A 72,089-nucleotide genomic window follows, 5' to 3' on the forward strand; every position below is an offset into this window, starting at 1 on the left:
AAGTAAAGACTAAATAAGCATGATAACTTTACAAGGCTAGAATGCTTACTTTCATCTGATGCTTGCACTGTTGAAGTCTCACTGTTTTTAATTCCTTGATCAAAGGTTGTTAATGCTGAAAATAACAAAGCATATTAGATGACAATAAGGAGACAAAAAAGGAAGACTTTTGTCATTTACCTAAATTTGGAGATGCACTCTTTTTTGCAAGAGCTTCCTCACAAAGGCTTAATTTTGCAATATCAGTCTGAGGCTCAGCATCCGTAGTCTGAATATTTATGGTGTCGTTTTGCACCATTACTAGAATGGACTTTGTGATTTTTTGTTCAGTTTCATCATGAATCTCCACTTCTTGTTCTTGAATCGTCATAGAAGGTTGGGTTGATTCAGGCAAAGATTCCGAGGCTGGAATGAGAATAGAGTCACTATTTCTTTATTTAGCACCATCATGGGCAGTCACTACCTTGTCCTAAACAACAATAGAAGGTTGTTTTAGCTCAGATATGGACTCTGAAGTCACAAATGATGGATTAGAAACTAGGGGGGCATTAATATCAACATTAGCATCGACAGTTTTAGCAAGCTTGTCTGTTTGTATGGAGACAGGAACTTTGGATTGTTGTAATTTAAGGGAGGAAACTAGAGTTGTTCTTGAAATAGAAGCTTCAAAATTTAATTGGCAAGGACTTGTTTTTGTACCCATATCACCTTCAATGTTTGAAGCTCTAGGTTTATCACTAGATGATGAACTACACCTCAATGGCTTTTTGTGTGAATTAACGCTCTAGTTCTTAGTTAAACCAACATTAACATTACCTTTTCTCTTCTTCTTATCAGGCCCTTGATTCGTTGGAGAGGAAGGTGCAGGATCATGAGGTGGTGACTTCTCTAATGACAGCAGGCTAGAACCAGCAGTTTTCTCTAAGGTATTTGGAAGGCTTACTGTATTTCTTAACTCTTCTTCATCACTTTCTATTGAAACAGGGTTCAAAGGCGTGGTCTTCTCTGGAGAATTCCGTTTCTTTTTAGTATTGGGAACTAGACCTAATATGAAGGAAATTGTAGTGAGTAACAAGGTACAAGAAGCATGGACAAATTAGTGCTAATTAGTGCACTTACTAGTAAGAGGGATATCAATAGTTTCTAGCTCTGGTTCTATTTTGAATGTAGATTGTGACCTTATGCTGGGACTTGACATAGGGATGCTTCTATGCATATTACTCCTTGACTTCTGTAAGGAACTTGGGGTCGAAAGAGAGACTATCTTTCTCAATCCAACCCTATCAGTGTTGGGATGCATGAATGATATTTCTGTGTGAATCATCTATGGCCACAGGTTCATAATTAAACTCTGCGGCAGTCTTAGACGAGCAATCAATCTGATGGTAAGCAGTCTTGCCCTTCATTTTGATTGGAGACATAGCAGTCTTCTTCTTACCTGAAAAGTAGATTGTGAGTGGAAAATAGAAATTAAGTGAAGAAAGCATTAAGAAGGAATCCTACCTTTATAGTTGCCCACAATCAAAGCAAAGTGTGCCTTGGCATCTTCAATAGCATGAGCTTGAAGTGGTCCATGATACCACCACTCAAGATAACTCAAGGAAACCACATTACTTGACTTCCTGGGTTGTAAACCTTGTAGGATATGTGAGGGAGTCACTCTTCTAAACATCTTCTTCGTGATTTTTTGGCCGAGAATCCCAAGGAATGTTACATGTGGTATACAGAGGAACAACAAGAGATTGGCACAAACCAAATTGTCTGGCTACCATCTAAGGATTATAGGCTTCAAAACCAAAGTGATTTGGCTGCCCTACGGGTAAATCTCTAGAAGCTAATACAGAACACCAAAATGGGGAGTCCTCCCTAAGGGTTATTTTCATGCCTACCTTTTTGAGCCATTCTGGGGTTGCATAAAAGACCTTTATACTGTTAAGATCCGGGTTATCTTCCGGCTCATGATATACCAACTAACGGTAAAGGGTCTAACTTCAGCAGACACTACATAATAAGATTGGGTTTAGGAACTTTTTGGTGGTCAAAATAATTAAAGCATATCTCTACATATGAACAACAGTCCACTTTCAAAGTTTTCTCCCTATAATAAAGTTTAGATACATACAAAGCTGTCTCAGCTGCCATCTCTTTCTTAACATCTTCCTCGGTCTTCTCCATACACAAAGTAGTGTAGAGATTACCCTAACAGGTGACCAACCGCAATGGTCCACCCACATTCTCTAAACTCTTACCTGCATTAAGAGCTTTCTTACATCTAAACAAACATATGTACAATTGTCCTAAAAAGATTGGACCTAGCTCTACAAAAGACTTACTATGGGAAATGTTCACTACAAGTGGTAATAACAGTGCAGAAAAGCCACCAGATTTGCACATCATTAAATGAGTAAGAGCGAATAAAAGGAAAAGTACCTCTTCCTCCTGCAATACCTTAGCAGAATATGATGATGATGCAAAGTATGAGATATAGGCATTGAAGCTAACCTTGCTACTTTTGGACGTTGCCAGTATTTGCTTTAGAAGGTTATGACTTTTGTTGTATAAAGGTCCAGCGTCTTTAATCAGGCTAAACACTCTGATTTGTTGGCCAATATCATTATAAGGTGATAGACCAATAAGGAAGGCCATATGAGCAAGGGTGACGATCATGCAGTGCAGGATGAAACAGTTTAACACGAGATCCGAGAGCGATATAAAAGCACATGTCAGCGATCCGTTGAATGGAATCTTACCATACGTTGCTAGTTTATGGAAACCGAAAATTCTCTTCTTCTCCCATGAGGAGTGGAATTCGGAAAGCTGCATAAGCCACCCTCTGGCTGTCAGGTCTTGCACCCAACCTTTAATTGGATTCTGGCTTAAAACCCAATTGTCGTTTGGATGCAATTCATTGAATGCAGCAGGGTGGGGTGAACCTTTAACATGGATAAACTTGGTTGACTTAGGCTAAATTTTCTTTAGGAAATCTTATTGAGCATCAGAAGATGAAAGGTCAAAGTGAAACGCTGGCCCTTTTAAGGCTGTGCTGTATGAAGTCAGATCTGAAGTTCTAAGGGTATCTACTTATCAACTCACATAATTCTTGAGCCTCAATTAAATATTCTTTTACCGGAAAGGATTTAAGCACTTCTTGTAAAGGAAGGGAAGTCATTTTGCACTTTGCAAAGTTCAAAGAATGGAGGGTTAAAAGTTTAGGAGATCATAGAGTGAATTGGTGATAAAATAGGCTGAAGGATGCCTTGAAGGTTTTTATGGTTTTTTCTAAGCGTTGGAGAGCTAGTTAAATTGTGTCGTTTGGTTATAAAACGATAAAATGGCTTGGCAGAGTATGTTAAAAGAATTTGATTTTCAATTGGAATTAAGATACGCAACCTTAAACGAAGCGTTTTAGGGATCGATTTGGTAATTGGAAACCAAGCGATGAAATTAAGAAATTACTAAATTATCCTTCGACAAGGCCTATCAAATAACACTGTTGATAGCTTTCTATAAGGTAATTGCTAGGTGATTTCTGAAAATTATATAATCTTTAAAGTGATCAGAACATTTATTTCAACTTATAAATATAGGTTGAGATCATTAAATCACTTATACTGAAAATACGCAAGGTGTATCTTTTCTCTCAACAAAAATCTTTTGTCTGAAAATCCAATTCAAATCTTCTTAAAAATCTTTCTTTCGCCATAACTATGGAGAGTCCAACCTCTAACACAGCCGAGTCTCATCTCAAGGGGACAATAAAAGTTTATCTAGACATAGATGAACTATCTATGGAGTTCCCTGAGAAAGAGAAGCTTTGTTCGGGAGATTAAGACAATCAAGAGTTGAAGGTGTTAGCTTTAGAGAAGTGGGATGCAATGGAGAAGGATGCTAAAAAGGCAGAAGATGTTGAATTTCATCGCCAAGCTAGATTTGGAAATGCATGTTTTGGCTTTAATCCTAATCTGGATTTAAGAGATGAGTTGGTGAAGAGGAAGAGAAACCACGAGCGCCAGAGTGACGAAGGTGAACCTTCAAAGAAGAAGAGACAAAAGAAGATGAAGTGGTCTCCACCTAGAAGCTTGGGAAGGATGATGATGCTAGAGCAAGGAGATAGCTCTCACTTATCCTCTGATATGTATGAGACGGCCTACAAAAGCCCCAATCTAACTTGGGATTGATCAAAGGCTAGGGTTTACTGGTTCGGCTTCTTTTGTCTAATTGAACTAACTTTTGGTTGAGGAGTTAAGTAATCAAACATGATGTATTACATGTTCTTAGTTCTTTTGAAACTAAGTACCTAAACATGTTTTTTATCATGTCTTAACTATTTAAAACTTAAGTTCTATTTATGTCTGATCTTAGGTTTCTTTAAATTATATATATGATCAATGCAAATTATGAATATTTTGTTCATTTGGTCAAGCGATGCAATTGATTTGTAATAATTATACCCACACAAATATATTTTTGGTTTTCCTAGAAATTAAAATATATGGGTTATAATTATAATTATTTTCACGATTTACCAAGTGGCAGACAACCATATTTATTGACATTTGAAAAGACACTTCTAAATTCCCAATAAAATTAAATGATCAGTAAAATTATTAACTTGAAAGTGGAAGTTACCAAGTAAATTCCTTGACGATTTAGTTCAAAATTCATTCCCCTTAATATGATTTTTGGATAAACGAATTTCAAGAAATTAAAGAGTTACGTGGTTTCACCACGATGTATTGAAGTAACGGAGAATTTTAACCGTCAAGGGACTGACGCAAGAGTGATTATAAATACGAGTAGTCACTTCACTCAAAATAAACCTGGACATCGTGTCGTGCCGGGCCGCCTCAGGCCGTGCCTGGCGGGCCACGGTCACCGGCGTGCCGTGCCGGCCAATTTCACAGGCCAGCCCACAGCCTGGCACGGCCCTCGTGCCTGGCGGGCTCGTGCCGTGCCGGCCTTCGTGCTGGCCTGGCGGGCTTGGCAATTTCCAATTTTTTTTTTATTTATTTTTTGTTAATGGTTAATAAGTTATAAAATTATATCTTATAACTAATAACTTATATTATATTTATTAAATATATTAATATATAATTTATATATTTATATATAAATATATATATTTATATTTATATATAAATATGTAAATATATATATATTTATATATAAATATATAAAAATATATATTTATATATATATATTATAAATATATATATAATTAGCGTGTCGTCGGGCTGGCACGGTGGGCCAAAGGGCGGGCTCGTGCCGTGCTGTGCCGAAAAGTTCAGCCCTTGTCCGTGGCACGCGCCACGGCACGCCGGCGGGCCACCGTGCTGTGCCGGGCCACCACCCCGGGTCGTGCTATGCCGTGCCGAGAAGCGTGCCGTGTCGGGTGGCCCGCGTGCCAGCCCGGCCCATGCCCAGCTTTAACTCAAAATTTTCCTTCTTTATTAAGCCAATTTTTTTTCTCTCTCTAAAAAGTTAATTTGTCAGAGTTTGTTCCCTTTCTTGTGATACTCGCATAAAAGTACTTCAATGGCGGAAGAAATAATTCCTAAAGAAGTTCCACGAGATGATGAAGAATTACAAGAGGATCAGGATCAAGCACAAATTGAAGCGATTGCACCATGGCCAATTTTTGTGCCAAAGAATAGTGTTGAATACCTTATGGAGGAATGTGGTTCATTAAAATACCCTGGTTTGCCCAAATCATCATTTGGCTGTCAATCGATATCCTAAATGGGTTCAAAATTCAGTAAGAGGAAGAAATGAATGCTCAACAGAAGAGTTAATAAAAGATGGGGAGAGCGACCAGTAATTTTAAGAGACCTTGCAGGCCCTGTCATCGCCAATACTTTCAATATTGGTTCAGATGTTGGTCTTTCTTAGAAATCACATCTTGCCTAAGTTCATGGAAAACGATGACAAGGCAAACGATGCATTATTATGCAAGGGTTGGGCACGAGAAGTAAGTATTGTTCACCCCCTACATGTGACAGGTTGATCATGAAGAGGCTGCTAGTCCGTTGTGGTACACATCACCATGTCAAGATGACTAGAGGGCCAAAAGGAGAAGCCTATGTTAGATATTGGTGTGCTTGCGAATGATGGGATAACTCAACCGCCTACTACAATGTGGTAGATTGGACCCTGATGAGTCCTGTTGAGGATGGGGATTTCGAAGATTATTTGAAGGACCTATTATGAAAAGGGCACTGGCGATGCTCCAAGATGATCCAGGATATTAAAAGGCGTCTCAATAAGTATATCGTTATATATATTCAACCTTAAGTCCTTTAGAGCATACACAATTCAAAACTTATAAGTTTTGAAATGCTCTCATTTTGTAATTATTTTATCTTTAGAAATATTAATTAATGTTTACATTCTGTGTTTGATATTTACAGAGTTAGACAAACACAATGCTTTTTATTTATGCTTGAAAAGTGATAATTTGGTTGGTTTTAAACGCCATCAACCACCAAAATTAGGGGGGCATTTGTTACACCCAAAAATCAGATTTTTGACTTTTTGTTTGACTTTCTTGACTTTGACCGAGTAAAGAGGTTTCTAGAGTCAGTAAAAAGCCTTTGGGCTGAATTAGTCAAAACATAATAGCAAGTGGGATGATATCAGGTAGAGGCCCAACAACATATAGGCCGGATTAGAAGGCTAATGGATGATTTTAATTTTCAAAGAAGTGTTGGCGCTAAGAAGCATAACCGTACAACAGTTATGGGAGTCAGCCACAACCGCTTCATTTTTCCTATAAATAGAGGTGCAAGGATCGAAAGAAGACATCAGCAAATCAATCAACAACAAGCATTTCATTTCTTTTAAGCTTTCTTATTAGCTTTCGTAGTTTCCCTTGGCTTAATAGCCTAGCGATAGTGTAATTTATCACATGGCATGTATTAAAGATCGTTTGTCTTTTCTAATTGTATGATCATGGAGGAAACCTCTCCTTTAACTTGTACAATTGTAGACCTAACTCTATCCCTTAATTAATGGGGTGCATTGGTTACTTTTGTCATATATTTATCTACTCGTTTCTTTGAGCAATCTAACTTATTTTACTTCTTTTTGGTAAGCTTTCTTATTGTTTTGTTTTACTTTAGCAAGGTTATCAATCTTTGAAACTGGTAACCCGAGGGGCAGGCCCCCTAATACTCTAGAACAAGATAGAATATTTAACTTGTTGGTAAAGAACAATATTTACCTCAACACCATCAGTCACAATAAAACCAAAACTTACCTAGGATGAAATCCAGTTCTCAATCACTTAATAAGGAAATTAATCTTATTGAACTAAGCACCCCTGACATTTTATTGGGCGTTAAATTAAGATTTCCTTTTGTCTGCTTCCAACTTCAATGACAAAAATATTAATGAACAAGAGAGGGCTAAAAAAAGGTCTGAAATTGCCACATATTTTGTTAGATACTCAAGCTACCATTGTTCAGAGGTTGTTCTTGAAGAAGGAGTTTGAAGCTTTTTTATAATGGAGGATTTGAAAACATCACCCTCTCATCAACTCCTAACACATTCTCAATGCTCTACGGCGTCATCCAAAAGGCAAAGCCCACTTGTCCTGGAAAATGACAAAAATATTTCACCTTCCCTCTTCTTTTTAGTTATACTTTCTTAATTGGCTTTATTTAATTGGTGGTGTGCAAAAGCTATTTAGACATGAGTGTACATGTAGCCTTTCCCTTTTGTTGGGTAAGAGATCTTTCAGCGGGAAGATTTTAGATGGGCAGCAAGGCATTAAGAATGGAGAAATTCCAACTTTCTCTTATTAATAAACAAGGTATGTTTTTCAAATGGAAAAGTTGTAAATAAATACAAATTTTTTTTTTTTGTATAACCAACTTGAAGTAGCGGGTTTAGGGTAAAACCGCTACTTCAAGTAGCGACTAAACCCAAAACGACTACTTCAGGTGTTTTTGGGTAAAACCGCTACTTCAACTATAATATTACAATTCTAACCCCTTGATCAATGAGTTTTGTTTCTCAATATAAGAAATTAGGGTAGCCTTTTGGGCATGTGTAGAGATTGAAAGAGATGGTGCAGTTTTTGAGTCCTCCATTAACAAAGAATTTTTCAAACACCTCCATTTTTTTGGAGGAAAAAAAAAAAAAAAAAAAAAAAAAAAAAAAAAAAACCTTCATTTGATTAATTGAAGAAGATGAAAGATTCATTTTTTTTTTAAAAAAAAAAAAGTACCAAGCCCCCTTTTTTTTTTTGAAGTATCTCATTAATTAGTGTACCCTGCGCCGGATTAAAGTGGGAAAACATAGCTTAGAATTGTAATTAACATCACAAATTTATAAAAGCACAACACTGAAATATAAAGAACACGGTAATTTTTAATAAACGGTTTTTAAAAAAAGATAACTACTAAATTGATTTTTACCATGTATTTAATGTCAAATCAATGCAAAATATTTAGTTTCTAGAATTTCTCTATATAAAAATATTTTTTCCCAAATATATATAGATTGAGGTTTCATTTTTAAATTTCAAAAATTCAAAATTTAAAATTTAAAATTTAAAATTTCATTTTCAAAATTTCAGTTTTCAAAATATTTAATTTCAATATCTTTTCTTTTAAAAGATTCTCTAAAAAAAAATAGATCATATTTTTCCAACCTTTTTTAAATTTTTTTTTAATCTGTAATTATAATTTTCATCTTTATGATGGTCATGTGTATTTCTTGAGAAATTCTAATATGTTTTAATGATTTTTTTTTATCAAAAAAAATGATGTCTTTATATGATTTAATGATGTATAAGTAATAATTTACGCTACTTTTTTTTTCATATGTCCATTTACTATATCATATATAGAATAATTTATATTTTTTGATAAACTATTATAAATTGTCCATGTTCTTTGATTGTAATTTATCATTACATAATGCTCATTTACTTATTGCGAAATATTCTTTGAATTTTATTGTTAGATCATGTTGAGTATTCTTTATTAATATTACGAATATTATTTAGATCTGAATATCAGTTTTCAATAGAGCATGTCTCAAAAGAATATCATCATCATCAACCTTCATAATACTAATTTTTTTTTAAAAAAAAAAAACAATACATAATTAGATGATAATTAATATCCAAAAAAAAATTAATAAATGATATTAAAAATTTAAGGTTCAAGTACAAAGAACATAAGAGATAAATTCAAATAACATAGACCCTAAAACACATACAAACTTAACAAAAATAACAAGAGCCCTTGAATTATCATAAAATAATATAAGGGATAAAACAAAATAATTCAATGATAAATATAATATCCAAAATAATATAAGGGTTAAAGCGGTTGAACACTAACATGGAAGAATATATTATCATAAAAGAATATATTATTAAAGTATAAGTATATAATTTGTATTATCGAAACCCAAAGAACATTTATTAATCTACATACCTTAAAAAACCTTGTTTGTACTGTAATATAAAGAGCATGTAGTTCAGAGCCAAAGAACTATCAGACTCAAAGAACATATTGCATTCCAATTAAAAAAAATATGGATCCAAGAAATAATAAAAGAACATACATTTATCATAATATGAAGAACATCATCTTCAACCTTAGAAAATAACACAAAAACAAGTAGGAAAAAAAAGTGAAAAATACCTTTTTTCTCAACAACGAAATTCGTCAATTACATCTTTCTATTAAATGATTCATCGGAACGATAAAATCGACTACTTAATAACATTGAATCACTTCAAAATTCAAATTTACCATGATTTTTCTCTCAATATAAAAATAAATTTCTCTCTCTTACTAAAAAAATAAAATTTTGTTCATATAAAATATTCTGTTAATATGGTATGTAAATAATAAATCAATTCCATTAGTCAAGTAATATAAATAACAAATCAATCCCTTATCAAGGAGGGAATCATTTTGTATTTTTTTTTTACTCATTTAATTTATATCTGTATATAATGTTCTTTCTGCATTTTTTATAATCCTTTTATTTTGAACGAGTGTGCCATACATCCCATTGTATGATAAAAATTTTAATTGAAACTGTGAGGTGATGATTAATTACGCAGCTGCAGTGAATTCCTGGGATGATGAATAATACCAAAAAAGGTAGCTTCAAGGTGTGATTTTGGATTCTTTGTATGGGTTAAATAATTAAATACGACTGTAAAAGGAAAGTGGAGCAAGTAATAATGTACAGAAAGAGTACTACTTTAAAAATAACTTTGTTTAATCTTAAATTGAACGTAATGTTTGTAAATATAATTCAACTCAATGAACTGATAATCAATACCCACATTAAGTCATATATATATTTCTCATTTCTACTTGAGTTACTGGCTAGCTCATTTTAAAAATGATTAAACTCTGTCCACTAACTCAATACAACTGTGTTCTGTATGGCCAGCTAACACACACCAAAACACGAGTAACCCCTAATCGAGTAACCCCCCGACTAACCTAGTAACCCCAGACTGAATAACCCCTGACCAAGTAACTCCTGATTGACTGAATGACCTTTGACCAATCGAGTGATCCCTGACCGAGTAACCATTGACCGATTGAGTAACCCTTGACTAAATAACCCCTAACCAACCGATCAAGTAACCCCTGATTTATTGAATGACCCCTGACCGACCAAGTAACCCTTGACCGAGTAACCCTTGACCAAGTAACCCTTAACGGAGTACCCCCTGTCAACCGAGTAATCCCTGACCGATTAATTCTTGATCAATTAAGTAACCCCTAAGTGACTCTTGACAGACCGAGTAATCGTTGATCGATCGAGTAACCATTGACCAAGTAACTCCTAACCGAGTAATCTTTGATCGACAGAGTAACCTTTGACCAAGTAATCTATCCCAGCCACACGGTGTGGCCAGCCACATATGAAATTTTGTGAACTCAATATATGTTTGGAAAAATTTACTATTATAAAAACAACGTGATCATTGTATATCTAATACTTCCTTTGTTTTTTTTATTAGTTGATACACTTCATTTAGGCATGTTTGCCAATGCATATTTTTAAATGTAAATATGTTTAGTTACGTATTAGCAAAAATTATGGAATTTTGATATTTGGAAAATAAACATTGAGATGAATCTAACAATATCCCACATGACTATGTATTTAGCTAACACTAAATAAAAAATTAAAAAAAAAAAACCGAAGTCAAAGTAGGTTATGTGAATAGTGCACATAATCCAAATGTGTAGTGATAAAGAAGAAGGAAGGAAAAAAAATAAAATAAAATAAAAAAACAGAGTTACTCTAGTTAGTATTGTATTTTGCGTATCACAAATGATGTCATATCTTTTTTCTCCACTATGACATCTAAAAACACTTAAAAGTTAAAACTTCTAAAAATGGGAATTTTCTTTTTTTCTTTTTTTAACATTTCCATGTAGCATGAATAAAAACACATCTTTTTATAAACATTTGATATTTTTATTATGTATATAAATATTAATTCTCATATTTTTCTAAATATTTGTAATATCCATAACATTATACGGTAGAAATTGTAAGATAAAATATTAAAGTTTTTGTATTCCTTAATCATTATAGCTAGCCCAGTCACAAAACAAATGTCAATCCACTATACAAATATTAAATTATCTATTAACTATTACCAAAACAAAACGTTGCTGACGTCATCACTGTTCACATGTCATTCACGTAATAAATTTTTTCCCGTCTAAATACAACGATGATGTCATCTTTTAATTAATTATTTATTTTATTTTATTTTACTTTATTTTTATTTTTTTTGGAGCTACTATATTTAAAAATTTTGAATTTTGAATATTATTAGCTTCTACATTACAAGTATAACCTATCAATTGAACTTTAAAAGATGAAACAATTGTAAATAGCACACTAATAAAAGGACTCCTACATTGAAATATGTATTAGACGACGTTGAATAGATATTGTATCATAATATTAATGAAAATCTAAAACTATAAAATTACAAATATTTTTGTACAAAATTCATAATTCTTATTCATATTTATCCATTTTTTTTAAAATGTACAAATTATAAAAATAACCTAGTGTACTAATATAATGCATCCATATAAAGCAAAATAACTTTCATTTAAAAAATAAATAAATAAATAAATAAACCCTCTAAAACAGGGACACATGGCAACAATGGAGCTAGTGTACCCTGTTTTAGTATAGCATATATATATTTATTGGCATTTTGAGTGAGAGATAGAGATCAAATCTTGCTCCCTTCAATATTTTCCAAAATGAAAAGTTGAATATATCATGTGTAAAAATGATTTGAGATTTTAGCATCCTCAAGATACAATGTCCAACAAATTGTGCTCCATTTAGGGATTTGTTAGTTTACAAGTCTTACAAGTTACAACCAACAATACTCTTCATGCCCAACGAACAGAAAATTTCCTTGATTAGCTTCATGTTCATTAATTTTGCTATTTGTATTTTACTTGTGTTAAAATAAAAAAAAAAAAGAAAAAAAAGAAAAAGAAAAAGGGTATAGGTACAGGCTACAGAGAAATGAAATTCATAACCATGAACGATGTGTTAACAAGTCACAACAAAACCAAGCAGCTGACTAGAAACATATGACAAAGCGCCTTGATCAAAGCCATGATTTAGAAGCCAAACCTGGCTTGACACAAATAGGTTTCCAAAGCCTGAATGAATTCTTGAATGGTAAACTCATGGCGATGCACATATCTTACTCCTTTGAAGCACAACTTCCAGGTTTTGCAGGCTTGATATTTGCCTTTGTGAACCAGGTGGTATACAGAAATTGCTTATGAGGCCCAACATGGTTACAAATCATTTTAAGTTTTTGTCTCTCTCTCATCCACCTCATAACTGTTTTCATGTGCGTTTTGCTTGTTAGTTCCTTCAAACCAACTTCCTGAAAGGTATTACAGCTTGGTTAAAACAAGTTTCTCAATAATGACCAAAACAAATAAGATGTACTTTGTACAATCTAGTAGCTAGACAGCATATTCTCAAACCCTTTCGGGATAAATCACTTACTCAAATCCCAGTCTATTTGACACACTTCTAATGGTTTAAGCAAACACATGATTATTCAAACTACTAAATTAACACTTTAAAAATAAACTATGAATAATCAACACTCTGAAATTACACAAAAATCTTAGCAATCACATAACAGAAACTCGAAAATGAAGATTGAACTTAGGAAATGGTGAAACATGAGCTCCTCAACTGCCCAGGTAATTTGTCCACAATCCACATGAAAAAGGATTCGTGATCATAGAAGCTAGAAGGCAATGCTCAATACTTGTTAGCTATCAAACTTTTGACAAAATTTCATTAGATGATAAACCAATACGGCAATAATTAAATACAAAAATTAAAAGGTAATAATATTCAGAAGAAATTGTGTTAAAGGTGCCTGAAAGTTACAGCAGCAGATCTAGAGCAGCAAAACAAGCCATGATCCTTATTTTGAAAATACTAAGTACCTTACATTCTTACAACAGCATCAGAACTTGTAACAATGAAAACATTATGGACAAGCTTTTAATCTTTAAAATGTTTGTAACAATTTCCTCTTTTAGAATGCATCAAAATCACCATGCATATAACGGAACAATGATAGGATTACTGCAGCCTATGCTCCCAAATCAATCATAACACCAAATTAGGCACACATGCCACGCAACCAAGAAAACAAGAAAAATTCAGGATTGAGGTAAGATTTCTTATAAAAAGTACAAGCCGACTCTATAGACACACATATATCAATATATGATCAAAACATACATGATTATTAACAGTTTTAGCATCGAAAAATCTACATCATCAACAATTTAGAGCATTCAAGCAAGGGAAAATTGGTATATTTAACCTCATAGTATCAAACTCAGCTTTCACTGCTTCTTCAAGAGTGAGGGCAGTCCTCCCTCCGCCCAATACTATTTACGGTGTAATTTGAACTATTAACATGACAACTTAAATTGGTAAGAGGGTCGTATTAGACTATAAAGAACATCACCATTAATATAATGGACTTGATCAGCCCTCATTTCACGCGTGTTTACGACTAATTGGACCCGATCAACCTTGATTAGACCTGTCCTGAAACTTTAATTTTGGTACAATTTTAGAACTATCGTTTTCCTGTGAAATTATAGACTTTAACTCACTTCAAAATTCACAACAAAAGCCGCTAAATACCAACAATTCTTAGTCACAAAATTAACATCCCAAAATCAAAAGCAAAACATTATCAGCAATTCAATTATAGGAAGAAAGAATCACATACTATTAATCAAATAATGAACAAAATTATCCCAAAATCAACGATTAATCAGCAATTACATAGTAACAAATATTTGTCAAAAATACCTTATATTATCCCGAAATAAACATAAAATCATGAGCATTCGATTGAAAAAGAGGGAGGAGAGAGAGGAACCTGAAGTCGTTCCCAGGTTTGAGCGATAGTGAGAGGACCGTGGTCCTTGAGGATGTCAAAGATGGCGCGAGTAATGGTTTGAGTTTGTTCAGGTTGTTGAGATTTGAGGTCTATTGGTTTCATTTTTGGCTTTGGTTTCTTGGCAATCAACAACCTTATTGCTGTTCCAAACACCATCTTTAGGCCTTTTTCAAAACTGCTTTGGGGGTGGGGGTGGGGGTGGGGGTTGGATGTCAATATATCATGCTTGTTTGAGTGTGTGACATAAACCCCGGTTGGCTATGGGGTTTGCAAACGAGTCCCCCTGGGCGCATAAGCCCTATTTGTTTGGAAAGCAAATAGGAGGGCGCAATGGTCATTTTGGCAAGCTTGATTGGATAATGAGTGGAACTGACTTTTGGTTTACCCCGTTATTTTTTAAATTGTAATGGACCTTAGTTTTGGGTGCTTATGTATTATTTTATTTCATTTGTCATATATATTCTCATTTTTCTCTTCCGCTTCTTCTCTCTCTTCCGATTCTCTCTGTTCATCAAATTGTCTCAGTTCTCTTCATCTTCTCTTTTCGAACCTCTCTACCTATGTGGTTAAGTCTTGAAGCGTGGTGGTGAGCACCTGGTTCGGGGAAAAGAAAGCATTCGTAGTTGGAAATTGTGAAGTAGACGGCTTTGTGTTGTTGAAGGTACGGGTTTAAATTATTTAGCAATCAAATTGAGAATTTGTTTTTGTGTTGTCAATTTACTGTTGTATGATAATGTTTGATTTGATTGTGAAGAGTTTTTGATAGTTGTTCTTAATTTTTTGAAAATTAGGGTTTTCGCTACTGTTAGGGCCTCACCTCGACTCTGTGTATTATAATCACTAAATATGATGTTAATTATTCGCTTAGTTGTTATTTTGATTACGAAATGCTTAAATAAGTTTGGTGGTTGTGTTAAATTTCGGAATTTGATTTGCGGAGTTAGGGTTTTGACGATTCTGTATAAATTGAACAAAAACAATCGTTTTAAAGCGCAATTATAATTGAGCAATGCAATTGTATATGTCGAATCATTTTGGTGTTGTTGTTTAAAAAGAATAGATAACTAGGCTAGAGTTGTCCGGAATTAGGGGAGATGTTTTGTGCAGGTTGATTGATATAATTGTTGCCAAATTAATATATTGTGGTAATTAGATGTGTTGGTATTGAATTAATTTCAGAAGCTGTTGGTTGTTTTTTCAATAGTTTTGTTTTGATTGGCAAAAAGTTCTTGCAAATTGAGAAAAGACGGGTGTGAAATTTGCAGGAGGGATTAATGAAGACTAACACGAAGGGTTCTGTAATGGTGCCCCCCATGAGGGTTATGGTGAGTAAATTGTTGAATAATGGTTGTTTTGCCTGGCATGGTGCATGTAATATATTAAGATAATATGTACATTGTTGTAGGGGAGTTCGAAAGCTGCAAATAATGGGGCTTCGGATGGGTCTAAAAAGAAAGCTAACTATAAGGGGAAGAAGAAAGTGAGAGTTGTCTCTGTTTTTGAGCAAGAGACATTGGAAGATAGCTGTGAGCAGAGTGCTGCTGATGATGATGTTTCAAATCCAGATTTTTACTCAAATAGAAAATCTGATCCGGACGATGATGAGGAGGACGATGACGATGTTGATGCAGAGGAACAGTTAGAGTCTGAAGACCAGATTGAAGAAGCACAACAGGAACAGAGTGACCTGGATAATCTCCTTGTGAAGTTGCTGATTGAGAAGATTAAAAATGGAAAGTGGAAGGGAGTTGGTAAAAAGGCTAAGGTGAAGGTATGGGTTTTGAACTTGTCTGAATTTTGTTTTTAATTAGTTAAGGAACTTGAATGTGGAATGATTTGTAATGAAATCTGTTTGTCCAGGCTGAGAAGACAAAGGTTGAGAAGGTGAGGGCTAAAGGGTTGTGGTAAAAATGCAGTCAAGAACTACACCAAAGGTAATCTGCTGCCTTGTTTTGTGTTGTGTTTTGTTGCAATGGAGTATCTGATTATGGTATTTGTTATATATAAGTGAGTGATTATGTAGGTTATTAAGTGTTCTGGTTTTCTATGATTGTTGGGATTGATGTCTTGCAATGATGTTTGAACTTGGTGTGTATGATGTTTGGAGTTGCCTTGTTGTGTTTGTTTGCTGTTTTGAAAGGTTTGGGTATTTGAACTTAAGTCATGGTGTAATTTTGTGTGAATGTGGAGGGAGTAATTAGTCTAACATTGAGTTCATATTTTAATGTAATTTATCATTGTAATGGAGTTAGTTGTTAAAGAAATAGAATTTTTAAGGGGAAAATGATTGAATATTGAAATGAATCAATGTTGTGGTTGAGTTAATTTGGTTGGGTGACTCAAATTAATTTTAACTTACTGGTGTAGGCCCTTAATTTGAATGGTGCGAAGGCCTTTAGTAGTATAGTTCAGAAGTTTGATGACTTCAAGAAGAAGGTGGTGACAGAAATGGGTTTTGGTGGATTGTTAAAGATCCCATTTAGTTACTTACCTCGTAAATTTGCGTACTGGCTACTGTCTGGGGTCAAGGGGGATGGTTCCCTTGTCTTTGGTGATCAGTATGTTGTTCCACTAAGCCCTGTTTAGGTGGAGTATGTGCTTGGGATTCCAATGGGTTCCAAGGAAATTCCAGCTAGGATTGAAGAGATGCATGCAGAGTCAAGAAGAATAGTTCAAAGGTATTCAAAGGGTGGTGATAACATCTTCTCGTTATCGGTAGCTGCCGAGTGAGTGATAACACTGAGGGGAATGTATTGCCTCTTTCTAATGATGTCGAGAAGGGTGAATTTAAGATTGGCTTTCTTATAGTTGCCTTGGGGTATTTATTATGTGCTACGACGAATACTAGCCATATGGCAGTTGCACTCACCCCGGCATTGCTTCTGTATGATGAAACGGTGGAGTATGACTAGTGCACATGGGTGTATGAGTGTTTGTGCACCGCACCAAGGAAGTTCCAAGAGAAGTTTCAAGAAAATGGATATGTTGCCGGATCCGGTGGATGTATATTGTTTGTGCTGGTAGGTAGTTAGCGGATTTTATTTTAATTTTGGTTTTTTTTTATTATTATTGGTGTGTTACTTTTATTACATCTTAGAGCTAATGGTTATTTGATTTTCTTCGCACATATTTTTTACCTTGACCATCTGAATCGTGTTCCCATGTCATGGGGTGAGACGCCGAGATTGTAGGCTTGATCGCAAGAAATATTAAATGAAGGCGTGTCAGATGACAAATATGAACGGCTGCCGGTGAGTTATCTTTTTTTGTAGTAGTGGTTTTGCAAAACCTTGTAAATGATGTGTTGGTGATTAGTTTGTGCTTATGTGTTGTAGTCTTTGAATATTGTGTACGGTGAGCCACATCCATTGTCACCTCGTGATGAAAGAATGAATTCAAATGTAGAAGGTTGGATTACGGAGAAGGTATACATTAGTTTGTCAAATTTTCACTTTATTTCAATATTGCTGGTTATAAGTAATGCATAGGTTGTTTTACCATTAGTTGAGTGTGTTGTTAATTGTAGGTTGTGTGTGTTGCTCAATTATTTGCAAATAAATTGATGTGTTTTTTTTTTCTGAACTGTAGGTGATGAAGAGGTTGACTCCTCAATAGATAAAAAAAAAAGTTGCTCATGTTTTTCAGTCATTGACTGAGTTGATGGGAAGCTGTATTGACACAGCTATTGCAAGGAAATTGTCATCAATGTCAGTTGGTGATCCTGATCCTGTCGTTAACAAACAAGTTGAGGCGGATGGTAGGCAAACAGTGTTAGCAAAAATTGATGGCTTTGTAGCAGTTTCTGGTTTGGTTCATGGTGTTGACCATGTTGTCAAAGAAAGTGAATCTTCGATGGTTGATAAAGGTTTAAACACTATGGTGGATTTTCTACTAGTGGTGGATGGGGTTGTGTTGGATGGGGTTGAAAACAAAGAAAGTAGTGAACTTGAGGTTAGTGTTGAAATCATTAGAGATCATGTAATTTGTCGTGGGTTTAGGTTTAAATACCATGTGTGGATTTGGCACTGTGAAAAAGGAGAGTACAGTGGAGATGTTGATGGGAATGATGTGCATAATAGAAGCAATGAGATTCGTGTGGACAAGGAATACGATAATGATGAATATATTATTGATAATGGTGATGAATGGATTTGAGGATGATCAGGTGGATGAGGTCGAGGATGAAGGGATGGGTGAGATGATGCATGGTGTTGAAGTTGACGTGTTGTCATTATCGGAGGCTTCTAAAAAGCCTTTGTATTCTGGGTGCAAAAAATACTCCAAACTATCAGCCGTGCCAACACTTTTTGACATTAAGTCGAAGCATGGGTGGGTGGACGCTAGTTTTACTTCTTTGTTGACCGCGTTAAGTGAGATGTTGCCCGACGGGAATGAAATTCCTAAGTCTTACTATTATGCAAAGAAGCTCATGTGTCCATTTGGTTTGGAGTATAAGAAGATACATGCATGTCCTAATGATTGTATTCTTTATCGAAATGAATATGAAATTGGAGGAGTGTCCATGATGTAAGAAGTCGCGCTACAAGCGCATGAGTTGCAATGCTGGTACGAAGGGACCTCCTACTAAGGTGTTATGGTATCTTCCCATTATTTTAAGGTTTAAGCGTCTATTCTCAACACCAAAAGACGCTAAAAACTTAAGGCCGCATGTAGAGGGAAGAAAGAAAAACAGAATGCTGAAGCATCTAGTTGATTTCCCGCAACGGAAGAACATTGATATGAAGTTTGGGAAATTTAGTGATGAAGTCAGAAATTTAAGGCTTGGGTTGTGCACGGACGGGATGAATCCATTTGGCACTTTAGCACACAACACAGCACATGGTCGGTACTTTTAGTGATCTACAATTTGCCTCCTTGGTTGTGCATGAAACGTAAGTATATAATGCTTTCACTGCTAATAATGGGGCTAAGGCAACCTAGAAACGATATAGATGTTTATCTTGTGCTACTTGTTGACGATTTGAGAAAGATGTGGGACGAAGGGGTTTCCGTTTTTTATGCTCATAAGAATGAGATGTTCACATTGCATGCAGCTCTTATATGGACCGTTAATGATTTTTCTGCATATGGCAACTTGTCTGGGTACAACAAAAGAAAAAAAGCATGCCCCATTTTATTTACCTCTGGCTTGCTACACATTGTCAAGGGTAGAAAAACGGATGTTTTGTGCATGTCTGTACGACATTAAGGTTCCATCAGGGTACACATCTAATATGAAAAGATTTGTATCCGTAAATGGAGAATTGAAGCTGACAAGTATGAAATCCCATGATTGTCACGCCCTGGAGCTGAGTTAGTGCTCGGACTGCTAGGTACTAAAGGCACAACTGTGTTGTTTGATGCTGGGAGTAGTGTGGGGAGTTGCTCTTCATCTTATAGGGAAGATGAGTTAACTGGTAAGGGGGATGATACTGCAGATAAGTGGTTAGTTAAACCTACCGAGAAAGCTTTGTCTGCGATGTTCACCAATGTCTCAAAGATCTGAAGGCATACGACGCTCGAGACACCTCTAATTCAGTTTTTGCCGCTAGAAGAATTAAATGACCCATTGTGGTAATTATCCTCTGCTTCATATAGTTATTAATCTCTTCTTGCTGATGTTTTGGATGATGTTGTTATTGAACTATTTAATTTAATATGTTGATGTGGTGTACTAGTGGTTTGTGTTTGGATGATAGCCTTGACACTGTTTTAATTAAACGTGACGATATGGAAGCAAGTAAAAGGGATTGCTTTGGCGTAGTGCACCCTTAATCAAGGGTGTCCTCTGATTATGTCAAGATGGCAAGTGTGCTCTATGTTAGGTTTTGCGGTGTCCGACACCGCGCGAAAACAAAACCCGAAAACCAGATCGCATGCATAATAATTGCAGCATAAATAAAAGCATGCAAATAAGTAAAACATAAACACATAAAGAGAAGAGAGAGAAAGAAGCTCACCCTTGACGCGTGCTTCGCTCACTAATCGATCTCGGACTTGGAAAATTTCAAGCCTCGCAAATGCAAGACCTCCAACGTCTCACACCCTTGATCACCGAACTGGCCCCTATCCCGTAGCTTACATGGGGCTAGACCAAAATTACTTAGAGTTTACGAACTAAGATTTTCTTACACTTTGGGAGATCCCTTAGAGTTGACCAACTCAAGTAAAATTCCCAATACCTAATGATTGGTATATATAAAGAATTGTTCACAAGATTTCCCATCATATTTCCATGTGGGAGAATTGGTGAAATGCCAAAAGAATAAATTAATTTAATTCTAAATTAAATTAAAATGGCAAAGCAATTAGCAAATACCAAGTGTCACAAGGAGAGAAAGATTTTAGGTGAGGACCACAAGGGAGGACCACACCTCCCTTGCTCCCCAAGGCAAACCCCTTCTAACAAACCGGGTCCAACCCCTATGACCAACAGGCAGCAAGCCTTGGGCACCAAGGCGCGTGCTGGCGGCCTGGTGCTTGCCTGGGCCTGCCAGCCAGCCCGTATGCGCGTGGCCCAGCCAGCAAGCCTGGCACGCAATGCGAGCTTCTGCGCTGGGTGTTGTTGCTACCAACGAGACCCAACACGCCTTGCTTGCTGCTGGCCTTGCTGGCGCGCCTCCAAGCATGCATGCTCTGCCTTGCTGGCGAGCTTTGCCCGCATGGCTGCTCGCCCAGCCAATGCATGTGATGCATGCTAGGGTTGCGGCCAAGCTTTGCCTCGCTGCAAGGAGCTTGGCTAGCCATGCTAGCCCACCTAGCCTAAGCATGGCTAGGCCATTGCGAGGCTAGGACTTTCGCGCGCGTTGACTTGTTAGAATAATTTTTCCGTCTCGCCGATTCCTAAATTCGACTCGATTTTCGACGCTCTAAGTTTGGAATCCGACGTCTTAGTCCCTAAAATCTCTATCGACTCATTTAATCCTTCGAATTAATTCGTCACTTTGGTTCGATTACACGATTGGGTGTGACCTGAATTGTTCAGTCAAGAACAAGCTGTAATATTAATTATACAGTAATAATTTTATTGATCGGAAGCGGCCTCTAGCTAGGCATTCCGATCACTTGATCTCACTGAATAATTAGTTTTCCTAATTAATTCCGAACCCTGTATCGGAATAATACACTTGCTCGAAGGATACTATTCCTTTCAATCTCCTACTTGTCTTTCCGGACAAGTGTGCTGTTTGTGTATAGCCTGTGTCCTATGTCACTTAATGCCTCTTCTTGAACTATAAGGTAAGATTCTTCGTCATCCTTATTATGCCCAGAAGTGTTTCTCAATTTTCGAGTTCGATTGTCAAGAAGCAGATGATTTCGAAAATCCATCTTAGCACGGCCATGCATTTTCACAATCTCGCTCTTCGAGAGGTCTTTTAAACAACAAAGACATGTTCCCAATTGTTAATAGGGGGACATTCCCTGTCCTGCATTGTTAACTTCCCTTACTAAGAGGCCCTAGCCATCCGAGTGTTGCCTTTATAATCCCCTTGTACGGCAGACGTTTGACAACATCAAAACGGACTAGAACTCAAACAAGAGAACTAACAATACTCATGGTCGAGGAAAGAGGTTCCGATAGCCATAATGAGTAATATACTTACGACGATTGTTAAATCTCTTAAAGTATTCTCATAGGTCGATCCAGTATATTTCCAAACTAATACCTGTGCAAATGATTTATGACATTCTTGTCCTTGTAGCATACGAAATGGTGCTATAAATCATTCTACACACTAATTTCATGTGGTCATTAGTCGTCCAATTTTCAAATGACCTTGGTTAGGGATAATTTCGATATGATATTCAACTTTCTCTTAATAGGTGTTTCTTTATCCAAGACATTGTCTTGATACCCTATTTTGAATATTCTCAAATCGAATGGACTCATTATTTAATTCTAAACCACAATTAAATAGGTTGTAGAATTATTAGAAAAAAAATAATTTATTCCACTACGAAACTTTTCAACGTTTCATCTTATGATAAATGGTTTTCCCCAAATGTTTTAAGAGTAATACCACTAGTAGAAAAAACTAAATAGGCACCCCCTCTATAGCACCGGTTCTTGAAAACCGGTGCCAAAAAAATGAGCGGGAGTTAAAAATTTAGAGTTGGCACCGGTTATAACTTAAACCGGTGCCAATCATGTAATTAGCACCGGTTCAAACCGGTGCCAACTTTTTTTTTTTTTTTTTTTTAAAATAAAATAAAATTATGGGATAGAGTTCGCACCGGTTTAAGGAGAACCGGTGCCAACTATGCTAATTTGCACCGGTTCAAACCGGTGCCATGTTTGAAAAAAAAAACCCGGGTTCTTCTTTGTTCTTCTTCAGTTCACTGTATCATTGAATTCATAATTCAACGTTTTCTTCGTTCTTCAATATTTCCCTCTTTTCTTCTCCTAGCTTCTTCATTCAACAGTCTTCGTTCTTCCATTGAAGGGTTGTGAGCTTTCTCACCTCCATTGAAGCAGTACACCGATCGTGCGTACTCCATATATATCCCTCCATTGAAACAGCTTCAAGCTAAGGTAAGTATCTATTAGGTTTTACTTACTCCATTGTTGAATTCCTTTGTACTCTTGAGTTTTTGGTGGATTTGCTTTACAATTTAGTAATTACAAGTTTCTTGTAATCTAGGGTTTGTCAATAGATGCGCATTGCCCCCCCTCCACAACGACCTTCTTACTCTCACAGTTGGTCTAAGGCGCGAGTTTTAGGTACTTGTCCTAAAGGGCATGGGTTCGAAACTCATTCTTGACATGTTTTATTAAATTTTTGTACTGTGCATCTTTCTGGCTTCAGCCCTTGGCTGTTTGTGTTTTGGTTTGCTGTGCCTGGGTTGTAGAGGTGTTGGGCTGCTGTTTCTTTTTGGCTGCTGCTGTCTGGTGCTGGGCGTTAGTGTTTGGCTGCTTTTGTCTGGTGCAGCTCAGTGAGCCTATTTTTCTTGGCTGGCTGTTGCTTGTATTTGGTCAGTTTGTTGTTGGTTTGTTTGCCTGGGTTAGGTTTTTGTCTGATTGGGTTTGTTTTGTTAGACTTGGTGTGGAATCTGCTTGTTCATGCCGGTTTTTTTGTTGAGGCAATTGCTCTTTCTTGTTGTAGGCCTAGTTGTTAGGCTGATTGTATAGGTGTTGTTTGTTTGTTTTTGAGGATTGTTTTTGTACGTTTTGACTGTTTAGCCTTTGTAACTTTGAGGGCTTGCCCGCCTCTTTTGGTATTAATAATATCACTTACTTACCAAAAAAAAAAAAAGACTATGAAGGGCGACATTGAGGACGAGGTAATGTCTTTGGTAGATGAGACTGTGAATGGTGAGGACGAGATTGTAGAGAAACAGTAATTTTTTAATTTAGTCACACTAATTAAAATGACTCATTTCTTGTAATTATGAAATCATAAAATTAAATACAAGTTTCAGAATGTGTGAAGTCTCAAGTTTTATGTATTGTTATTGCCTTTGGGGGGGTTAGAATGAACCATTTATGTAAAAGCTAATAAGCAAAATAATTTATGCATAGTTTCACATTTGGTTGCTAACTTTAGAGTATCTCCAATTTCTTTGGATGGTGATATTGGTTCTTTGATTCTGCTGTGAATTTGTGAAGTTTGTTGTGTTGTTTCTTTATATTGGATGAAGTTTGCGGTTTTATGTGCTGCTTTGTGTTGTATGTTGTTGCGGTTGAGTTGCTGTTGATGTGTTGCTGTTGAACTGATGTTGGTGTTGTGTGTTGCTGTTGTTTTGTTGCTGCATAAGGGCTAGCAATGCTGTGCACATCAGCTACCAGTGCACAGCACCAGTGCACAATACAACACCAGTGCACAAGTGCATCAGGCACCAGTGCACAGCACAACACCAGTGCACCAGACACCAATGCACCAGACACTAGTGCACCAGGCACCAATGCACTAGTGCACCGGGCACCAGTGCACAGCACAGCACTAGGCACCAGGCAGTAGTTGTGCAGCAGCAGTGCCAGCAGTGCAGCTGTTGTTCTGTTGCTGCGCTGTTCCGCTGTTGCTGTTATTCTGTTTTTCACTAGTTGTTTTGCCCTTCCCCTTTTTTTTGTTCTACTTGTTTCTTACCAGTGATATTCCAAATTGGTGCAGGAAGAGACCCGTTGTGAAATTCTTCACCCGGGCGAATCTCTTAGTGGAGCTTTGAATGTCGTTGCATATGGTAGTGCACAATTGGCCGAACAAGGTACGGTCCATTTGCGACCGCTTCGACCTGAGCATTATTCGGTCGGGATCCATTCTGTGGTTGCCGGGTTCGAGGACATCCTAATACATGTGCCCGTAGAGGAGGATGAGTTTACTACACTTTGGGCAGCAAAAGGTAGTTTTGTGCAATGGCCATGTACTTGGATACGGTTGATGAACCAGGTAATTAAGATTTAAAGTTCACGCTTTATTCTATACCCTATTTTCATCCCAAGAGTTGGATGAAATTCTTTTCTAACCATTTGTGTGATTTGTCTTATTAGCCATCGAGGAAAAGCCAAACTCCAAAGAAGAGGGTGGAGGGGCCAAAAAGCATTGATCAACCGATGCCAAAGAAGAGGAGTGAACATGGCTCGGTGAGTGGAAAAGCGTCGAACAAGAGCTCTTCACGAGGTTCAGCTATGCAAGCTACTCCACTAGTTGAAGACACGGTGCTTCAATCGCTCTCTAAGGAGTTAACTTATGTGCACAACCGTGTTTGCGTGTTGCCTAGTGACAGCCCCATTCAAGTTCCACTACCTAAGGAAATGTTCCACTACGATGATGATGCAATGGCATGGCTATTAAAAGAAGATGTGAAGGAATTTCTAAGTGGTGCAATGCTTAACATTTCCCTCATTCAAATATGCATCAGGTAATTCAACTAGTACTCAATTTATGTTATTCAGTTTAGTGGTGATTGTCGGTTGGTTTTCGATTAACATTCTATTATCAAGCATGCAGAGCACTCCAAGAGCACTTATGGGAGCTTGGTTCTCCGTGTCAAATTGGGTGGTTATACCCTGAGCAGATCTCCACTGCTAGAATCTTAGGCAACCACGCTGACGTGTTGTACTATGTTGAACGGGGTATTAAGGAATCAGTGCGTGCGGGAGACATGTTTATATTTGCCCCATATTATGAGGAGTACGTTAGATTATGCTTGTCAAATTCATTTGTTTTCCCATTTTATATGTTGTACTTGCCTAATTATTGATTTGTTTGTCTCGTGTGAATGTATGTACATAGTTATCATTGGACCCTACTGGTGATTTGTGTTTCCAGTAACACAATCTTCTTCTTTGATTCTGCTCAGTTACCTCAACCAAGAAAGCGCCTCGTGAAGTCCATACAGCAAAAGTAAATATACATATCTTCAATTCTTGTTATTGATTATCATAACCTAACTCATATATATTAATTATACTAATCAAATTTGAACTTCCGACGGCTCATACACTCGCTAACGAACCGTAACCGGTCCCTAACCCGAAGCTTAGTCAAGGCTAAGCTGAAATAACTCAGAGTTTAAGAACAAAGATTTTCTCGCTATTGGAGATCCCTTAGAGTTCACCAACTCAAGTGAAATTCCTAATACCCAATGAAGGGTATTTATAGAGAAATCTCCCCAAGAATTCCCATCATCTTTCAATGTGGGATAGTTGGTAAAAAGCAAAAATAAGATTTCATTTAATTCCAAATTAAATTAAAAAGCCAAAACAATCATCAAACGACAAGTGGCACAAGGAGAGCAAGGGAGTGGGTGAGGACCACAAAAGGAAGGATCACCTTCCCTTGCTCCCCAAGCATTGCCAGCACCAACCATGTGGCGCCAGCTGGCGCCCAGCCTTGGGCACCAAGGCACGCCTTGCTGGAAGCCTGGTGCTAGGCTGGGCTTGTCAGCAAGCCCGTACACACGCAAAGCCCAGCCAGCAAGCCTCGCACGCAATGCGGGCTACTGCGTTGTGTGTTGTTGCTACTGTTGTTGTCAGCGCGGCCTAGCACGCCTTGCTGGCTGCTGCCCTTGCTGGTGCACCACCCCGCATGCATGCTCGCTAGGGCTGAGCAAAATTATCCGAAAAATTGGGTACCTGAACAGTTTAAAGAAAACGGGACGGGTAACCGAACCGTTAAGAATTTAACGGGACGGGTTGCGGGTACCTATGTTGCACGGATACCGACACGGACACGGACACGGACACGATACGGACACGGAAAAACGGCAATCCTGAAATAGGGGACACAGGTACGGCATATAACAAGGCATATAATATATCAAAAAAACGAGAATTTGACAACCTATTCAATAAAACACTAAATAATTAGCCTCAAAACACACAATTTTGTTAAAACAAGTAAATAAACAAAGTGTACGAACGTAGTCTCATACATATCAAGAAACCATCAAACCAAATACATGTCTTAATAATAGTTTTACAAATCATAAATAAAATAAACAAAAGTACTAATAGTTTCATTCTTCACCATCACCAAGTACATCATCAAAAATCATATTCTCCATCTCGGGTTCATCAAGTGAGAGCTCGGCCATCTCTAGAATACCAACCTCTCCTAGGTTGTCATGCTCATCTCCACCCACATCCCACAACTTAGATCTCCCCTTAGTGTATTCTTCACTTCTCCTTGAAAGTAATCGAAGGTTGTTATGAATGTATACCAAGTCTTGAGCACGTTTAGGAGTAAGCTTATTTCTAGTGCAAGAATGAATAAACTTATAGGTGCTCCAATTCCTTTCACTACAAGAAGAGGAAGAAGGTTGACCTAATAGCTTATAAGCCAAACCTTGAAGCATAGGCACTTGGGAACCATAAGTTGCCCACCAATTTTTAGCATCCATCAAAGCCATATCATGCATGCAATCAATGTTGAGAAAGATCCCCTCTGATTTTTGTGAGAATATTGCAAATTCCGTGTTGATCTTGAATCTTTCATCGGGACTTTGGAAAAGCCTTCGAAAGCATTGTAATCTTTGTGTGGAAATTTCATTGTCGGCATTTGGAGCAACTCGTCCCGGGACCTCATTAAGCCATTCTTCCGTGTAAAATCTTTAACAACAAAATAAGAATAGCCATAAGAAATTAAATAAAAAACAAGGAAAAATAAATAAAGATGAATTAAATAAGTAAAACTTACCTTGGATTCAAAGAATGTGCTAATGAATGAAGTGGAGTACTACCCTTACTCCAACGACTACTAAGAATCCCTTTAACTACATTAAAGAAGGTAGATTGTTCATAATCTAGTTTACCCTCTTTCTTGTAGATGGCATCTTTCACCTTTTGAACCATAATGTCCCATCTTTCATAAACCAAATGCAAGGAAGATTTTTCGGTGTCACAAACCCTAATCATCTCATAGATTGGGCGTGTAAAATCAAGAATGTAATCAACTTTTTCCCACCATATTTCATCCAAAATCTTTTCCCTTACATGTGAGGCTTGCCCGCGTCGATCATCCTTGTATAAGGACCAATTCTCACTAATAACCATTGATTGAAGTGATGTTTTAAGGAGTTTCAACCTTTTAAGCATGCACACAATTGAAGCAAAACGAGTGTCGGCAATGCAAAGTAGTTTTAATGGCGAAAACTTATTGAACATTGAAAGCCTCATCGAATGATTCATTATGTAATTTTTAATGAACAAGGCATCTGCATGAACTTCCGTTATCCAATGACATTCATCATATACTTCAACATTATTCAACACATTCTTAGCTGCACAGATGCTTTTCATTGCAAGATTAAGTGTATGAACAACACATGGTGTCCAATATATATGAGGATACCTACCCACAACCAATTCCCCTGCAGCCTTACAATTACTTGCATTATTTGTGATTATTTGAACAACATTTTGATCTCCAATTTCATCAATCACCTCACTTAGTAAGGTAGCAATGAAATCTTTGTCCTTAATCTCACCCGAGCAATCAATAGCTTTCATAAACATAGGACCCGTTTCAGAAGCAATCATAATGTTAATCAAAGGCCTTCTTTGTGGATCACTCCACCCATCACTAACAATGCTAACACCTTTTGTTTTCCATGTGGCTTTCATAGGTTGTAATAACCTATCCACATTTTCTGTCTCTTTACAAAGCAAAGTTGTTCTAAGTTTGTTGTATTCGGGAGGCTTATAACCAGAGAGATTAGAATTGGCAGCCATTGTATATGAACTAACATAGTAAGGGTTTCTAGCAAGATTAAAAGGCAACCCCCCTGTGTAAAACATTCTAGCAATTTCAGAATCCAAGTGGTCACGAGATTTCACATTAAAAGCATCGGAAATTGTATTTTTTGATTTCCTCTTCTTTACATTATCAAATGAACCTAGTCTCATTGATGTAGCTTCAGTTGATGTGTGAGAAGATATGGGTTCATTTGAAAAAGGTGGAACTTTTGGTAACAAAGATTTTTTATAATCCTCGGATTCACGATGAAGCGATCTTAGTTTAGCAAGGTCATCAATTTTCACTTTATTACAAGTTTGAATCCCTTTCCCTTGTTCACCTAGCAAATGAGCTTTCACTCTAGTGTATGAACCATTTTTAACTTCGCCGCAAAAGTTACATTTCCAATTATAATTTCCTCCACCACCCGATATTTTATCACCCTTAACAACAAACTTCCACAAAGGGTAGAGGTCTTTCATTGACTCAGATGAATTACTACTACCACTGACATTGCATGAAGCAGAGGAACTAGAAGACATTCCTGACAATTTCAGCAACACAACAGCACATTTCAGCAAGACAACACAACAAAGTGAGCAACACAACAATACAATTTCAGCAACCAGCAAGTCAGCAATACAATTTCAGCAACCAGCAAGTCAGCAACTCAGCAATACAATTTCAGCAACCAGCAAGTCAGCGAGTCAACAATACAATACAATTTCAGCAACCAGGGCACAATACAATTTGACAGCTGAACCCATCTCACAATTAACATCACAATTAACAATTAACATCACAATTAACAATTAACATCACATTTAACAATTAACAATTGCGAATTACAGTGATACTGCCTCCACGACTCCACCTCACAATTAACATCAGCATTCAGCAATTGAATTTCAGAAAACAAAGTACAGAAGACAGAAGTCACATAACCCTTACCTGGTGGTGGACTGGTGGCTGGCGAGTGGCGACGGACGGTACTGGGTGGTGGACTGGTGGCTGAGGACGAACAACGACAGCCTGAAACCTAGGTTGAGCGAGTTAGCGACTGAATTAATTGAATTTAAAAAAAAAACAAAGTACAGAAGCCAGTCAAGCCACGGCCTGAAACCTAGGTTGAGCGAGTTACCTGGTGGTGGTCTGGTGGACTGGTGGCTGGCGACACTGTGGTGGTGGCTGAGGACGAGCAACGAGCGGCGAGTGAAGTCTGTGTCTCTGTGAGAGTAGACTGTAGGCGACGAAGCGACGGTGAACTGAGTGACGGTCTGGACCAGCAGCAGCAGGTGAAGCGACGGCGGTTATCGGCGCGACGGTGAGTGGCTGACGGTCTGGGACTCAGGGAGCTTGAGTAAGGCAGTAGGTTTGTGAATTGTGAATGGAGGAATTGAGAATGTGAGAGAGTCAGAGAGAATGGAGGAAGTTGGGCTTGTAAAGCCGTAATTGCGTGTCCATCACAAAACGGACCGTGTCTGGGTGAGACACGGCCCGTGTCCGTACAGAAGAAATTCAAAAAAAAAACGGACACGGATTTTCGCGTGTCCAAGACGTATCCCCCGTGTCCCACGCGTGTCCGTGTCCGACACGCGTGTCGACTCGGACACCCCACTTGGCAGGCGTGTCCGTGCATCATAGGCGGGTACTCGTTGACGCTGTTTCGGGTACCTGAATTTCCCGAAAATCTTTTTTTTTTTTTTTTTTTTAGCCACTATCCGAAAATCTCAAATGTCAGTTTTTTTTTTTAAAAAAAAAACCAGAAAATTAATGAAACAAAAAGTGAAAAACCCTAATCTTCGTTCTTTTCTCAGTCACTCACTGTCTGTCTCACTTTCCCACATCTAATTATTTGCAATGAATTGATTGAATTCAATTAACCCTAAACTCTTGTTTTCCCAGATCGTTGGTTCAATTTAGGGTTCTTCGAACTTTGGGGCCTTTTCACGTTTACGCTGCAACCCTTAACCCCTTCATCTCCTCCATTAAAGCGTACTTCGACTTCTCCATTGAAGCGTACTTCGACTTCTCCATTGAAGCGGCTTCTGTGGTTTCACTCCTCCGTCGAAGACTCGAAGCAACTCTTGAGGTAATTTACATTTTATATTATCTGTGGTTTGATTTTCGGATTCATAAATGATTTTTTTTTTTCCTGATTTTTTTATTGTGATACTATTATTTTGTTTTTTTTTTTAGGAATGATACTAATTTTGGTTTTCAGAATTGAGGTTTTTTTTTTTCTTTTTTGTCAAGTTGTGTTTGTTAGATTTGGATGAGTGAGTAAGGTGGGATTTTTGGTTTTGATGTGGAAAAAAGGTTGTTGAGTAAAAACTGGGATTGATGTTGCTGATAGTAAGAAGAATCATGAATTTGGCTATTTGTCGTATCTGGTTCTATCTCACAATCTTAATGACTTAATTTAGTTTAAATATGAGTAGTTCATTCATACACCGATCAATGGTTCCGGAAGGGGTAATGTGCATCAGACTGAGATAATCAGTGGTACCATTGCATATTATACTCCTCTTTGATGTAATTGGGTAGTGTAAATTGTATGTATCTTATTTGTTATGGGGGTTAAAATTGAGGTTATTAACTTACAATCGGGCTTAAAAAATTCTGAGAACCATAGCTAACTCAATCAAATCAAATATAGAATATTTGATACTGGAAATGACCTGTTTTGTATCTATTTTTATTGTTTAAAAGAAATTTTTGATCAGTCATTCTTCTAATGAGAAGCTAAAAAGTAAAACCCCCATTCTTGGCTCCCTTCTTTTCTTATGTATAGTAGACATTAGACAATACATTATTCTCTGGTTTCTTTAGTGATTGTTGTACTTTCCGTCATGTTAATAGTTTTATTTGCCTGCTTTGGAAATATTTAACTTTGTGGATGAAATATGCTTCACATTTCTACTGTTTGGAGCACTAAAGTTATGTTTAATGGAGATCTCTTTAGGTGGTCTCCACTGATTGAAGGCTCCATTCTCAACATTCTGCTATGTACTAAAGGTGGTAACCTTTGGTGGACCACCAACCACACATTGTGCACTTAATCAGAATTCTAGATTTCTATCATTAATTCATTATATTAATGCAGAGTCGCCAATACTTTTGGTAAACATGTTGAGTTAACTAGCTGTTCATTTACCTGTTTCTAGTCTGTGAACTTTGGTGGTACCATTGTTAGCTATGACTCATTGACTCATTCTTGTTATTTGTATATACATGATTGAACTTATTTGTTTTGTTCATTTGTAGGAGTGTATGGAATCTGGAAGTAGTGGGGATATGGAAGACTCATCAGCTACAAGTCAAGCTCCTCCAATTCCAAGTCCTCCTCAGGGAGTATGACCCTTGTCCAATGACGGAAAATAATGACCCCTTTGAGCAGCAAAATCAATCAAACCAACCTTCTGAAGCTGCTGATGTTGCTGCCCCCTTAAGTGAAACTTAAAAAAAAAACTAGAAAAAGGCGCTCTCCTCATTGGGAGCATTTTATAAAGAAGGATGGAGAAAACAAGGCTGAATGTATCTATTGTCATACATTAATTGGCTGTGCATCACTTCAAGGTACCTCCGGCATGAAGAACCACATAAAGCGGTGTAAGGAATACCCCCCCAAACATTGATCAAAATCAGCAGCTATTGTCCCTTAGTCAACAAAATCTTGATGGGAATCTTGTGGATAAAAAAAAGGTAGACTTGAGTTATGGAAATTCAATCAAGAAGATAGTAGGAAAGCTCTGGCAAAGATGGTGATTATGGATGAAATGTCTTTTCAAATGGTGGAGCATGAAGGTTTTCGCAACTTTATGAAGGTAACACAACCCTTTTTCATTATTCCTTCTCGATGGACAGTGACTAGAGATTGTTTTAGGATTTATTTGGATGAGAAAAAAAGTTTGAAAAGTTTTTTTAGCAAGTGCACTTCACGTATAAGTCTCACCACAGATACTTGGACTTCTTGCCAAAATATGAATTACATGTGTTTAACTGCTCACTTTATTGACCAAAATTGGAAATTGCACAAAAAATAACTAACTTTTGTATAATTGCTGGTCATTCTGGTGAAACAATTGGTAAATCTGTCCAAAAGTGTCTACTTGAATGGGGTATTTCTAGAGTAATGATTGTCACTGTAGATAATGCAAGTTCAAATGATGTTGGCATTCAATATTTGAAAAGGAGGTTTGAAAGTTGGAAGACATTAGTTTTGGGTGGTCGGTTTTTACACATGAGATATTGTGCTCACATATTAAGTTTAACCGTTAAAGAAGGATTGAAAGAAAGTGATGTGTCAATAAAAAGAATTCGTTGTGCTGTTAGGTATGTAAGATCATCGGGTGCTAGATTGCAAAAGTTTATGAGTTGTGTTAAACAAGAAAAGTTGGAGTCAAAACGTTTTCTTTGTTTAGATGTGGATACTAGGTGGAATTCCACTTATTTAATGTTGGAATGTGCTTAGCATATCGTAGGGCTTTTGATTTGCTTGAATGTTCAGATGGTGGTAAATTTAGGTATGAGTTACAGAAGTCAGATGGGGTGCCTGAACCTAGTGATTGGGATCGTGTTGCCTCTTTTCTTCCTTTACTTAAAATATTCTATGATGCTACTCTACGAGTTTCCGGCTCGTTGTATATCACCTCTAATGTGTATTTACAAGAACTTGTTGGGATTAGTGTGTTAATCAAGAAAAAAGTGTTGAGTAATGATGTGGGGGTGAGTTTAATGGCTAGTGGAATGAAGAAAAAACATGACAAGTATTGGGAAAATGTTGATAATGTGAATCTCTTGTTGTATATTGTTGTCATTCTTGATCCTAGGCGGAAAATGGGCAATTAATCAACAATATGATTCTGAAAAAGCTATGTAATTGTGTGATAAAGTGTTGCAAACTCTGAATGACATGTATGAACTTTATGTTTTTGAAAACCCTCCAAATGAGTCCATTCCCCCTAAAACTTCTGATTTTCCGGAGGAAGTAGAAGATATGGATTTTGATGTAGATGTTGCGGAATTAGAGTTTGAAAAGGAGGTGGGTTCATGTGTTGGAGTACAAGGGAAAAATGAGTTGGCCAAGTATTTAGAAGATGATAGAGAAGTTAGTCTTGTCGGAAAAAGCTTTGATTGTCTGGGGTGGTGGAAAAAATATGGTGAAAGGTACCCAACAATAGCTCTCATGGCTAGAGATGTACTTGCCATTCTCGTGTCAACAGTCACTTCCGAATCAGCTTTTAGCACCGGTGGTCGAGTGCTTGATTCATTTCACAGCTCACTCTCAACTAAGATGGTTGAAGCCTTGATTTGTGCACAGGATTGGTTACATACATCTCAAGGTCCTCTTATACTTGAGGAGAGACTTGAAGATATGGAAAAAATTGAATCAGGTAACATTTAAATATTTTCTCTTTTTTTTAATCTCATTATCTTCTTGTTAATTATTCATTAACTTTTTTTTTTAATTTTTTTTTTTAAAGAAATGTCACCTCTTGGTGAGGAACAATCTCTCTTTGTTGATGATGATTAGAGGCAGCAACTTATAATCATGAAGGACTGAAGGTTGGTGGTGATTGTATTGAAGGTCGGAAGTCATTGAAGGCTTGGAGTATTTTATAAATTATGATTACTATGGACTGTTTTTGTTTTTAAAACTATAAACTATGGACTTTTGTTTTGTTATGTATTGGTTTATTATTTTTAACTGTGGACCTTTTCTTTTAAAGAAACAGTATGTTTGTATAAAGTATTTGTTCATTTGTAATCGGGTTGATGTGCTGTGTTATATGTGTATTCAGGTTTAAATATCAGCCTATTAGGCTCTTATTTGTTACAAAAAAAATCACAGTACTAATAACAATAAGTTGGAACAAAAATATTATTAAGCAGGTGGGTATAAGGAAGAGTTCAGGCAGCCAGGCAGGAGAGGTGAGGAGGCAGCAGCCTCAAGGACAGGGATTGGTAGGCTGCCAAAGCGGAAGGCAGCGATAGTTGTAATCATTTTTGTTATTTGTGTATTTAAGTTCAATTGTTATAGTTCAAGAAATAGGAAGTAAAAAAAAAAAACCTAGTGGTTTGGTTCGGATATTTGGTTCGGGTACCCGTATTTTCAGGTATCCGAATTTACGGGTACCCGAACCTTATCGGAACGGTTTTGGGTATCGATTTTAGCCTTAACGGTTATCGGGTACCCGAACCAATAACGTTATTGGAACGGGTACCCGTCCCATGCTCTCCTATTGCTTGCCATGCTGGCGAGCCTACGCATGGCTGCTTGGCCAGCTCGTCCACCTAGTGCATGTGATGCATGCTAGGCTTGCGGCCAAGCCTTGCTTTTCGGCAAGGAGCCCGGCTAGCCATGCTAACCTACCTAGCCCTCGATTGGCTAGGCCATATCTAGGCTAGGATTTTCACTCGTGTTGACTTGTTTTTTTTACTAAATTTTCCGTCTCGTCGATTCCTAAATTCGACTTGACTTAAGACGCTCAGCTTCGACGCTCTAAGCTCGGAATTCGACGTCTTAGTTCGTAAAAATCTCTATCGACATATTTAATCTTTCGGATTAATTCGTCGCTTCGATTCAGTTACACGATTGGGTGTGACTAAAAGGGCTAACTCAAGATTAAGCTGTAATATTAATTATTTATTAATATTACTGATCAGAAGCGGCCTCCAGCTAGGCATTCCGATCACTTGACCTCACTAAATAATTAACTTTCTAATTAATTTCGAACCCCCTATCGGAATAATACACTTGTTCGAGAACACAATTCCTTTCAATCTCCCACTTGTCCTTCCAGACAAGTGTGCTGTGTAGGGTTTCGTAGAGACCCACTCTACACGGAAGGAAACCCACCATGACCTGCCCCAACAACTAAAGCAATTAAAGCATGAAAAACGTAATTAATACATAATTAAGAGAAAAAGGGAGAAAGAATTATAACCTAGACGCGTGCTTCGCTCACCAAAAGAGCTCTTACTTGATATCCGCAATCACAAGGTCTTCGACGGCTCGTACCCACGAACCCCAACCCGAGTGATCCAAGTCCCGAAGGTTATTCGGGACCCGATCAAATAAAAAGGGAGTTTTACAAACTTAAGGCTTTCTCAACTATTAGAGATCCCTTTTGAGTTCTACTCAAGTTTTTTTTTTCTCAAAATCCCATACAAAGGGTATTTATAGACAATGGGGACTTGAATCCGATTTCGTGATCAATGTGGGATCATGTGCAATTGCATTAATTTATTTAATTCTAAAATAAATTATTAAATAAATGCAATCACATAGCAACAAGTGGCAAGAGGGGAGAATGGGTTAGGTAGGACCATATCCCATGGGGGGACCATTGTCTTGATCCCCAAGGGAAGCCTTGAGGCCTTGGTCCCCACCTCTCCTAAACCGCCACTCACAAAGGGCACCTGGGCTGGCAACCAGCTAGCACGCCAGCACACACCAGCCAGCTAGCTGTGCCAGCACATACTGGCCCAGCACGCCCAGCATATGCGTGCTGCGTGCTGTTAGGTTGCTGGGCGTTGGGCGCTGCTAGCGTAGTGCTGCTGCCTAGCCAACGCACACACACACGCGCAACCTTGCTGGCTGGTGCGTAGTGCTGGCCACGGTCTCTCGCACACAGCGCGCATAGCCAGCATGCGTGCTGCTAGCGAGCCACGCATGCTGGGCATTGCCTCGCCAGCCACACGCACAAGCACGCTATTGCTTGGTGTTGTGCTAGCGATGCACACGCACATGGCGATGCTGCGTAGTGCTGTGCTATGTGCTGCGATGGTGCGATGAGCTGCGCGAAGGCATACACACACGCACACACGCCAGTTCCTAGCACTGCGATGGTGTTGTGCTGTGCGAAGGCACACACGCATGCACACACGCTAGTGCCTAGCACTGCGATGGTGCTGCTATGTGTGTCTAGCACGCAAGGTGTACCTAGCCGTGCATTGTGCATGCTAGCTCGAGCTAGCCTAGCGTCCACATGGTTAGGCCATAGTGATGCTACGACTATGATCGAACTTGTTGCTTGTGATTTTGCGACGCTCGGTTTCGACGCCCTAGGCCCGATATCCGACGTCTGTGTTCGTAAAACTCCAACGACTTATCGAATCCTTCGGATTGATTCGTCGTCTCGGATCGGTTGTTCGATTGGGTTCAACCCGAAGTGTTCAGTGAAGATTAAGCTGTAATATTAATTGTACCTTAATATTACTGATCGGAAGCGGCCTCCACCTTGGCATTCCGATCACTTGACCTTAGTGAAGAATTAGCTCTGTAATAATTCTGAACCCTCTATCAGAATAATACACTTGTTGGAAGGACACCATTCCTTTCAATCTCCCACTTGTCCTTCCGGACAAGTTTGCATACAGTGTATAGCCCATTTCTTATGTCGCTTAATGTCTCTTCGTGAACTATAAGGTAAGATTCATCGTCATCCTTATTACGTTCAGAAGTGTTTCTCGATCTCCGAGTTCGACTGTCAATAAGCAGATGATTTCTAAAATCCATCTGAGCACGGCCATGCATTTTCACAGTCTCGCTCTTCGAGCGGCCTTGTAAACAACAAAGACATGTTCCCTATTGCTAATAGGGGGACATTCCCAGTCTTCTACTGTAAGTTTCTCTTAATAAGAGGACCTAATCTCCCGAGTGTTCCCGTTATGATCCCCAGTTACGGCAGACGTTAGGCAACATCAAAGAGACTAGTACTCAAACAAGAAAACTTCACAATACTCATGGTTGAGGAAACAGGTTCCGACAGCTATAATGAGAAACGTACTTATGACAATTTTGAATCTCTTAAAGTACTCTCATAGGTCTATCCACTGCAGTTCTAAACTAGCACTTGTGCAAATGATTCATGACCATTACGTCCTTGCAGCACAAGAAACAGTTTTGTAAATCATACTACACATTGATCTCTGGTGGTCATCAATCGCCCATCAGTTAGATAACCTGTATTAGGGATAATTTTCGATTTAAATATTCAATGTTCACCTAACAGGTGTTTCTTTATCCAAGACATGGTCTTGATACCCTGTTTTGAATATTTCCATAAATCGAATGGACTCATTATTTAATTCTAAACCACAATTAAATTGCAATGGAGTGAATAGAAAATATAAAATTCATTACTCCATAAATGAATGGTTTCAACACAGTGTCTTACATTAAAACGTCTAGTTTAATTAAAACACATGTACAGGGAATTTCAAAGCCAATCTCCAACGTGCTTGATTCCCATTGCCTCAATGTGCTTGTTGTGCTTCACTTGAGGCAGAGGTTTAGTCAAAGGATCGGCCACATTATCATCAATTCCGATCTTGCAAATTCTGATTTCACCTTCGAATTTCCATTCCCTTATCATGTGAAATCGCCTCTGGACATGTTTGACCTTCTGGTGCTCTCTTGGCTCTCTAACCTGAGCGATAGCTCCATTGTTGTCACAGTAGAGATCTATCGGACCATTGATGGAGGGTACAACACCAAGTTCACTGATGAACTTGCGAATCCAAACAGCCTCCTTAGCGGCTTCTAAAGCTGCTAAGTACTCGGCTTCAGTTGTAAAATCTACAGTGGTTCTTTACTTGGCACTCTTCCAGCTAAACGCTCCTCCATTGAGGCAAAAAATGTACCCTGACTGTGACTTGAAGTCGTCTCTGTCAGTCTGGAAGCTAGCTTCGGTGTAACCTTCAACAACCAAATCTTTATGGCCACCATAGACCAGGAATTTATCCTTGTTCCTTTTCAGGTACTTCAGGATATTCTTAACCGCAGTTTAATGCGCCTCTCCTGGGTTTGATAGGTATCGGCTTGTAGCGCTTAAAGCATACGATACATCTGGACTGGTACATATCATGACATACATGATCGACCCAATTAGCGAAGCATATGGAATTTGATACATTCTATCTCGTTAACAGGTGTGTGTGGACACTGTTTCTTGCTGAGAGTCACGCCATGGGACATGGGTAGGTGCCCTCTTTTGGCATTCTCCGTGTTGAATTGTGCCAGTACTTTATCAATGTAAGTACTCTAGCTCAATCCAATCATCCTCTTAGATCTATCCCTGTAGATCTTGATGCCCAATATGTACTGTGCCTCACCTAAGGCCTTCACTAAAAAGCACTTTCCTAACCAGCCCTTTACGGATTCTAAAAATTTTGTGCTGTTTCGAATGAGCAGTATATCATCGACATATAGGACTAGGAATGCGATGTCACTCCTACTGACCTTGTAGACACAAGACTCCGTTCCATTGAGGAGTTCCGGGAGGTGTTAGCTCTGAAAGAATACCATTTTCTTTCAAGTGATCGTCGAATTCGTGGCTCAAATATTCGCCACCTCGATCCGATCAAAGTGCTTTAATTTTCTTGCCAAGTTGATTCTCAACTTCTCTCTGAAATTCTTTGAATTTCTCAAAAGATTCAGATTTATTCGACATTAGGTAGACATAGCCATTTCTACTAAAATCATTGGTGAAAGTGATGAAATATTGGTAGCCTTGTCTTGCGGGTGTACTCGTTGGTCCACATACATCCGTGTGTATTAGACCTAATAAGTCACTTGCCCTTTCTCCCAACTTGGAGAACGACTGTTTTATCATCTTGCCTAATAGACATCCTTCGCAATTTTCAAACGACTCCAAGTCGAATGAGTCAAGAACACCTTCTTGTAGAAGTTTCTTGATGCGTTTGACGTTAATATGGCCAAGACGACAATGCCACAAGTAGGTTTGATTCGACTCGATGGTCTTAGCCCTTTTGGCGGTATCATTAATGTTATAAACTTGTTTGTGAAGAGAAAGCACATAAAGACCATTTTGTGAATATGCCTTACCATATAAAACATTATCGAAATAAAATGAACAACTATTGTTCTTAATTCGAATTTCAAAACCTTTGGCGTCCAACGCCGAAATTGAAATAATGTTTTTGGTAACTCTAGGAACATGATAACAATTATCAAGTTCAAAAATAAGCCCAAAGGGAAAAGACAAACTGAGAGTTCCAACGGAGACGGCAGACATCCTTGCTCCATTGCCGACCCGAAGCTCGACCTCTCCCTTCTCTAGCCTCCTATTTATCCTTAGTCCCTGAGCATTGGAACAAAGGTGTGAGCCACATCCGGTATCTAATACCCATGATGTTTTCCTAGCGAAGTTTAAGTCTATAACAAAAATACCTGATGAAGAAGCACCGGTGCCGTTCTTCTTATCTTCCTTGAATTTGAGGCAGTCCCGTTTCCAATGTCCCTTCTTCTTGCAGTAGAAACATTCGGAGTCGGATTTGGAAGAGGCTACCTTTTTTTCCTTGCTGCCCTTGGCAGTGTTTGACTTAGGCGGAAAATTTTTCTTTTTCCCTTTAAAGCTCTTCTTCTTGCCCGAGCGTTTAAATGGCTTGCCCTTTCTTACCATGAGCATATCATGCTTTCCCTCCTCCTTGAGGGTTTTCTCGGCTTGCTTCAACATACCATGAAGCTCGGTGAGAGTTTTTTCCATGATGTGCATATTATAGTTCATCTTGAAGTGATCATAGCCTTTATGCAGTGAGTGGAGAATGATGTCAATTGCCATCTCGGTTGAATACCCAGCATCTAGCCTTTCCATGTTCTCAAACAATCCAATCATTTTAAGAACATGCGGGCTTACCGGCTCTCCTTTCTTGAGCTTGCTTTCAAGGATTTGCCTGTGGGTTTCGAACCTTTCAATTCAGGCCTACTCTTGAAACATATTCTGAAGCTCAAAAATGATCTCAAAAGCCGTCTCCTTTTTAAAGAAAGTCTTTTGAAGGTCCGGAGACATAGTGGCCAACATGATGCATTTGACATCCCGATTGGCACTTTGCCATCGGTTAAGGGCAACCTGAGTGACCTCCTCATCAAGGACGGATTCCTTTTGCTCTTGCATGAGAACAATACGCAAATTTCTTTGCCAATCGAGAAAATTTGGCCCACTCAGCTTCTCCTTGTCGAAAATTGAGCGTAAAGAGAATTGGTTGTTTTTTTAGTTACTTGCAGACATTGTTCTACAATTGAAAGAATTTGAAATAAAAAACCATTCATATAATCAATAAGTTTGAAATTTAAAAGCGTTCATGCAATTTTTCAATCTAATTGAGCATTTTATCCACGCATTAATAATTTTGTCCCTTTTAGGCGAGAATAAAATGATTCCGAGATCCTAAAGATCAAGAAATGGTTAAGCATGCTTTGGCTTGTCTTAAAATTAAATATCTTAAGGTAAGCAATCCAATTGCTAATAGCTCTAAGCTACTCTCGGTTTGATAAAACGTCGCATCTAATGCATTCTTGACATTTTATCTCTTTTGCCACGACATCTAAGGACTCCTTACTGATATCATTGAGCTTAACCAAGATCAACTCGTATACCTAGTATACCTTACGTTCCTATGGAAGTAGTGATGCCTCACTTTGGCGTAGCCCATCACATACGCACATTAGTTCGGTAAGTGTTGTTCTTGGAACGGCAAATTTTAGCTCAATATTATTAAGGGAGCTAGGGTTTCTATGTTGGTTGATTTAAGTGAACTAAACTAATCATCACAACATATCGAAATCCTAAACATGCATCTATCATTCACAATATATATATATGAACATAACAACAATATAAATAAGGCATAAATTTTGATGCATTTGGCAACTAGCATGACCCCTTGAAATCTTCAAATCTTTAAGGGTCTTCATCTTGGCTCGTCTTTGTCAAAACGCCGTCTTGAGACATCTTTGCCAAAATAAAATTACTAGCTACTACGACTAAGATTAATCTAAAGTACAAAAATACTTAACGGTACGCAAACCGTATTTAGATTTACAAAAATACGTAATGGAACGCAGTCCGTATTTTCTATCCTACTTGGGTCCCACTAGTTGCCATTTTCTCAAAACCTGTTTTGAAACAATCTTTCATTCACCCATTTACTATTTGTGAATGGCCCATGCATTTTACGAGATAAAACAAGTAAACACGCAAAACTAGTAACTAATTTAGGTGGTTAATACGATTAACGCGCCTAATTAAAACTAGTCAAAGTTGTTTAATAAATTATGTATTACTAAGGTGCAATTTGTACGCGTAATTAGCTAAGCTCCCACTAAATTCCGCATCCAACTTAATCAATTCAATTAATTGAGCCGGTTAACCCAAATTTGTCAAAATCAAAAATTTTGCAAGAGCCGAAAAAATCGAGGTCCAACCTCGTTAAAGTAATTACATAAATATTTTAAAATGGAAAAATTTTCGCAAAACACATAGCCCGAAATTAAGCAAAAACAGCCCACTCGTATCCTTGTGGGTTGCGCACCATGGCTGCTAGGCAGCCCATGGGGTGTGCTTGTTGCATGGTGCTAGCATGCAGTGCCTCTAGCACCAGCAGCCTGCCTTGCATGCTGCGCATGCTGGCTAGCACGCTGGCGCCTGCCAGCAAGTGGCGGGTTGGCTGGGGCTTCTTGCCATGCTGCCTAACAGCATACCTAAGCGCTCCAGCAGCCTTAGCCCACTGCCCACGCATCAGCACATAAGCATCCCTCGCCACACAACAACGCTACTTCGATGCTTAGCCCGTGTGCGCACCATAGGAAGCCACATGCGAGCTGCGTGGGCAGCCCGGCTAGCCTTGATGGTGCTTGGGGTTTTTACCTCGATTTGCGTGCATTTTCTTGGGATTTTAATACCGATATACCTGTGACGTAAAAATTAATCTAAATTTATTTTAGAATTAATTTAGGGCAAAATGAAAATAAAATAAGTCCAACTTAATTAAATTCAATTTTAATGGTGCACAAGCCTAAATTTCCAAAATTTCCTTGGAATATTTTAGGTCTTTCTTGATGCTTAAAATTGAAAGAGCTATGTCCATAATTAATTTAACCAATATGCAAATTAACAATTGATTTTGACAAATAGGAAGTTGGAAAAATAAACTAATCATCCAATGAAAAAAATTTCCAACTTTTATACTTGTGTAAAATAACAAGATTACATCATCTAATATGAAGATTAATCAAATAATCACAAGCATTTGAACTTTAAGGATTTTAATCAACCAAATATAAGAAAATCCAAAATTAGTTCAACATGGAATTTAGAGTCAAGATTCCAACCATTTAAACATTTAAAGATTAGATCTTTAACATGCTAGGAACTTTAACATTACACATTCACAATAAACATTCACTTATTAATGCAATTTATTTCCATAATTGTGAAAAACAAGTTTATATGAAAAAGAACATATCAACTTAAGCACACATTATAACTCCATAATCATGCTTAAAAGATATTTAAATTGCAGTAGATTAGGGATGCAATAATGCATTTAATCTACCCTTGACATGCTTGCATTAATCAAGGCATAAAAGATATAAAATTTTCGTTGAAAACGAAAAAAAACCCTCAAAAAACAGGTTTCTGGTTCGAATTTGGCTTCTAGACAGCCCTCAAAGAGAGTTGAAACTAATTTAGAACGTCGATTCCACCAAAAAAACACTATTTTTGAGCCAAAATCTGAGTTCCCAGACCAAAAACCGAAAAATACAAGATTAAAACTATTTTAAACACGTACTTCTAATCTAATTAGAAAAGCAAAACACGAATTTAAATCTACTTTAAAAAACCTTAATAAATAATTGCAATAATTAAAAGGAGCACGGATCCAATACCGCTGTAGGGTTTCGTAGAGACCCACTCTACGCGGAAGGAAACCCACCAAGACCCGCCCCGATAACTAAAGCAATTAAAGCATGAAAAACGTAATTAATACATAATTAAGAGAAAAAGGGAGAAGGAATTATACCCTAGACGCGTGCTTCGCTCACCAAAAGAGCTCTTACTTGATATCCGCAATCGCAAGGTCTTCGACGGCTCATACCCACGAATCCCAACCCGAGTGATCCAAGTCCCGAAGGTTAGTCGGGACCCGATCAAATAAAAAGAGAGTTTTACAAACTTAAGGCTTTCTCAACTATTAGAGATCCCTTTTGAGTTCTACTCAAGTTTTTTTTTCTCAAAATCCCAAACAAAGGGTATTTATAGACAATGGGGACTTGAATCCGATTTCATGATCAATGTGGGATCATGTGCAATTGCACTAATTCATTTAATTCTAAAATAAATTATTAAACAAATGCAATCACATAGCAACAAGTGGCAAGAGGGGTGAATGGGTTAGGTGAGGACCATATCCCATGGGGGGACCATTGCCTAGATTCCCAAGGGAAGCCTTGAGGCCTTGGTCCCCACCTCTCCTAAACCGCCACTCACAAAGGGCAACTGGGCTGGCAACCAGCTAGCACGCCAGCACACACCAGCCAGCTGGCTGTGCCAGCACGCACTGGCCTAGCACGCCCAGCATATGCGTGCTGTGTGCTGCTGGGTTGCTGGGCGCTGCTAGCGTAATGCTGCTGCCTAGCCAACGCACACACACGCTAGCATAGCCAGCATGCTAGCACGAGCCTGCCTAGCAGCTCCCTCGCATGCACAGCACGCCCAACGCTTCTGCTCGCTAGCTAGCCAAGCGATGCTGCTTGCTAGCTAGGCGCTAGTACTGGCTCCTGGCACGCATCACCCCTCGCCATCGCACACACACGCTAGCATAGCCAGCATGCGTGCTGCTAGCAAGCCACGCATGCTGGCCCCTTGCCTTGCCAGCCATGCGTGCCAGCCTCGCACACACTCGCATGCTACTGCTGCTGCGATGCCCTCCACGCACATGCACACGCACACAAGGCTTACCATGGTGCTGTGCTTGTGCGAGGTGCTTGCGATGGTGCCTAGCACGTAAGCACGCATGCTGCGATGCAGTGCCATGCGAAGGCACGCATGTGCGCAGGCATGCTTGTTGCGATGATGCAATGGGCTAAGGCACAAGCACACGCACACACGCACTGGCCTAGCCATATGATGGTGTTGTGCTTGTGCTGCGACGGTGCGATGGGTTGCTATGGTGCTCATAGCACTTGCGAGGGGCTGCGATGGTGTGCTATGGTGCGCATAGCACTTGCGATGGGCTGCGATAGGTTGCCATGGTGCGCCTAGGCTGCGATGGTGCACCTAGGCTGCGATGGTGTGCCTAGCACACCTAGTTGGCTTAGGCTTGCGCCTAGCCATGCTAGGTGCATGCTAGCCTGAACTAGCCTAGCATCCACATGGCTAGGCCAGTGTGGTGCTAGGGCTATGTTCATACTTGTTGCTTTGTGATTTCGCGACGCTCGATCTCGACGCCCTAGGCTCGATATCCGACGTCTGTATTCGTAAAACTCTGCTGACTCATTAAATCCTTTCGGATTAATTCGTCGTCTCGGATCGGTGATTCGATTGGGTTCGACCCGAAGGGTTTAGTTAAGATTAAGCTATAACATCAATTGTACATTGATATTACTGATCGGAAGCGGCCTCCACCTAGGCATTCCGATCACTTGACCTTACTGAAGAATTAGCTCCGTAATAATTCTGAACCCTTTATCGGAAGAATACACTTGTTGGAAGGACACCATTCCTTTCAATATCCCACTTGTCCTTCCGGACAAGTGTGCATACAGTGTATAGCCCATTTCCTATGTCACTTAATGTTTCTTCGTGAACTATAAGGTAAGATTCTTTGTCATCCTTATTACGTTCAGAAGTGTTTCTCGATCTCCGAGTTCGACTGTCAATAAGCAGATGATTTCTAAAATCCATCTGTGCATGGCCATGCATTTTCACAGTCTCGCTCTTCGAGAGGCCTTGTAAACAACAAAACATTTTCCCTATTGTTAGTAGGGGGACAATCCCAGTCTTGTATTGTAAGTTCCTCTTACTAAAAGGACATAGTCTCCTGAGTGTTCCTGTTATGATCCCCAGTTACGGAAGACGTTAGGAAACATCAAAGAGTCTAGTACTCAAACAAGAAAACTTCACAAAACTCATGGTCGGAGGAAACAAGTTTTGATAGTCATAATGAGAAATTTACTTATGACAAAATTTAAAATTTCTTAAAGTACTCTCATATGTCTTATCCAGTACAGTTCCAAACTGTACCTGTGCAAATGATTTATGATCGTCACGTCCTCGCAGCACAAGAAACGGTGTTGTAAATCATACTACAAATTAATCTATGGTAGTCATCAATCGTCCATCCGTTAGATGACCTCGATTAGGGAAAATTTTTGATTTAAATATTCAATGTTCACTTAACAGGTGTTTCTTTATCCAAGACATGGTCTTGGTACCCTGTTTTGAATATTTCCGTAAATCGAATGGACTCATTATTTAATTCTAAACCACAATTAAATTGTAATGGAGTGAATGATAATTTTGCACAAAATTAATTACTCCATTAATGAATGGTTTTAATACAGTGTCTTACATTAAATATCCTATTTAATTAAAACACATGTACGGGAATTTCAAAGCCAGTCTCCAACATGCTTAATTCCTATCGTCTCAATGTGATTGTTGTGTTTCACTTGAGGCAGCGGTTTAGTCAAAGGATCGACTACATTATCATCTGTGCCAATCTTACAAATTCTGATTTCACCTTCGGATTTCCATTCCTTTATCATGTGAAATCGCTTTTGTACGTGTTTGACCTTCTGGTGCTCTCTCGGCTCCCTGGCCTGAGCGATAGCTCCATTGTTATCACAATAGAGGTCTAACAGCCCCTTGATTGAGGGTACAACACCAAGTTCGCTAATGAACTTGCGAATCAAAACAACTTCCTTGGCAGCTTCTAAAGCGGCCAAGTACTCGGCTTCAGTTGTAGAGTCTGCAGTGGTGCTCTGCTTGGCACTCTTTCAGCTAAACGCTCCTCCATTCAGACAGAATATGTACCCCGACTGTGACTTGAAGTCGTCTCTGTCAGTCTGGAAGCTAGTGTCGGTGTAACCTTCAACAACCAGTTCTTTGTGGCCTCCATACACTAGGAATTTATCCTTGTTCCTTTTTAGGTACTTAAGGATGTTCTTGGCCGCAGTCCAATGCGCCTCTCCTAGGTTCGATTGGTATCGGATCGTTGCACTTAGGGCATACGATACATCTGGCCTTGTACATATCATGGCATACATGATCGATCCGATTAGCGAAGCATATGGTATCTGATTCATTCTTTGTCGCTCAACAGGTATCTGTGGACACTGTTTCTTGATGAGAGTTATGCCATGGGACATGGGTAAATGCCCTCTTTTGGCATTCTCCATGTGGAATCAAGCCAGTACCTTATCAATGTAAGTACTCTGGCTTAATCCAATCATCCTCTTAGATCTATCCCTGTAGATCTTGATGCCCAATATGTACTGTGCCTCTCCTAAGTCCTTCATTGAAAAGCACTTTCCCAACCAGCCCTTTACGGACTCCAATAATTTTGTGCTGTTTCCAATGAGAAGTATGTCATCGACATACAGGACTAGGAATGCAATATCACTCCCACTGACCTTCTTGTATACACGAGATTCATCTAGATTCTTGATAAAACCAAACTAGCTAATGGCTTCATCAAATCGCAGATTCCAACTTCTGCTAGCTTGCTTTAGTCCATAAATGGACTTCTTCATCTTGCAAACCTTTCCAACGTTGCCTGGATCGACAAAACCTTCTGGCTGTGTCATATACACATTTTCTTCCAAAATTCCATTAAGGAAGGCGGTTTTGACATCCATTTGCCATATTTCATAATCGTAATATGCAGCAATCGCTAGGATGATCCAGACGGATTTTAGCATTGCAACTGGTGAAAAAGTTTCATCATAGTCAATCTCGTGGACTTGTCTATAACCTTTTACCACCAGTCTAGCTTTGTATATTGATACATTTCCACCCTTTTCTGTCTTCACTTTAAAGATCCATTTGCAACCAATGGGTGTATAACCCTCAGGCAAATTCACCAAGTCCCAGACTTGTTTTTCAGACATGGAGTCCATCTCTGATTTCATGGCCTCTTGCCATTTTGCAGAGTCGGGGCTCGTCATAGCTTGCTTGTATGTCGCCGGCTCATCACCATCCATGACTAGGATGTCCTAATCATCGGTTAAGACGATACCGAGGTATCTGTCATTGAGCGTAAAGAGAATTGGTTGTTTTTTTAGTTACTTGCAGACATTGTTCTACAATTGAAAGAATTTGAAATAAAAAACCATTCATATAATCAATAAGTTTGAAATTTAAAAGCGTTCATGCAATTTTTCAATCTAATTGAGCATTTTATCCACGCATTAATAATTTTGTCCCTTTTAGGCGAGAATAAAATGATTCCGAGATCCTAAAGATCAAGAAATGGTTAAGCATGCTTTGGCTTGTCTTAAAATTAAATATCTTAAGGTAAGCAATCCAATTGCTAATAGCTCTAAGCTACTCTCGGTTTGATAAAACGTCGCATCTAATGCATTCTTGACATTTTATCTCTTTTGCCACGACATCTAAGGACTCCTTACTGATATCATTGAGCTTAACCAAGATCAACTCGTATACCTAGTATACCTTACGTTCCTATGGAAGTAGTGATGCCTCACTTTGGCGTAGCCCATCACGTACGCACATTAGTTCGGTAAGTGTTGTTCTTGGAACGGCAAATTTTAGCTCAATATTATTAAGGGAGCTAGGGTTTCTATGTTGGTTGATTTAAGTGAACTAAACTAATCATCACAACATATCGAAATCCTAAACATGCATCTATCATTCACAATATATATATATGAACATAACAACAATATAAATAAGGCATAAATTTTGATGCATTTGGCAACTAGCATGACCCCTTGAAATCTTCAAATCTTTAAGGGTCTTCATCTTGGCTCGTCTTTGTCAAAACGCCGTCTTGAGACATCTTTGCCAAAATAAAATTACTAGCTACTACGACTAAGATTAATCTAAAGTACAAAAATACTTAACGGTACGCAAACCGTATTTAGATTTACAAAAATACGTAATGGAACGCAGTCCGTATTTTCTATCCTACTTGGGTCCCACTAGTTGCCATTTTCTCAAAACCTGTTTTGAAACAATCTTTCATTCACCCATTTACTATTTGTGAATGGCCCATGCATTTTACGAGATAAAACAAGTAAACACGCAAAACTAGTAACTAATTTAGGTGGTTAATACGATTAACGCGCCTAATTAAAACTAGTCAAAGTTGTTTAATAAATTATGTATTACTAAGGTGCAATTTGTACGCGTAATTAGCTAAGCTCCCACTAAATTCCGCATCCAACTTAATCAATTCAATTAATTGAGCCGGTTAACCCAAATTTGTCAAAATCAAAAATTTTGCAAGAGCCGAAAAAATCGAGGTCCAACCTCGTTAAAGTAATTACATAAATATTTTAAAATGGAAAAATTTTCGCAAAACACATAGCCCGAAATTAAGCAAAAACAGCCCACTCGTATCCTTGTGGGTTGCGCACCATGGCTGCTAGGCAGCCCATGGGGTGTGCTTGTTGCATGGTGCTAGCATGCAGTGCCTCTAGCACCAGCAGCCTGCCTTGCATGCTGCGCATGCTGGCTAGCACGCTGGCGCCTGCCAGCAAGTGGCGGGTTGGCTGGGGCTTCTTGCCATGCTGCCTAACAGCATACCTAAGCGCTCCAGCAGCCTTAGCCCACTGCCCACGCATCAGCACATAAGCATCCCTCGCCACACAACAACGCTACTTCGATGCTTAGCCCGTGTGCGCACCATAGGAAGCCACATGCGAGCTGCGTGGGCAGCCCGGCTAGCCTTGATGGTGCTTGGGGTTTTTACCTCGATTTGCGTGCATTTTCTTGGGATTTTAATACCGATATACCTGTGACGTAAAAATTAATCTAAATTTATTTTAGAATTAATTTAGGGCAAAATGAAAATAAAATAAGTCCAACTTAATTAAATTCAATTTTAATGGTGCACAAGCCTAAATTTCCAAAATTTCCTTGGAATATTTTAGGTCTTTCTTGATGCTTAAAATTGAAAGAGCTATGTCCATAATTAATTTAACCAATATGCAAATTAACAATTGATTTTGACAAATAGGAAGTTGGAAAAATAAACTAATCATCCAATGAAAAAAATTTCCAACTTTTATACTTGTGTAAAATAACAAGATTACATCATCTAATATGAAGATTAATCAAATAATCACAAGCATTTGAACTTTAAGGATTTTAATCAACCAAATATAAGAAAATCCAAAATTAGTTCAACATGGAATTTAGAGTCAAGATTCCAACCATTTAAACATTTAAAGATTAGATCTTTAACATGCTAGGAACTTTAACATTACACATTCACAATAAACATTCACTTATTAATGCAATTTATTTCCATAATTGTGAAAAACAAGTTTATATGAAAAAGAACATATCAACTTAAGCACACATTATAACTCCATAATCATGCTTAAAAGATATTTAAATTGCAGTAGATTAGGGATGCAATAATGCATTTAATCTACCCTTGACATGCTTGCATTAATCAAGGCATAAAAGATATAAAATTTTCGTTGAAAACGAAAAAAACCCTCAAAAAACAGGTTTCTGGTTCGAATTTGGCTTCTAGACAGCCCTCAAAGAGAGTTGAAACTAATTTAGAACGTCGATTCCACCAAAAAAACACTATTTTTGAGCCAAAATCTGAGTTCCCAGACCAAAAACCGAAAAATACAAGATTAAAACTATTTTAAACACGTACTTCTAATCTAATTAGAAAAGCAAAACACGAATTTAAATCTACTTTAAAAAACCTTAATAAATAATTGCAATAATTAAAAGGAGCACGGATCCAATACCGCTGTAGGGTTTCGTAGAGACCCACTCTACGCGGAAGGAAACCCACCAAGACCCGCCCCGATAACTAAAGCAATTAAAGCATGAAAAACGTAATTAATACATAATTAAGAGAAAAAGGGAGAAGGAATTATACCCTAGACGCGTGCTTCGCTCACCAAAAGAGCTCTTACTTGATATCCGCAATCGCAAGGTCTTCGACGGCTCATACCCACGAATCCCAACCCGAGTGATCCAAGTCCCGAAGGTTAGTCGGGACCCGATCAAATAAAAAGAGAGTTTTACAAACTTAAGGCTTTCTCAACTATTAGAGATCCCTTTTGAGTTCTACTCAAGTTTTTTTTTCTCAAAATCCCAAACAAAGGGTATTTATAGACAATGGGGACTTGAATCCGATTTCATGATCAATGTGGTATCATGTGCAATTGCACTAATTCATTTAATTCTAAAATAAATTATTAAACAAATGCAATCACATAGCAACAAGTGGCAAGAGGGGTGAATGGGTTAGGTGAGGACCATATCCCATGGGGGGACCATTGCCTAGATTCCCAAGGGAAGCCTTGAGGCCTTGGTCCCCACCTCTCCTAAACCGCCACTCAAAAAGGGCAACTGGGCTGGCAACCAGCTAGCACGCCAGCACACACCAGCCAGCTGGCTGTGCCAGCACGCACTGGCCTAGCACGCCCAGCATATGCGTGCTGTGTGCTGCTGGGTTGCTGGGCGCTGCTAGCGTAATGCTGCTGCCTAGCCAACGCACACACACGCTAGCATAGCCAGCATGCTAGCACGAGCCTGCCTAGCAGCTCCCTCGCATGCACAGCACGCCCAACGCTTCTGCTCGCTAGCTAGCCAAGCGATGCTGCTTGCTAGCTAGGCGCTAGTACTGGCTCCTGGCACGCATCACCCCTCGCCATCGCACACACACGCTAGCATAGCCAGCATGCGTGCTGCTAGCAAGCCACGCATGCTGGCCCCTTGCCTTGCCAGCCATGCGTGCCAGCCTCGCACACACTCGCATGCTACTGCTGCTGCGATGCCCTCCACGCACATGCACACGCACACAAGGCTTACCATGGTGCTGTGCTTGTGCGAGGTGCTTGCGATGGTGCCTAGCACGTAAGCACGCATGCTGCGATGCAGTGCCATGCGAAGGCACGCATGTGCGCAGGCATGCTTGTTGCGATGATGCAATGGGCTAAGGCACAAGCACACGCACACACGCACTGGCCTAGCCATATGATGGTGTTGTGCTTGTGCTGCGACGGTGCGATGGGTTGCTATGGTGCTCATAGCACTTGCGAGGGGCTGCGATGGTGTGCTATGGTGCGCATAGCACTTGCGATGGGCTGCGATAGGTTGCCATGGTGCGCCTAGGCTGCGATGGTGCACCTAGGCTGCGATGGTGTGCCTAGCACACCTAGTTGGCTTAGGCTTGCGCCTAGCCATGCTAGGTGCATGCTAGCCTGAACTAGCCTAGCATCCACATGGCTAGGCCAGTGTGGTGCTAGGGCTATGTTCATACTTGTTGCTTTGTGATTTCGCGACGCTCGATCTCGACGCCCTAGGCTCGATATCCGACGTCTGTATTCGTAAAACTCTGCTGACTCATTAAATCCTTTCGGATTAATTCGTCGTCTCGGATCGGTGATTCGATTGGGTTCGACCCGAAGGGTTTAGTTAAGATTAAGCTATAACATCAATTGTACATTGATATTACTGATCGGAAGCGGCCTCCACCTAGGCATTCCGATCACTTGACCTTACTGAAGAATTAGCTCCGTAATAATTCTGAACCCTTTATCGGAAGAATACACTTGTTGGAAGGACACCATTCCTTTCAATCTCCCACTTGTCCTTCCGGACAAGTGTGCATACAGTGTATAGCCCATTTCCTATGTCACTTAATGTTTCTTCGTGAACTATAAGGTAAGATTCTTTGTCATCCTTATTACGTTCAGAAGTGTTTCTCGATCTCCGAGTTCGACTGTCAATAAGCAGATGATTTCTAAAATCCATCTGTGCATGGCCATGCATTTTCACAGTCTCGCTCTTCGAGAGGCCTTGTAAACAACAAAACATTTTCCCTATTGTTAGTAGGGGGACAATCCCAGTCTTGTATTGTAAGTTCCTCTTACTAAAAGGACATAGTCTCCTGAGTGTTCCTGTTATGATCCCCAGTTACGGAAGACGTTAGGAAACATCAAAGAGTCTAGTACTCAAACAAGAAAACTTCACAAAACTCATGGTCGGAGGAAACAAGTTCCGATAGTCATAATGAGAAATGTACTTATGACAAAATTTAAAATTTCTTAAAGTACTCTCATATGTCTTATCCAGTACAGTTCCAAACTGTACCTGTGCAAATGATTTATGATCGTCACGTCCTCGCAGCACAAGAAACGGTGTTGTAAATCATACTACAAATTAATCTATGGTAGTCATCAATCGTCCATCCGTTAGATGACCTCGATTAGGGAAAATTTTTGATTTAAATATTCAATGTTCACTTAACAGGTGTTTCATTATCCAAGACATGGTCTTGGTACCCTGTTTTGAATATTTCCGTAAATCGAATGGACTCATTATTTAATTCTAAACCACAATTAAATTGTAATGGAGTGAATGATAATTTTGCACAAAATTAATTACTCCATTAATGAATGGTTTTAATACAGTGTCTTACATTAAATATCCTATTTAATTAAAACACATGTACGGGAATTTCAAAGCCAGTCTCCAACATGCTTAATTCCTATCGTCTCAATGTGATTGTTGTGTTTCACTTGAGGCAGCGGTTTAGTCAAAGGATCGACTACATTATCATCTGTGCCAATCTTACAAATTCTGATTTCACCTTCGGATTTCCATTCCTTTATCATGTGAAATCGCTTTTGTACGTGTTTGACCTTCTGGTGCTCTCTCGGCTCCCTGGCCTGAGCGATAGCTCCATTGTTATCACAATAGAGGTCTAACAGCCCCTTGATTGAGGGTACAACACCAAGTTCGCTAATGAACTTGCGAATCAAAACAACTTCCTTGGCAGCTTCTAAAGCGGCCAAGTACTCGGCTTCAGTTGTAGAGTCTGCAGTGGTGCTCTGCTTGGCACTCTTTCAGCTAAACGCTCCTCCATTCAGACAGAATATGTACCCCGACTGTGACTTGAAGTCGTCTCTGTCAGTCTGGAAGCTAGTGTCGGTGTAACCTTCAACAACCAGTTCTTTGTGGCCTCCATACACTAGGAATTTATCCTTGTTCCTTTTTAGGTACTTAAGGATGTTCTTGGCCGCAGTCCAATGCGCCTCTCCTAGGTTCGATTGGTATCGGATCGTTGCACTTAGGGCATACAATACATCTGGCCTTGTACATATCATGGCATACATGATCGATCCGATTAGCGAAGCATATGGTATCTGATTCATTCTTTGTCGCTCAACAGGTATCTGTGGACACTGTTTCTTGATGAGAGTTATGCCATGGGACATGGGTAAATGCCCTCTTTTGGCATTCTCCATGTGGAATCAAGCCAGTACCTTATCAATGTAAGTACTCTGGCTTAATCCAATCATCCTCTTAGATCTATCCCTGTAGATCTTGATGCCCAATATGTACTGTGCCTCTCCTAAGTCCTTCATTGAAAAGCACTTTCCCAACCAGCCCTTTACGGACTCCAATAATTTTGTGCTGTTTCCAATGAGAAGTATGTCATCGACATACAGGACTAGGAATGCAATATCACTCCCACTGACCTTCTTGTATACACGAGATTCATCTAGATTCTTGATAAAACCAAACTAGCTAATGGCTTCATCAAATCGCAGATTCCAACTTCTGCTAGCTTGCTTTAGTCCATAAATGGACTTCTTCATCTTGCAAACCTTTCCAACGTTGCCTGGATCGACAAAACCTTCTGGCTGTGTCATATACACATTTTCTTCCAAAATTCCATTAAGGAAGGCGGTTTTGACATTCATTTGCCATATTTCATAATCGTAATATGCAGCAATCGCTAGGATGATCCAGACGGATTTTAGCATTGCAACTGGTGAAAAAGTTTCATCATAGTCAATCTCGTGGACTTGTCTATAACCTTTTACCACCAGTCTAGCTTTGTATATTGATACATTTCCACCCTTTTCTGTCTTCACTTTAAAGATCCATTTGCAACCAATGGGTGTATAACCCTCAGGCAAATTCACCAAGTCCCAGACTTGTTTTTCAGACATGGAGTCCATCTCTGATTTCATGGCCTCTTGCCATTTTGCAGAGTCGGGGCTCGTCATAGCTTGCTTGTATGTCGCCGGCTCATCACCATCCATGACTAGGATGTCCTAATCATCGGTTAAGACGATACCGAGGTATCTGTCTGGTTGAGATCTTTGCCGTTGCGACCTACGAAGGGTAATCGGTTGAGCATTTTCATTGTCTGTTTGATTCTGACTAATCTTCTTAGATGCTTCCAAAGTATCTAGATTGTCAGTTTTTCAGGTTAACATTGTTGCTCGTCCTCTCGAACTTCATCGATTTCGATTTTCCTCCCACTTGTCATTTTAGAAAGGTGATCCTTCTCCAAAAAGACACCATCACGAGCAACAAATACTTTGTTCTCGGATTTATTGTAGAAGTAATACCCTTTGGTTTCTTTTGGATATCCCACAAAGCAACACTTATCCGATTTGGGGTGAAGTTTTTCCAAAATTCATCGCTATACATATGCTTCGCATCCCCAAATCTTGAGAAAAGACAACCTAGGAGGTTTCTTAGTCCATAATTCATATGGAGTCTTTTCAACATCTTTTTACGGAGCTCTGTTCAGTGTTAGTGCTGCAGTTTGTAGCGCATGTCCCCAGAAAGAGATAGGGAGTTCACTAAGACCCATCATTGATCGAACCATGTCTAACAAGGTTCGATTCCTCCGTTCGGACACTCCGTTCCATTGAGGAGTTCCGGGAGGTGTCAACTCTGAAAGAATGCCATTTTCTTTCAAGTGATCGTCGAAGTCATGGCTCAAATATTCGCCACCTCGATCCGATCGAAGTGCTTTAATTTTCTTGCCAAGTTGATTTTCAACTTCTTTCTGAAATTCTTTGAATTTCTCAAAGGATTCAGATTTATTCGACATTAAGTAGACATAGCCATATCTACTATAATCGTCGGTGAAAGTGATGAAATATCGGTAACCTTGTCTTGCGGGTGTACTCATTGGTCCACATATATCCGTGTGTATTAGACCTAATAAGTCACTTGCCCTTTCTCCCAACTTGGAGAATGGCTGTTTTATCATCTTGCCTAATAAGCATCCTTCGCAATTTTCAAACGACTCTAAGTCGAATGAGTCAAGAACACCTTGTTGAAGAAGTTTCTTGATGCTCTTGATGTTAATATGGCCAAGACGACAATGCCACAAGTAGGTTTGATTCGACTCGGTGGTCTTAGTTCATTTGGTATCATTCCTATTTTCTTTGTGTAAAGCATGCCATTTAATTTGAACATATGTTTGAAAGATAATCTTTGAAACAACTACGTTAGAAGTCTTTCATTTCAAACATCTTGTTGTCCAACATCATTGATCAAAATATTGTTCAAAAGCATGATAAAACTAGAATTAGTTTTAATTACATCTCAAAGACAAAATGGTGCATGCAAGCACGACCAAAAAAACCATCTTCGTCGTCTTCTTGCTCTTGCACCAACACTTGATAAGCTTCTCACTTGGTTCCTGAAAAGGCAACATAAAGTTAGTCATACTTGGTATCCAATACCTTATGATAAGCTTAATTCACAAGTGTTTAGGAAGATACCTGAGGTAGATGCTCCTTTCCTCTCTTCCTCCTCTCGAAAGAGCTTGCATTCTCTCTTGAAGTGGCCTTGCCCGCGACAATAGAAGCAACGCATCTTAGCCTTAACCTTGAAATCCCTCCTTCTTGACGGTCTTTTGGTTGCCCCAAATGAGTTGGCTCGGTGAAGTAGCTCCACCACATTCTTTAAGGAATGTGTCTCTTTCGATTCAGAAATATATGCCCTTAGTGCATCATATCCTGAGTGGAGTGAAGTGAGCATAATATGACCAGCCATTCCATCCTCTAGTGGAATTCCGAGGAGTTCCATGTGCTTGAAGAGCTTAGTCATTCTTGCCACATGTGGTCGGAGGGCATACCCGGTCTCAACTTGGTGTTGCAGACTGTAGACCATAGATGGTACCTCTCTTTCGCAAGACAACCTTAATTCGATGGCTTTACATTCATGTCTGTAAGTGACCTAGTCACTTCAAACAAGAGTCCATCATTGTTGTCGTTGAAACTCTTAGAGAATCTCACACCGACAACATCCCTTAGTCCTCCAAGGAACAAGTCCGGGAAAGAGAATGGAAGTTTTTCTTTCCATTCTTCCGGGATGGAGTTAGCCATGAGTTGTGACACTAATTTGCAATCTTTTGACCATGCACAATAAGTTTCGTCACTCAAGTATTTCTTGGAACAGAGGGTTGGGAGGGAAGTATCCAGAACATACTCCTTGGAATAACTCCGGAGAGTTCTCTTGAGTTCTTCTTCCCATTCTTCAAGGTTTGTTAAGTTAAGCTTGATAGCTAACTTTTCGGGGAGTTTCGAGCACATATGGTTGTTGTTTGAGTTACTTGCAGACATGATTCTACAATTGAAAGAATTTGAAGTAAAAAACCATTCATAAATCAATAAGTTGAAATTTAAAACGTTCATGCATATATTCAATCTTATTGAGCATTTTATCCACGCATTTACATGTCCCTTATGGGCGAGAATAAAATGATTCCGAGATCCCAAAGATCAAGAAATGGTTAAGCATGCTTTGGCTTGTCTTAATCATTAAATATCTTAAGGTAAGCAATCTAATTGCTAATAGCTCCAAGCTACTCTTGGTTTGATAAAATGTCGCATCTAATGCATCCTTGACATTTTATCTCTTTTTCCACGACATCTAAGGACTCCTTACTGATATCGTTAAGCTTAACCAAGACAACTTGTATACCTAGTATACCTTACGTTCCTAGGGAAGTAGTGATGTCTCGCTTTGGCGTAGTCCATCACGTACGCGCATTAGTTCGGTAAGTGTTATTCTTGGAACGACAAATTTTAGCTCAATATTATTAAGGGACCTAGGGTTTCTATGTTGGTTGATTTAAGTGAACTTAACTAATCGTCGCAACATAATATAAATCCTAGACATGCATCTAGCAATCATATATAATAACAATATATATATATATATATATATATATATATATATATATATATATATATATATATAAGGCATAAAATAGATGCATTAGGCAACTAGCATGACCCCTTGAAATCTTCAATTTCCATGGGTCTTCATCTTGGCTCGTCTTCATCGAAACGCCGTCTTGAGACATCTTGGCCAAAATCAAATAAAAGAAGCTAGCTAGAATGACTAAGATTAATCTAATAATACAAAAATACTTAACGGTTCGCAGACCGTATTTAGATTTACAAAAATACATAACGGAACACAGTTCATATTTTCTATCCTAGTCGGGCCCCACTAGTTGCCATTTTCAAAGACCTGTTTTGAAAAAACAATCTTCCATTCACCCATTCACTATTTCTGAATGGCCCATGCAATTTTTACGAAATACATAATTAAACACGCAAAATTAGTAACTAACTTAGGTGGTTAATCCAATTAACGCGCCTAATTAAAACTAGTCAAAGTTGTTTAATCCATTATTTCTAAATGCAAAATGCTTACGCAATTAATTAAGCTCCCACTATATTCCGCATTAGTACTTAATTAATCCGATTAATTAAGTCGGCATAACCCATAATTTTTCAAAATTTTGCAAAATCGAAAATCGAGGTTTTTAGCCTCGTTAAAATAATTACCAAAATATTTTAAAGACGGGATAATGCAAAAAATCATAGCCCAAATCTTAAGCAAAATGCCCCCCAACACAACCCTTTGAGGGTGCGCACCATGGCTGCTAGGCAGCCCATGGCATGGCGCCATGGTGCGTGGGCGAGGCCTGCTATGCCCAGCAAGCATCGCTGCTAGCCCAGCTGCCTGCTAGCATGTTGCACATGCCTGCTAGCATGCTGGTGCTTGCGAGCTGCTTGCGTGCTGGGCTGGCGCCTACCGATGCTAGCCAGCATGCATAGGCAGCCCCTGCCCAGCCATTGCCCCACGCATTGTTGCGCCCAGCAAGCTCCCTGCCACACACCCACACGCATCATCATGGAACACCCTTGTGCGCACCATAGCCAGCCACATGTGGGCTGCTGGGCAGCCCGGCTAGCCTTGGTGGCGCTTGGGTGTTTTTGCCTTGATTTGTGTGCCAATTCTCGGAATTTAATTCCGATTTGTGTGTGACAATAATTAATTCTAAATTACATTTTAGAATCAATTTGAGGGAAAATAAAATAAAATAAAATTAAGTCCTACTTAAATAAAATTTATTTTATTGGTGCACAAGCCTAAATTATCCAAAATTTTAATTTTGAACAAAATTAGGTCTAACTTTATGCTTAAAATAAAATGAGCTATGTCCATAATTATTCTTGCCAATATGCAAATTAATAATGGGTTTGACAAATGGGAGTTGTAAAAATAAATTATCCATCCAATGATAAAAAAATTTCCAACTTGCATACTTGTGTAAAATACCAAGATTACATCTTCCAATATGAAGATTAATCAAATTTTACTCACAAGTAATTGAACTTGATGGATTTTAATCAACCAAACATGAAAAATCCAAACTTTGTTCAACATGGAATTTAGGGTTAGGGTTCCAATCATTTAAACCTTTAAAGATTAGAACTTTAACATTATAGGAACTTAAAATTACAAGATCACAACAAGCTTTCAAACTTTATTGCAATTTATTTGCAAAATTTGTGAAAAACAAGTTTATGTGAAAAAATGGTATATCAACTTAAGCACTAATAAAAACTCCATTATTATGCTTAAGGATATTTTAAAACCACTAGATTAGTGATGCAAATGTGCATTTAATCTAACCTTGTAATGCTTGCATTAATCAAGGCTTAAAAGAATTAAAATTTTCGTTAAAAAACGAAAAACCCCAGAAAAATTGGGTTTCTAGTTCGAATTTGGCTTCTGGACAGCTCTGAAAGGGTTGAATCTGTTCCAAAATGCCAAAATCTAGGTTCGACAGCCAAATCGAAATTAAAATTGAGTTTTAAAATTAATTAAAACAAGCATCTAATCTAATTAGAAGAACATGAACTAGAAAAAAAATTCTTTTAAAACACCTTAATTAAAAATAATTGCAAAAATTAATAGGAGCGTGGCTCCGATACCGCTGTAGGGTTTCGTAGTGACCCGACACTACGCGGAAGGAAACCCACCAAGACCCGCCCCTTAATTAAAACAATCAACAAGCATATTAAACTTAATCAAACAAGATTAAGAACAAGAATTATACCTTTGTCGCGTGCTTCGCTCCCAAAGAGCTCTTACTTCAAAATCCCGAAAACACGAGATCTCCGACGGATCGTACCCTCAACCCGACCCGAGCGTCCTAAGTCTTGAAGGTTAGTCAAGACTCGGACAAAGTAACTATGAGTTTTACGAATCAAAGGTTTACTCTTAATTAGAGTTGCCTTTTTAATTCCACTCAAGGTTGTTCATTTCCCAATACCCAAGCTTGGTATTTATAGGGAAATGAACCCTTGAACTTCATTCCCCAACCAATGTGGGAGAATGAATAATTTGCCAATTAATTTATTTCTAAAATAAATCAATAATTAAATTCAATCACAATGCAACAAGTGTCAAGGGGAGAGAGAAGGTTAGGTGAGGACCATGAAGAGGTGGGGGGACCATTGTCTTGCTCCCCAAGGCTTTGGCCAAGCCTTGGTCCCCACTTCTAACCAAACCGGCCTAAGCAAGGCTGCTGGGCTGCTTCCAGCTAGCACGCCAGCTAGCAGTGCCAGCTAGCCCAGCCAGCTAGCACGAACCTTCCTAGCAGCTCCCTCGCATGCATAGCACGCCCAGCGCTGCTGCTCGCTAGCTAGCCAAGCGATGCTGCTTGCTAGCTAGGCGCTAGTGCTGGCTCCTGGCACACATCACCCCTCGCCATCGCACACACACGCTAGCATAGCCAACATGCGTGCTGCTAGCAAGCCACGCATGCTGGGCCCTTGCCTTGCCAGCCATGCGCGCCAGCCTCGCACACACTCGCATGCTACTGTTGCTGCGATGCCCTCCACGTACATGCACACGCACACAAGGCTTACCATGGTGTTGTGCTTGTGCGAGGTGCTTGCGATGGTGCCTAGCACCCAAGCACGCATGCTGCGATGCAGTGCCATGCGAAGGCACGCATGTGCGCAGGCATGCTTGTAGCGATGATGCAATGGGATAAGGCACAAGCACACGCACACACGCACTGGCCTAGCCATACGATGGTGTTGTGCTTGTGCTGCGACGGTGCGATGGGTTGCTATGGTGCGCATAACACTTGGGATGGGCTATGATGGTGTGCTATGGTGCGCATAGCACTTGCGATGGGCTGCAATAGGTTGCCATGCCGCGCCTAGGCTGCGATGGTGTGCCTAGCACACCTAGTGTGATTAGGCTTGCGCCTAGCCATGCTAGGTGCATGCTAGCTTGAACTAGCCTAGCATCCACATGGCTAGGCCAGTGTGGTGCTAGGGTTATGTTCATACTTGTTGCTTTGTGATTTCGCGACGCTCGGTCTCGACGCCCTAGGCTCGATATCCGACGTCTATATTCGTAAAACTCTGCTGACTCATTAAATCCTTTCGGATTAATTCGTCGTCTTGGATCAGTGATTCGATTGGGTTCGACCTGAAGGGTTCAGTTAAGATTAAGCTGTAACGTCAATTGTACATTGATATTACTGATCGGAAGCGGCCTCCACCTAGGCATTTCGATCACTTGACCTTACTGAAGAATTAGCTCCGTAATAATTCTGAACCCTCTATCGGAAGAATACACTTGTTGGAAGGACACCATTCCTTTCACAGCCTTGCTGGCTGGTGCGTAGTGCTGGCCCCGGTCTCTCGCACACACCGCGCATAGCCAACATGCGTGCTGCTAGCGAGCCACGCATGCTGGGTATTGCCTCGCCAACCACACGCACAAGCACGCTATTGCTTGGTGTTGTGCTAGCGATACACACTACATGGCGATGCTGCCTAGTGTTGTGCTATGTGCTGCGATGGTGCGATGAGCTGTGCGAAGGCACACACGCACGCACACACGCTAGTGCCTAGCACTGTGATGGTGCTGTGATGTGCGAAGGCACACACGCATGCACACACGCTAGTGCCTAGCACTGCAATGGTGCTGCTATGTGCGTCTAGCACGCAAGGTGTGCCTAGCCATGCATTGTGCATGCTAGATCGAGCTAGCCTAGCGTCCACATGGTTAGGCCATAGTGATGCTACATCTACGCTCAAACTTGGTGCTTGTCATTTTGCGACGCTCGGTTTCGACGCCCTAGGCTCGATATCCGACGTCTATGTTCGTAAAACTTGGACGACTCATCGAATCCTTCGGATTGATTCGTCGTCTCGGATTGGTTGTTCAATTGGGTTCGACCCGAAGGGTTCAATTAAGATTAAGCTGTAATATTAATTGTACCTTAATATTACTGATCGGAAGCGGCTTCCACCTAGGCATTCCTATCAGTTGACCTTACTGAAGAATTAGCTCTGTAATAATTTTGAACCCTCTATTAGAATAATACACTTGTTGGAAGGACACCATTCCTTTCATGCTGTATGTGTATAGCCTGTTTCCTATGCCACTTAATGTCTCTTTGTGAACTATAAGGTAAGATTTTTCGTCATCCTTAGTACGCGTAGAAGTGTTTCTCAATTTCCGAGTTCAACTGTCAATACGAAGATGATTTCTAAAATCCATCTGAGCACGTTCATGCATTTTCAAAGTCTCGCTCTTTGAGAGGCCTTGTAAACAACAAAGACTTGTTCCCTATTGTTAATAGGGATACATTCCCAGTCTTGCATTGTTAGCTTCCCTTACTAAGAGGTCCTAGCCGCCCAAGTGGTACCTTTATAATCCCCTTGTACGGCAGACGATTGACAACATCAAAGCGGACTAGTACTCAAACAAGATAACTAACAATACTCATGGTCGAGGAAAGAGGTTCTGATAGCCATAATGAGTAATATACTTATGACTATTGTTAAATCTCTTAAGGTATTCTCATAGGTCAATCCAGTATAGTTCCAAACCAATACCTGTGCAAATGATTTATGACATTCTTGTCCTTGTAGCATAAGAAACAGTGCTATAAATCATACTACACACTAATCTCACGCGGTTATTAGTCGTCGAACTTTCAAATGACCTCGGTTAGGGATAAACTTCGATATGACATTCAATGTTAAATTAATAGGTGTTTCCTTATCCAAGACTTGTCTTGATACCCGTTTTTGAATGTCGTCAAATTGAATGGACTCATTATTTAATTTTAAACCACAATTAAAAGTTTGTGGAATAATTAGTAAATTTTATTCCACTATGAAACTTTTCAACGTTTCATCATATAATAAATGGTTTTCACCAAATGTTTTAAGAGTAATACTCCTTACAAAACATTTATAGAAATCACACCCATATCTAATATGCTTGATTTCTTTTATGCAATTGTGAATGTTATGGTTCACTTATTGCATAGGTTTAGTTGTGATTACTTTGCAAATCTTAGCATCTTCATTATCGAACATTTTCATAATAAGATGATAAAATTCGAGTGTTTATGTATTATACGTAATTTAGGATTTATTGTCCAAGTGATGGCTCCTACTCATTTTCATGATTTGAGATCTTCAACTTGACAACCGAAAATCATCAAAGTTCAACAACGAACTATCCATTTAACAGCTTCCTTATAATTGTCTCTAAGGCTGCAATGTTCACAACATATACTTTAGTAGATTTCCTAATAATACTTTACTTGGATTTTACTCCAACTAGCTCACAATGATTTGGATACCCTAATCATTTGTGATTATGGAAATTTACCTTAAATTTCCGGACAGTATACATGGACATAAGTTCATGTTGCCATTCTTAAGCCACGACGCGTTTTAACCTTGTGCTTTATAAATGGCTTCCTCTTCAAGGATCTAATCCTTATTGAGGTTGTGCTTGCTACATTAATACTCAAATTATATTTGTTTCCATGCATCAAGAACTCATCCTTTTAATTAACCAAGTACTTTTGATATTCTTGATCATAGTCTAACAATCCATTGCTTAGATTCAAGTCGATTGGTATTTTATACTTGTCATGCTCTAAGCATGCAGGTCATGTGATGGTTCCATATCGTAGCATACATGATGGATTCAATTGCTGAAATATTCCCAATTTCATCCCATTCATGTGACTTTTAGCTCATCCAGTTTCACTGAGTCTTGCTAAGCTGTTTGCTATATGATACAGTTGAAAGTCTCTACTAGAGTCTTTCTTTTTTAACTTAGTAGTTGCCTAGCTTGTACTTAGTTCAAACATTTACTTAGTTTTATACATATGGGTCGAAAACTTTTCAAGTCCTTCATGTTTAACATGGTAAATTCCTTTACTCTTTCAAACATTTTATTAAGTCTATCCAATAGATCTTAATTCCCACAATGTACTAAGTGTCACCTTACCTTGGTCCATTGTCGAAGATACTTTCAAATCTAAGCATTTAGCATTTGATAGTCATTTCACAACAGAGTTTGTAAACTTCTTGTTGGATCTTTACAAAATTGACTTTTTCTCCCACTAAACTTCTTATCTATAAGAATTTCTATGTTTCTCCATAAGCCAAACCTTTTTCTAACTTTATGAGAAAACACATTCCAGTTCCTACATGCAATGTTTCTCTCAATCCACCAATGGATTTCTTGAGATTTCTTTCAAATCTAGTATTATTTAGATTTACAAAACCCTTAGACTATATCCATAGCTCTTTGAAAATCTCATTTTTAGGAAGTCGGTTTCGATACCTATTTTTCCATATTTCATATGCGCAATTTTTCTAGAATAATCACAAAAATATTTAAACATTCCGATTAGTAAATAGGTTTTATTAAATCAACGCCGTGTATTTAATTATAACCTTTTCAACCAATCTAGCTATGTATGAATATACATTTCCATATTTGTTAGTTTTCTCCTTGAAAACTTATTTGCAATTGATGAGTCTTTACCCTTCATGCAAATTAATCAAGTTTCAAAAATGATTTTTTAAACATGGAGTCAGTTTCGGATTTTTATAGCCTTTAACCATTATTCGGAATTTGGATTTGTCGTAGCTAATTTACAAGACACTATTCCCTTACCATCCGATAGTAAATAGTATGCCTGTAAGTCTTAGAAATTTATAGGATTCAACAAGTCTTTGGTGAATTCTATATCTATACGGGGTAATTGCATCAAACATTGAGTCTTAAGGCGCTTTTAAAGCCCTTTGATTATATTGATCTTACTCCCACACTTCTAAAGTTTTTGTCAGTAATGAATTCTCTTATAAGGCACTTGTAAAGTCCTTTGAGTATTCTTGATCAATCATTCTCATGAAGCCCTTCTAAAATCTTCTGAGATTCTCATTTCTAGTTTTTTTCTAATCTCGATGGTCATCGAGTTCATTTTCCTCCCACTTATCGTTTTGGAAATGTGTTATTTTCCAGAAAGACACCACTTAGAGCAACAAATACTATGTTCTCAATCAGGTTGTGGAAGTAATGCCCATAGTCTCACTTGAATGCTTATAAAGAGACATGTATATTGTGTTTAGGTAAAATTTCGTTGTGAAACAAATAGTTAGCTCCCACTTGAGCTACCTTAACCCTTATTGAGCCACTTAGCTCCCACTGAGCTAATGAGCTCCCACTGAGGGTAAAAGCCTTAGACAAATACTTGAAAAGACACTAGAAACTATTTCTATCCATAACTGAATATGGTGTCTGATTAGGGGATTTTGCTCCAACCAATCGGAATGCGCCACGTGGGCCAATCAGGTCCTGCCAAGTGTCCCCCAATTGGAACTGTCAGGGCTTGCCACGTGGCACACGCCTATTCGTCCACCCTGGACCTATTATGTCAGGACACGTGGCATCCTCCATGCCTAATGGAGAAACCGGCCACCTAGGCCCAACTTCCAAGGGAAGCCCAATCAGCCCTAGGTTAACCTAAACCTAGGATTGGCACGTTTCCCAAGATTATAAATACCTCCCTTAATCCTCATTAAGGGGGATTACGCGCATTTAACACTCTCACCTAGAGAGACCCAATCACCTTTATTTCCGCATTAATTACTCCTTAATCAAGTACTAACTTGACCGTCGGAGGCGGATCTCCAATCATCCGGAGCATCTGTTTGTTTTGCAGGTACAGGCGTCCGGTTCCAGTCTCGGAATTGTAACTCTCCCGCAGGACATCAGAAAACCCCGAAACATTTTTGGCGCCGTCTGTGGGGAGAGTACTTCTGAGATGGCATCCATGTCTGTACCGACTCCTGAAGAGAGGCGTCCCCTAGACGACCCTCAAGTTCAGTCGGATCATGATACTGAGAATGAATTTGAAGTTGAAGCTCACACAGCTTCAGACGGGCTAAGGGCCCGACGCACCCGTCATACCGAAAGGAGGGAACGGGAACATCTTCAAACTGGACTTAGTGATCCTGCAGGCGCACCGCCTGTTCAGCAGCAGTCGGCTGATGGGTCTGCTCCCATTACAAGGAACGAACTCATGACCTTCATGAGGGGCTTCAAGGGAGAGATTCAAGAGTTGCTCAACAAGAAGCCTGCTCTGGCCAAGGAACAGTCGGCTAAGAAACCTTCCATTTCAGGGAAGAGGAAGCCAATTCAAGGGCGAGAGGCGACCCCTCATCCTAACTCTAGGAAGTGGGAGCTGCCTGCCCTTGATTTCACAAAGTACCGCTTTCCTACTCCAGGAAAGAGGAAACCTGTTCGTCATATTCAGGCGGACGGGTCGAAGAAAACATACACAGATGCTCGGATATTGCTAGAGTAGAAGAAGAATGACCGATTGTCAGAATCGGCCTCTACTTCAGACTTCCAAGACAGTCTACGCAATACCTCGATGAAGTATACTCAGTCATATGATGAGAGTCAGTCAGGCGGCACCTCCCGTCAGTCCGGCTTTCATAGTGACCAGGCGGTACCAAACTTACCATTTGTACCGCAACAACAATATTTTTTGCAGCCACCTCTGTTTGGTGGGCATGCAGCAAAGAATGTCCAACCTATGGACTGGCAGCTACGGTTGCTTAGACTTGGGGAACAGACGTCGGCCTTCTCCAAGGAAATTAATGAAGCCGCTCAGCCGGCCAAAGTAAAAACTGTATTAGTAGGCGCCTATGACGACACTACTAACCCAGAAGACCATTTGATGGAATTCACCAACCTGATGTATCTTCAAGGGTTGGATGATCCCACTTGGTGCAAGTGTTTCCCAGCGACTCTCAAAGGAATCGCACAACAATGGTTCGGCAACCTGCCGGCTGGTTGTGTGAATAACTTCAGGACGCTTGCTTACTTATTCACCTCCAACTTTGCCATGAACATACCTGCGAAGAAGACGACCCTTGATTTAGGAACGATTCAGCAGGGCGAGAAGGAGGGGCTTCGTTCTTACATCAGGTGGTTTAACCTGATGAGAATACAGATTCAAGGGTTACCGGATGAGGTAGCCTATACTGACTTTTTCAGAGGCCTCAAAGACGGATCGACATTCAAATTTGATTTGGTCCGAAAGAGGGTGGCGACTCTTCAAGAGGCCTTGATTGAAGCGGAAGCCTATATACAGGCGACTGATCTTTGTAGTACAAAACAGTCGGACGGGAAAAGGTTCGACAAAAAAGAAGGACGACAGAAACAGTTGTCGAACAAAGATGAGAAGAAAAGAAAAGAGGTTTGGGCGGCTGATTCCTCTAAACAGCCGGCCCAGAAGAAGAAAAAAGAATTCAAACCATACTCCCCAAAGTATGCGTTTAACAAGGATAGCCAAGCCATCCTAAAGGAAATCAAGGGACGGATCTCAATTGAGAAGCCGGTCCCCATGAAGGGTTCTGCAAGCAACCGGAACCAAGAAAAATTTTGTGATTATCATGAAGATGTTGGTCATCACACCAACGAATGCATCAGTCTCATGCGGTATCTGGACCGCCTGGCTGAGCAAGGCGATCTTGACTCTTATGTCAAGAAATCTACTGGGAACACCTTCTCGAAAAAGCAGTCGGCCAAAAAGAGTCAACAGGCCGGCAGCTCTGATACAGATGATGCAGTCGTCTACACCATTGCAGGCGGCTTCGTAGGAGGCGGTCCCACTATTAGGGGCAACAAAGACAATATCAGGCGGCTATATGTAAATTCCGTTCACCAAGAACGGCCCTCCAAATATTCATTTCCTGAGATTGTCATCACTGAAGAAGATCTAGGAGGGGTAAGGGGGCCGCATGACAACCCTATCGTTATTGAGTGTAAAGTGGCCAACCAGAGAGTTGGCCGAATCCCTATAGATACTGGAAGCTCCTCAGATTTTATCAGTAGCAAATGTCTGTCAAAATTAAAATATCAGACTGAGTGCATACATCCGGCATCCCACCCTTTAGTAGGGTTTGGAGCAGTCGTCCACCCAGTGGGACAAGTGGATTTGCCCATCCGCCTGGGTGAAAAAGGGGAAGGACGACACATGGTAGTCCGGTTCTTGGTAGTAGAAGAACTGTCGGCCTACAACATGATTCTGGGACGACCAACCCTGAATAATTCCAAGGCTGTTATAATCCCATCTCTTATGTTGCTCAAGTTTGAGAGGGATAATGGAACAGTCGGATCAGAGGATGGCCCGAGAGTGCTATCTCTCGGATATCAAGCCCACTGTTATGACCGCTAGGTCACATGGTGGAAAAAAAGACTTTGACAATGTCAAGGAGAGTGTGCCTGTTCAAGAAGCAGGCGGCGAGAAGAGAAAGGCAGCCCAGACGGGGGCCGCAAGGAAAGACAAGAAATAGCAATCATTGGCAGAGGAGCGGTCGGATGAATTCCGCCCTCAGCCGGCTGGTGATCATACGGACCTGATCTTAGACGACTCACGTCCTGACCGAACAGTCAAAGTTGGGACGACTGCGCTAAGAGTCTTGGGTGACGATTTGCACAAATTATTGAAAGAATACAAGGACATCTTTGCATTCGAAGTCCACAAAATGCCAGGCATTAGTCCTGACCTGGCGGTACATAAACTAGATGTGGATCCGAAAAAGAAGCCGGTAAGGCAGAAAAAACGGAACCATGGCGAAGAAAGAAGTCAGGCGGCAGCCGCCGAAGTTAAAAAACTACTTGATGCAGGGTTCATTCGGCAATGTTACTTCTCAGACTGGGTTGCAAATGTGGTGCTTGTTAAAAATCCGAATGGCACCTGGCGAATGTGTGTAGACTACACAGACTTAAACAAGGCGTGCCCCAAAGACAATTACCCTCTGCCTAAAATTGATAACCTGGTCGACTCAACAGCCGGCCATGCTTTGATGAGCTTTATGGACGCCTACTCTAGTTTCCATCAAATTCCTTTATGGAAGAAAGATCAGGAGAAGACGGCCTTCGTCACTGATCAAGGGTTATACTGTTACACGGTCATGCCGTTCGGTCTTAAGAATGCCCCGGCCACCTTCCAGCGAATGATAAACACTTTGTTCTTTGATCAGCTCGGGAGAAACGTCGAGGCATACATTGATGATATGATTGTCAAGTCTAAGCTTCAGACATATCATCTGTCGGACCTCCGAGAAACTTTCGCCACACTCAGGCGCACCATGTCATGCTCAATCCCAAGAAATGTGTATTTGGAGTTGAGTCTGGAAAATTTCTCGGATTCCTTATCAATCAGAGAGGAATAGAGGCGAACCCTGAGAAGGTGCAGGCGGTCATCGACATGCAGTCGCCTTGTACCGTCCGGGAGGTTCAGAAGTTAACAGGTTGTTTGGCGGCCTTGGGAAGATTTCTAAGCCGATCAGGCGACAAATGCTTATACTTCTTCCAGACCATTAAAAAGAAGGCAAGGTTTGAATGGGGGCCGGATGCTGAGGCGGCCTTCCAGAAATTGAAAGTTCACTTGCATTCCTTGCCAAGGCTGGTCAGCCCTTTGCCCAAAGAAGTACTCTACATGTACCTGGCCGTCTCTGATCATGCGTTAAGCGCTGTTCTTCTTGCTGAAAGAGACGGCTGTCAGCTCCCGGTCTACTTTGTCAGTCATGTATTGAAAAATGCCGAGTTGAGGTATCCCTTAGTGGAGAAATTTTGTCTTGCACTCTTCATGGCTGTTAAAAAATTGAAGCCTTACTTTTTGGCACATGCAGTCGTCGTTTATACAGATCAACCTATCAAGCGACCACTGACCACCATGGAGTCGTCAGGCCGGATGATCAAATGGGCCATAGAAATACAGAGCCTCGAAGTTACTTTCGAGCCTAGAAAAGCAGTGAAGGGGCAAGCCTTTGCTGACTTTATTGTTGAGATGACTCTTCTCCCTGATTCTCGAGATCCAGACCAAGTCTGGAAGGTATATGTGGATGGAAGCTCTATTTCAAATGGTTGTGGAGCAGGCGTCATATGTCAGTTGCCTGAGGGCGACAGGTACGAGTATGCTCTACGCTTCAGTTTTCAGGCCTCAAACAATGAGGCAGAATATGAAGCTTTACTAGCCAGAATCCGCATGTGCAAGGCGGCAGGGGCACGAAAGATAAACGCCTGTTCCGATTCACAATTGATAGTAAGTCAGTATAATGGCGAATACGAAGCAACCCATCCGGCCATGATCAAGTATTTACAGGCGGTACCACAGGAAGTCGGATCCCTTGAAGGTTTTCATCTAACTCAAGTGCCGAGATCAGAAAACAACCAGGCGGATGCACTTTCAAAATTAGCATCGTCCGCCTCTTGTGATACTCCTCGAACTGTTTTTTGGGAGGTAATGGAGAAGAGAAGCATCGAGGAAGACCCTATTGGAATCCTAGACAGAAGCTTAACCTGGATGGATCCAATAAGGGCATATCTGACAGACGGTACCCTGCCGGATGATCATCACCAGGCGGCAGCGCTGAAAAAACGGGCAGCCAGTTTTGAAATGATAAAGGGAGAACTTCACAAAAGAGGGTACCTTCAACCCTACTTAAAGTGTGTTACTCCAGAAAAGGGGCGAGAGATACTAGACGATCTTCACTCTGGTTACTACGCTTCCCATATAGGCGGTAGGTCGCTTGCTCAAAGGACAAGGCGGCAGGGCTACTTTTGGCCTACTTTAGAAGCAGATGCAATGGAGATGGTGAAAAAATGTGACAAGTGCCAAAGGTTTGGTAAACTAATTCACCGTCCGGCTACTGACCTCACTACCATTCATAGCCCACTACCGTTTTCTAAGTGGGGCATGGATATTCTGGGTCCATATACGCCTGCTACAGGCGGAAGGAGGTACATACTTGTTGCAGTCGACTACTTCACTAAATGGGTAGAGGCGGAGGCTGTAAAGGGAATCAAGACGAAGGACGTAATTTCATTCATCTGGAAAAATGTCATCACTCGGTTCGGGGTTCCCATGTCTATGGTTTTCGATAATGGTCCCCAATTTGAGACGCCTGTTCTCAAAAGCTGGTTGGGTGACCAAGGAATTGCACACCACTTTGCATCAGTCGGCCGTCCACAAGCAAACGGCCAGGTAGAAGCCTTTAATAAAATCATCTCAGACGGTCTCAAGAAAAATATTGAACGAGCAGGCGGCCTATGGGCGGATGAATTACCACATGTTCTCTGGGCCATTAGGACGACTGAAAAAGGGGCGACTGGAGAAACTCCATTCCTCCTAACTTATGGTGCGGAAGTTGTTCTTCCAATAGAACACTACGAGCTGACTCTTCGAGTAATGCTATATGACGAAGAGGCAAACTGGGAAGCCATGCGCATGGCATTAGACTCACTCCCAGAAAGGAGGGGCAATGCTGTCTTGCGCCATGAAATTTACCGCCTGAGAATGACTAGATCATACAACAAAAAAGTACACAGGCGTCCACTCAAAGTAGGGGACTTTGTACTTAGAAAAATGGAAGCAGTTGGTAGGGCTAATGAGTCTGGAAAATTAACTCCCAACTGGGAAGGACCCTACCGAATCTATGAAGAGGTCAGGGACGGTACCTACCGTCTGGAAACACCAGACGGCCAACCGTTGCCTCGAACCTGGAATGTAGATAATCTTAAGAAATATTTCTTTTGAATAATGTAAATAGTCGAGGGCAACTTAATAAAAGTTTGATGTTTCATTCAATTTTGTACTAAGAGGGGCATGCCTACTGAAAAACAGTCGGCTACTCTCCATGTTTAATTTTCATTTTTTACCTAAGAGGGGCATGCCTACTGACAAACAGTCGGCTACTTTCCTTTTTAATTTTTATTCTTACTTAAGAGGGGCACGCCGCTTGTTCCACACAACCGGTTACTCTCCCATAACACAGTTCACCAAGAACTATCAAAGGCTCATGGCTAAAATGATCAGACCAGGCGCCAAGCCAACTGATCCAAATATAAATTCAATTCGACCTGTCCCAACATTATAGCAGGCGTCCGACGGCATCCATCCGGATGAAATTCGTCGCAGAGAGAAGC

At 39.7% G+C, this 72,089-nt stretch overlaps 4 protein-coding genes across 5 annotated transcripts; 1 reads left to right on the plus strand and 3 right to left on the minus strand.

Moving 5' to 3' along the window:
• Positions 1-12,266: 12,266 nt before the first annotated feature.
• LOC110690016 lies at positions 12,267-14,977 on the minus strand. The gene is made up of 2 exons (XM_021866841.1): positions 14,459-14,977; positions 12,267-12,922 (listed from the first exon to the last, which is right to left on the minus strand). Exons 1-2 carry the CDS (start codon positions 14,633-14,635, stop codon positions 12,734-12,736), a joined length of 366 nt encoding a protein of 121 aa, XP_021722533.1. The 5' UTR covers positions 14,636-14,977; the 3' UTR covers positions 12,267-12,733.
• Positions 14,978-15,586: 609 nt separating this feature from the next.
• On the plus strand, positions 15,587-18,748 carry LOC110690017 (ribosomal L1 domain-containing protein CG13096-like). 2 transcript variants are annotated; one of them, XM_021866843.1, is made up of 4 exons: positions 15,587-15,804; positions 15,885-16,250; positions 16,340-16,413; positions 16,847-18,748. In XM_021866843.1, the coding sequence occupies exons 1-3, from the start codon at positions 15,754-15,756 to the stop codon at positions 16,385-16,387; spliced, it is 465 nt and encodes a 154-aa protein (XP_021722535.1). In that variant the 5' UTR covers positions 15,587-15,753; the 3' UTR covers positions 16,388-16,413; positions 16,847-18,748. The 2 variants fall into 2 exon arrangements, with proteins under 2 accessions (XP_021722535.1, XP_021722534.1); XM_021866842.1 differs by lacking the exons at positions 15,587-15,804; positions 15,885-16,250 and having other exon boundaries at positions 16,378-16,413.
• A 7,903-nt stretch (positions 18,749-26,651) lies between these two features.
• LOC110690018 lies at positions 26,652-27,800 on the minus strand. The gene is made up of 3 exons (XM_021866844.1): positions 27,616-27,800; positions 27,265-27,527; positions 26,652-27,104 (listed from the first exon to the last, which is right to left on the minus strand). The coding sequence occupies exons 1-3, from the start codon at positions 27,768-27,770 to the stop codon at positions 27,034-27,036; spliced, it is 489 nt and encodes a 162-aa protein (XP_021722536.1). The 5' UTR covers positions 27,771-27,800; the 3' UTR covers positions 26,652-27,033.
• A 16-nt stretch (positions 27,801-27,816) lies between these two features.
• Positions 27,817-29,829, minus strand: LOC110690084. The gene is made up of 3 exons (XM_021866911.1): positions 29,795-29,829; positions 27,912-29,692; positions 27,817-27,825 (listed from the first exon to the last, which is right to left on the minus strand). Exons 2-3 carry the CDS (start codon positions 29,193-29,195, stop codon positions 27,817-27,819), a joined length of 1,293 nt encoding a protein of 430 aa, XP_021722603.1. The 5' UTR covers positions 29,196-29,692; positions 29,795-29,829.
• Positions 29,830-72,089: the final 42,260 nt, after the last annotated feature.

The sequence above is a fragment of the Chenopodium quinoa genome, unplaced genomic scaffold (assembly GCF_001683475.1).
Source record: "Chenopodium quinoa cultivar QQ74 unplaced genomic scaffold, ASM168347v1, whole genome shotgun sequence".
NCBI classification, from domain to species: Eukaryota; Viridiplantae; Streptophyta; class Magnoliopsida; order Caryophyllales; family Amaranthaceae; genus Chenopodium; species Chenopodium quinoa.

Excerpts from the sequence above, each read along its gene's own strand:
- LOC110690016 (XM_021866841.1), bottom strand. The coding sequence starts at position 14,635 with ATGGTGTTTGGAACAGCAATAAGGTTGTTGATTGCCAAGAAACCAAAG. Across the intron at positions 12,923-14,458 it reads AAACCTGGGAACGACTTCAG|GAAGTTGGTTTGAAGGAACT; the intron begins GTTCCTCTCTCT and ends AATACCTTTCAG.
- LOC110690017 (XM_021866842.1), top strand. The coding sequence starts at position 18,140 with ATGGGAAGCTGTATTGACACAGCTATTGCAAGGAAATTGTCATCAATG.
- LOC110690018 (XM_021866844.1), bottom strand. The coding sequence starts at position 27,770 with ATGGTTCAAAAGGTGAAAGATGCCATCTACAAGAAAGAGGGTAAACTA. Across the intron at positions 27,528-27,615 it reads GCACATTCTTTGAATCCAAG|ATTTTACACGGAAGAATGGC; the intron begins GTAAGTTTTACT and ends TTGTTGTTAAAG. Across the intron at positions 27,105-27,264 it reads CCAAGTGCCTATGCTTCAAG|GAGAAGTGAAGAATACACTA; the intron begins GTTTGGCTTATA and ends ATTACTTTCAAG.
- LOC110690084 (XM_021866911.1), bottom strand. The coding sequence starts at position 29,195 with ATGTCTTCTAGTTCCTCTGCTTCATGCAATGTCAGTGGTAGTAGTAAT.